The 72,089-nt window shown below is 39.5% G+C and overlaps 1 protein-coding gene across 1 annotated transcript; it reads right to left on the bottom strand.

Moving 5' to 3' along the window:
* Nucleotides 1–23,820: 23,820 nt before the first annotated feature.
* Nucleotides 23,821–37,648, bottom strand: gpr37b (G protein-coupled receptor 37b). The gene is made up of 2 exons (XM_060890053.1): nucleotides 36,185–37,648; nucleotides 23,821–25,125 (listed from the first exon to the last, which is right to left on the bottom strand). Exons 1-2 carry the CDS (start codon nucleotides 37,067–37,069, stop codon nucleotides 24,325–24,327), a joined length of 1,686 nt encoding a protein of 561 aa, XP_060746036.1. The 5' UTR covers nucleotides 37,070–37,648; the 3' UTR covers nucleotides 23,821–24,324.
* Nucleotides 37,649–72,089: the final 34,441 nt, after the last annotated feature.

The following is a 72,089-nucleotide window of genomic DNA, read 5'->3' as shown; positions in this document are numbered from 1 at the left end:
CTAATTTTAATATCTGCCCTATTCAGATATTTGTGGCTGAAAAGGTTTGTTTTGTAGTAAGGTTTAAGTAAACTATTCAGTGAACTGTGTTGTGTTTAAAGAGATTAACATTTTTTATGTGACCTGAAAATGTGTGTGTATCCCTTTAATTCGTAAATGGCGGCGAAAGAGTTGAGAAAAAAACCCCGTGTATGCACTAACGTTTGGTGAAGATGCACCTGGAAGACATCTAGTTTATCTTTTCTGTGATTGGATGTTTATTATTTTATACCCACCCATGCATATGAGAGTGTAATGTGATTGGTGGTTAATGAGTCAAAAAAAAAAAAGAGAGAGATTGAGACGAGGGGCGTTCGAGAGAGTTCGGAAGCAGAAACGCTCGGGCTAGAAAAAAAAGCAAAGACAAAATTTAAAATAACCGTTAAACGCGTGTTATATGGATTTGTTTCTTTGCGAAAGTGTTTGTTTATGTAGTAATGTTAACCCAGGATATGTGTTAATGGACTGTGATTTCGTCTTATCAACTGTTGGTGAGACCCCTTTTTTTTCCCCCTTGGAGAAGAAATCGCCGTTTGTGTTGATCCGGAGTGCCTATACGTAACGTTACGGGACGGATATACTACATTCGGCGTATTACCGTGGTGTTGCGCTATTTAATACTTTGAGTTTGACACTTAGAGGGATCAGTTTGAGTTCACGTTGTGATCGGGTGAATGAAAAGCATTCGGTGGCGAAAACTTGCCTTCATCAAGACTGTTCGGTTTGCCTTTGGTCACGAGAAACGTACCACTATTCGCAGAGGATTGTGAGTGATTACCAGAGCAAAGGTATCTGTTATTGGGTTTGGCTCATTTGAGTGAAGAGGCCAATTGTCCACATTTCCAAGGCCACAACGCACTCAAGCAACGACACAGGCCTGCATCGGGGGGGGGTTGGGTGAGTGAGTGTTTGCTTGTGTGAGTGGGCCCACTAACATTTTATTTTGAAATTTGCAATTTGTGTAATTTATGTGTTGGTTTAAAGTTTGCAGTTGCACCGGTACTAAAATAGTTAACAGTAAGAGTGTTTAAGTATTTTCCTTTGAGTGCATATTCCTTGCTGGGTGTTCAAGTTTATTGCAAAGGGAAGTGTTTGGACTGTTAACATTGGATTGGACACTAATTTTGTTTGTTATAATACCTATTGGTTATTGTTAGTCATTCTTATATGTTGTAACACATGTCAACTTACTTACTTAAACATATACATATACAAATTCCATAATTCACCTTGCAATATTTTATATCGGTAACAAAAATAAATACAAAACTGTTTTTTTAAGAATGTTTCTTTATTGTGTATTTCAGAGTTTAGGTATCAGAGTATAGTAATTTCTTTAGTCGAGAGACCCCAAGTTATTGAACCCGTCGCCCCACCCTAAAGAGCTTAGACTTGACACAACTAAGTAGGGCAGGGGGCGCTACATAAAGTGGTGGCCCGTACGGGGATATCTCTTCTTTCCTCTGGTACCCTAACAGAAGACATAAAACTTTAATACCCAGTTGATGTGGAAAAGGAAATTAACCCCTTCCTGCACTTATTTGTAAACTCTTGAAGCATGTCTTTCAGAACTAACCCTCTTTTTCAAACTGAACTTACCAGCTGGTGTAGTGAGGTAGGGATTGACCCCAGGCATGCGCTGCTGCTGACTGGCGTACCAGCAACTACGGAAGTGGCACAAATGGAGGAAGCGGCTCAAAGTGTAAAAGCCTTTGGAAGAGTGCGTGTTCGAGATACCCGGCATGGACCCACCCCAACTACTCTGTTAGTGTTATGTGAGTGTAGAGAAGTCATTGACGCCACACGCTGTCCTAACAAACTGATGCGTGATGATGGTGAAGGGGCCTGGGAGATCGTTGTTTCCACTGAAGGTGACTCACCACCTGCCGCCCCTGTAGAATTCACCAATAAACTGTCAAAGTTTCTCATGGATGAGGGAAAGTCTATGACTGACTTACAAGCTCTGTTTCCTTCTCTTGGCCCCAATACCAGTTCCCCTGAGTCAATAATTCGTGCTGTGGGTGAGATCCTGGAGAAAGCAGTGAAACCACAAAGTGACAGCAATGCTTACCGTCGTTTGCGTACCTTCTCGGGCACTGTTCCCACCCCCGCAGGAGAGGAAACCATGGAACATTGGATTGAGCAGGCCAGAATAATGATAACAGAATGTGACTGCTCTGAGAGAGAAAAACGTCGGAGAATTGTAGAAAGTTTAAAGGGACCAGCACTCGAAATCATAAAAGCAGTTCGTCTTTCTAGTCCTGATGCCAGTGCCCTGCAGTACCTGGAAGCCCTGGAAAGCACATTTGGATCCTCAGAGTCTGGAGAAGACTTGTATTTTGCTTTTCGACTACTACGCCAGTCTCCTGGAGAATCCTTATCTGATTTCTTGAGACGGATGGAGAAATCTCTGACCAAAGTTGTTCAAAGAGGAGGTTTGTCTTCGGCCATGGTTGACAGAGCAAGAGTAGAACAGCTGATCCGAGGAGCCGTTGAATCAGACCTGATGCTCCTGCAGTTGCGACTAAGGGAGAGAAAAGAGCGACCACCTACTTTCCTGAACCTACTGAATGAAATCCGTGAGGCTGAAGAGAGTGAAGCCACTCGGCGTAAGATCACTGCCACGGCAAAGCCCATACACCTGCAGGGAGAAGAAAAAATTAGTCCATCAATTGTACGGGAGCTCAAAGTAGAAATTCAAGAACTCAGGGCTCAGCTGAAAGGGGGACGTCCAACTGCTTTACCTGCTTCTTCCATGATGGTAGAGCCCACGACAAAGATAAGATATACAAATACCACTGACAAGCACAAGACAAAGAATGATTCAGAAGTTCAAGCTTTGAAAAAACAAGTCCAGCAGTTACAACAACAGCTAGCTGTTATGAGTGTTGGCCACAGTCATCCAATGAGTTATACCCCGTCCTTGCCACAGCCTTCCTCAGCTCCCTTTAGACAAAAACCTGTCATGAACAAGGGTGATTACTTTTGCTATAGGTGCGGAGAGGACGGACACATTGCTTCAAAATGTCAAGCTCCTGAAAATTCCACTCAAGTGATCAATAAGCTAGTCCGCTCATTAAGGAAGGCTAAAGAAATGAGAAATGATCCAAACTACAATAATTGTTCTGGAGATCGTACCTGTTTTTCAAAAAATAGCCACATACACACCTATGAGCCAAATGGTCTACCAAAGGGTTTGGTGGGACCCACTTCGATGGTTAAAGTGAAGATTTGTGGACAGTCATGTGAAGCTCTTTTGGACAGTGGTTCTCAGGTCACTCTTGTGTTTGACTCATGGTACTCTAAAAACTTACCAGATGTGCCCATTCATCCTCTTACTGGGTTGTCCATTTGGGGACTTGGCTCGTCCAGTTATCCCTATAAAGGATACATTATTGTAGATGTTTCATTTCCTGTGTCTCTCACTGGTGTAGAAGAGTCCGTATCCATCCTTGCTTTAGTCTGCCCAGACCCCAAAGGTCCTCCACAGTTTCCAGTAATAATCGGCACAAATGCCAGTTTCTTCCAGAGACTAACAGCATTTACCAAGCCCACAAGTGTGACAAATACTGCCCAAACTCTACGAATTCACACTCCTCCAGTCTGCCATGCACCCCAGATCTTTAAACACTCTGATCCTGATCAGCCAGAAGGGAAAGTGAAATGGGTGGGCCCAGGAAACTTTACTGTCCCGTCCCGGAGTGAGCTTTATGCTACGTGCAAAGTGGAGTCCAAAAAGCCACTAAAAGACGATATCTTCATACTTGAATCTCCATCAGCTGATCCACTTCCTGCTGGACTGTTAATTCCCCCGGTGATATTGCCCTCCTCTGCTGTGGATGCGAATAATTTTAGAGTCTTGGTCCAAAATGAAACCAGCAAAGATCTGTCCATTCCTGCTGGCACTATAATTGCCCATGTATTCCCTACTGACACAGTTACTGTGGCGCCTGGATTTCAAAACTCAAAGCCTATTGATCCAGAGTTGTTTAACTTTGGTGGGTCGACAATACCTGCAACATGGGAAGAGAGATTACGGTTGAAGTTGGCTGAACGAAGTAACGTGTTCTCCCTTGAAGAATGGGATGTAGGTCTAGCAAAAGATGTTAATCACCAGATCAGACTAAGTGATTCCCGACCTTTCAGAGAACGATCTCGTCGTATCGCTCCAGCCGATATTGATGATGTACGACGCCATCTTAAAGATCTCCTAGCCGCTGGCATTATCAAAGAGTCTAGAAGCCCTTATGCCTCTCCCATTGTGATAGCTCGGAAAAAGAGTGGAGCTATAAGAATGTGCATTGACTATCGAACCTTGAACAACCGCACTATCCCTGACCAATACACCACACCACGGATCGATGATGCTTTGGACTGTTTGTCTGGTAGCAAGTGGTTCTCAGTCTTGGACTTACGTAGCGGCTACTATCAGATAGCCATGTCTGAAGAAGACAAAGAAAAGACTGCCTTCATCTGCCCTCTAGGGTTCTACCAGTTTGAACGCATGCCGCAAGGTATCACGGGAGCCCCCGCCACTTTTCAGAGGCTTATGGAGAGAGTGGTTGGTGATATGCACCTCCTGCAAGTGATTGTCTACCTTGATGACCTCATTGTATTTGGCCGCACCCTCGAGGAGCATGAGGAGCGACTGATGAAAGTTCTTGACCGACTAGAGGAATTTGGTCTAAAAGTATCTATAGACAAATGCCAGTTTTGCCAACCACAGGTGAAGTATGTGGGGCACATTGTTTCAGCAGCAGGTATAGCCCCGGACCCAGAGAAAGTGGAAGTGGTAGCTCACTGGAAGACACCTACTGACTTGAAATCCTTGCGATCATTTCTGGGGTTCTGCGGGTTCTATCGTCGCTTCATTAAGGGTTACTCTGCCATTGTAAGACCATTAACTGAGCTCACGAAAGGCTATCCACCCGCAAAAGGACGAGGCAAGCGGGAAGGAAAGAAATACTACAATGAGAGAGAAGTGTTTGGTGTGCGATGGGACAAAGACTGCGCAGCTGCTTTTAAGAAAATCATACATTGTCTAACACATGCACCAGTACTTGCCTTTGCTGATCCAACCCTGCCTTATGTCCTCCATGTTGATGCTAGTCTGAGTGGTCTGGGTGCCGTCTTAAATCAAGAACATCCTGAAGGTCTTCGGCCCGTGGCTTTTGCGAGCAGAAAGCTGAGTTCCTCAGAACAGCGTTACCCGATCCACCAACTAGAGTTCCTGGCATTGAAATGGGCGGTCGTAGATAAATATCACGATTATTTGTATGGTGCCCAGTTTGTTGTGCGGACGGACAATAATCCTCTTACCTACGTGCTGTCAAGTGCAAAGCTGAATGCAACTGGTCACCGCTGGCTAGCAGCTTTAGCTACTTATAATTTCCGTCTCCAGTATAAGCCCGGTAAACATAACATTGATGCTGATGTGCTGTCCCGTTACCCTGTCAGTGATGATGCTCCTACCTTATGGACTGAGATTCCACAATCTGGTGTAAAAGCTATATGTCAGTTGGCCAGTCTTCCTTGGGACGATGAATCCACCAGGCTTGTAGACCAGCTAGGTGTTTCACCAGATAGCATCCCACTTGCATACTCCTATCCTGCTCAGCTGGAAATGGGACAGATGGAGCAGATGACAAATTCAGACCTAAAGAAAGCCCAAGAACAAGATCCTATCATAAGTGTAGTCAAACAAGACATTGAACGTGGCAGAGCACCTACCTATGTAAAAGGTTCAGACCCAAGCCTTACACTTCTACAGCGTCAGTGTCCAAAACTGGTCATTAAGAACAACCTACTGTACAGAGTCAGTAAACGCCATTGTGGGAAAGAAAAACTACAGCTTGTTCTGCCCAAAAAGTACCACCTGGTAGTCATACAGTCTTTACATGATGAATCAGGTCATCTTGGAGTGGAGCGGTCCACCGAGCTACTAAGAGATCGGTTTTATTGGCCACGCATGACCATGGACATAGAGCAATACATCAAGAACTGTGGTCGTTGCATTACTAGGAAGACCCTCCCTACAAAGTCTGCCCCTTTAAACCATATTACCAGCAATGGTCCGTTAGACCTAGTATGCATTGACTTCTTGTCCTTAGAACCTGACTCCAAGGGCATTTCCAACGTGCTCGTAATAACTGATCACTTCACCCGCTACGCTCAAGCCTTCCCAACCAAAGACCAGCGAGCAGTGACCGTGGCTAAAGTCCTTGTGGAGAAGTTCTTTGTTCACTATGGTTTACCCTCCCGTATTCACTCTGATCAGGGAAGGGACTTTGAAAGCCGACTAATACGAGAGCTACTAGGAATGTTAGGAATCCGCAAATCACGGACAACACCTTACCATCCACAAGGTGACCCACAACCCGAACGTTTTAATCGAACCCTCCTCTCCATGCTTGGAACCCTGGATCCAACCCAAAAGAGTAAGTGGAGTCAACATATAAGTTTGCTTGTACATGCTTACAACTGTACGAAGAACGAGGCAACCGGTTACTCCCCTTATTACCTGCTCTTCGGGCGAGAGGCTCGATTGCCCATCGACGTGTGTTTTGGCATACCTGCAGAAGGTGAGAGAGGCATTAAACACCAGCAATATGTTGAGAAAATTAAGTCTGAACTCCAAAAAGCCTATCAGTTAGCATCTGGAACTGCACTGAAAAGCCACCAACGAAACAAACGACTCTATGACAAAAAAGTGAAACACCAAATACTTACCGTAGGAGACAGAGTGCTCATCAAAAACCTTGCCTTCACTGGAAAGCACAAGCTCCAAAACAGATGGAATTCCTTACCCTATGTTGTCATTGAGAAGTTCAAAGACTTACCCGTATACCGATTACGGCCTGAAAGTGGAATGGGAGGTGAGAGGACTATTCACAGAGATCACCTGTTACCCATTGGAGACAATGTGAGACTGTTTAGGTCGGATGACGCAAACAAAATTATGCCACCACCGGTAACCAGAGCACAAACAGGTAAAAAACGCCAAAATAAACTGGTGAAGGAAAAGGTTTCTCTTACTGGATGTGAGAAAGTGGATACTTCAGACAGTGATGATGATGATCTCTGGTGCTACCGCCCAGATCCAGTCAGCATACTAAGTAGGCCGCCGACTTCTCAGCTTACAGTAGAGCAAGACACCGTCTGTCAGGACCATAATCAAGGCCAGGAGTGTGTAATAAGAGATTGGGTGGCAGAAGATGACCCGGAAATACTTCCTGATTATCTTATGGAAGTGGCAGAGGGTCATGAATTAGAAGGGGGAGACAGTGGTCCCGAGAATGTCTCAGAACAGGAGACAGAACCTTCAGTGTGCCGCAGATCTCGGAGGGAGGTAAAGCCTTTGATTAAACTGACCTATGATGAATTAGGCCGACCCTCTGATAAACCATTAACAGTTATTCATCAAGGGATGGTCGTACATATGGAAGATGCTGTTAAAGTAAGGAAGAAAGTCTGCAACACTGTATGGTGCCATCCCCTGGCCCAGTGTCCCCAGTGTGTCCTTGTGAACCCCTGCCCTGCTGTCAGAACAGTAGTTCAGATGTAGAATTTTTGCCTCATGAGGGCATGAGGAGTTAGAAGGGGGAGAATGTAACCCTCTTACTAGTTTCTTTTACTAAAAATAGGTGCATATAAAAGCTCCAGTCATAGTTATTTAAAAGCTAATTTTAATATCTGCCCTATTCAGATATTTGTGGCTGAAAAGGTTTGTTTTGTAGTAAGGTTTAAGTAAACTATTCAGTGAACTGTGTTGTGTTTAAAGAGATTAACATTTTTTATGTGACCTGAAAATGTGTGTGTATCCCTTTAATTCGTAAATGGCGGCGAAAGAGTTGAGAAAAAAACCCCGTGTATGCACTAACGTTTGGTGAAGATGCACCTGGAAGACATCTAGTTTATCTTTTCTGTGATTGGATGTTTATTATTTTATACCCACCCATGCATATGAGAGTGTAATGTGATTGGTGGTTAATGAGTCAAAAAAAAAAAAGAGAGAGATTGAGACGAGGGGCGTTCGAGAGAGTTCGGAAGCAGAAACGCTCGGGCTAGAAAAAAAAGCAAAGACAAAATTTAAAATAACCGTTAAACGCGTGTTATATGGATTTGTTTCTTTGCGAAAGTGTTTGTTTATGTAGTAATGTTAACCCAGGATATGTGTTAATGGACTGTGATTTCGTCTTATCAACTGTTGGTGAGACCCCTTTTTTTTTCCCCCTTGGAGAAGAAATCGCCGTTTGTGTTGATCCGGAGTGCCTATACGTAACGTTACGGGACGGATATACTACATTCGGCGTATTACCGTGGTGTTGCGCTATTTAATACTTTGAGTTTGACACTTAGAGGGATCAGTTTGAGTTCACGTTGTGATCGGGTGAATGAAAAGCATTCGGTGGCGAAAACTTGCCTTCATCAAGACTGTTCGGTTTGCCTTTGGTCACGAGAAACGTACCACTATTCGCAGAGGATTGTGAGTGATTACCAGAGCAAAGGTATCTGTTATTGGGTTTGGCTCATTTGAGTGAAGAGGCCAATTGTCCACATTTCCAAGGCCACAACGCACTCAAGCAACGACACAGGCCTGCATCGGGGGGGGTTGGGTGAGTGAGTGTTTGCTTGTGTGAGTGGGCCCACTAACATTTTATTTTGAAATTTGCAATTTGTGTAATTTATGTGTTGGTTTAAAGTTTGCAGTTGCACCGGTACTAAAATAGTTAACAGTAAGAGTGTTTAAGTATTTTCCTTTGAGTGCATATTCCTTGCTGGGTGTTCAAGTTTATTGCAAAGGGAAGTGTTTGGACTGTTAACATTGGATTGGACACTAATTTTGTTTGTTATAATACCTATTGGTTATTGTTAGTCATTCTTATATGTTGTAACACATGTCAACTTACTTACTTAAACATATACATATACAAATTCCATAATTCACCTTGCAATATTTTATATCGGTAACAAAAATAAATACAAAACTGTTTTTTTAAGAATGTTTCTTTATTGTGTATTTCAGAGTTTAGGTATCAGAGTATAGTAATTTCTTTAGTCGAGAGACCCCAAGTTATTGAACCCGTCGCCCCACCCTAAAGAGCTTAGACTTGACACAACTAAGTAGGGCAGGGGGCGCTACAATAATATTGGCTGTATGTTCGCGGTCATGGTCCTGTGCAGAATAAATTTGGGGATAATCAGATGCCTCCCAGATGGTTTCGCATGATGGATAAGTATTTGTCTGAATTTCTCAGCATTGAGGACACCATTTAACCTGACCAACTCAGCTCCAAATTTGGAATAAACCTCCACCATGCTTAACTGTTGCCTGCAGACACTCATTACTGGACGCCCTCCAACCCTTCAGCAAACCTTGACCCGTTTCTGAACCCCAGTTCCTATGTTTTTGTTATTGGTTGAGTTACTTAGACTTGTTTCCACATTAAACGTATGGCTATTGTTGGAGACCACTTCTAGACTTCTTTAGACAGAAGATGGGTGTACCTGGAGCCCACTGGTTTCTGCCAGTTCTTTGCTGATGGCACTGCTGGGCATCTTTTCCGATGTTGCATGTTGTGTCTTTCGTCTGCTGCATGAAGTTGCCTTGCCAGAGCCTTAACATTGTCCATTTCTTTATGCTTCTTCAAAATAGAAAGAGTCTGGCTGTTACCCAGGTTTAACGTCGCTTTTATCTTAAACATCCCTGCCAGTCCAGATGGTTTATAAAGTATAAACCAACAGAGTGTACACAAGCACAAGACAAATCCGAACTCTCTTGGAACACAAGACAAAACCAAAATAAACCTTTTTGGCATTAATTCAGCTTGTTGTGTTTGGAGAAAGAAGGGTTGCACATATGATTCCAAGAATATCACACCCACAGTGAAGCACGAAGATGATATAGAGCTGCTTCTCTGCAAACACTACTGGGGTGTCAAAGGAAAGGAAACATGAATAGAGCAATGTACCAGGACACATTAGATGAGAGTTTACTCTCCTCTGCCAAGAAATTGTATCTGAGGAGAAGAAGATAATGACCCCGAATATGCAGCTAAAATAACTCAAGACTGGTTTCTAAAAAAGAAGGTGCTTGTGTGGCTTTGCCAATTTCCTGACTTTTATTTATGGAGGCTTGTAAAATTGCAAGTCCTTCAGAGGGTCCATTTCTTGATGGAATTGAAGATGCTTTCACAAGTGGATTGAACTTATTGAACCACAATCCTGTAGCTTCATAACGGTGGGTATTCAATTCAGTAAAAGGCTTCATATAACCCGTTATATCCAATTTTAAAAAACATGTCTGTAATTTCATGCACATCATTTCTACTTTTCCGGTGCACTTGTGCTGTCATTTTGTCATTTTACTAGTTTATACTTTTTTACTGAAATGTATTTTCAGTTGCAGTACAGAGAAGTGCCTTATGCTTAAGTGTACAGAGAAGAGTGTTCACTTCTCCCAATAGCTAACAGCATCATTTTTAGCTCTGTGTATCAACCAGACTTCGGGTGAATGCTAACTAGTTGAGGTGATGTGGAGGAGTGATGAATGCCTGCAAACACTCTGATGAGATGTGCCTTTCTGCTGCAGGTGTAATCACATATTCCATAGTAGTATTGCCCCAAATACAGCTCAAGTTCTCAGATCAATTAAATTCCTTTCAATAAGCTTACCACGAATGACAGTTACAGCAGTCAGAATATTACTAAAGCTATCTCTCCTAACCAAATCAAAGGTTTTATTAGTGTTGACATGACTGTAGAAGCGAGGATGCGTATTAATAATAATAATAATATGTTTCATTTATATAGCGCCTTTCCCAAGCTCAAGGACGCTTTACAAGGTACAGTATTTCGAGATAGATGAAATATAGTAAATATTATGTAATATTTTTTTTACATTTAATTATGTATAGTAATATTGTGAACCAACACTACTTTACACACAGAGACGGCACATGCACCCATGGCACATTACATACCAGAACAAGATCATAGGTCATAGTCCTGGTCATGGACCCTGTTTCAATATCAGTGACCTGTTTCCTTCAAAACTATTTTATTTTAAGATAAAATCATCACATTGCATCTGGCAGAGTGGAATATATTGCCATGGCAGTGGTGTTATGAATTGGTTAATGCATATTCTCACTTATTTTGTTTGAATTATAATGAATGCAGAGTTGGATGAATGCAAACTATATTCCATATTATTGGTTCTATGTTAAAAAGACTAACAATCGTTATTATGAACATGCACACACACACGCACACACACACACACACAGGCAAGACATGAAAAGAACAAAGATACAGTACATCTTAATTAATAATGACCGTTTATGTATTCATTTTCTTTTCAGTTTCTCATCTGAACCTGATACATCAGCTGAAAAAGTGCAAATATGAGCTGTCTTTCACATGGACATCACACACTCACACATACACACAAGCACTCAGCCCCATCGTTTATGTATCATTTACTGATCCGTTTTTACATGATATTTTTGTCTATTACATGCATGTTTCCAGCTCATATAACACTTTCTCCTACTTGCTTTATCTGTCAATGTCCAATTCACAAAGCACTGCTATGACAACCACACATTTTCCTTTGTTTACCCAGCAACAGCCCATTCCCACTGGTGATCATGACTCACTACCATAGTCTATCAAGGACTAAAATGACTCCTACATTATGGAACTGGAGCCATGTTCACAGAAATGATGGTCATATATTTGTTACATGTGGGGAAAGTGAGATTAGGATACCTTGATTACTGTATCAGCAATATGAATGAACTGTTTCTTTTCAAACTCAGAAACAAACTGAGGACATTTTCAATTACAGGGATGTGCTGCAGGTTATTAGGAGTGATGTTGAATCAGATCAAGTAGTTTCCAGCCTCGATTTTAAATTGAGCAGGGCATTAGAGGCAGGGGTGGTGTTGATGATGAAGGACAAACCGTGTGACAAACCTGCTCAGCTCTTCTGCAACAGACAGTTTTCTTCAACCTCGCTTCTAATTAAGCTTTCAGTTGTCTGCGGACTGTGGACATAGAATTCCGTGATGTACAATTAGCTTGTGTGATTAATATCTTTTGAGACTCTGCTTGAAATTGATGGGATGAGAATGTCATATTTAATAATGGGCTGAATCTCTATTTAATATTTAAGCTCTGCAGCATGGGGAGCTTCAGTGTCCATTGAGCTTGTGTGACGAGTTTCTGGAGCGTTCTGTTCAGGAACCGACACGTCAGTTCCTTGTTGTGTCCTCTGGACAGGCTGGCATTGTGAATACACTGCAGATATCCTTCCCATCGGAGCTGTGTATGAGATTGTAAGGACTGATGTGCGCTAACACCTTCCACCCAGGCCACACATCACACAGCGGCTATTGTTCCTGGCCTGGCATGTGACCCTGACAGTGATGCAAATGAGACGCCTTAGTTTGACCTTTCAGAGAACTGGCTATATGATCCAATTTAAAATAAATATAGTGAAGACATTGTCCTCAGGACTTTGGAAGATTGAGGTAAACAGCTTTGATGACCTTAGGATGTTATATGATGCATCGAATGTGTTTGCTCAGAAAATCAAGAGCTTCCTTGTTATATCTATGCTACAAGATTTGTGACTGTTTGCTGAACAGAGAGCTTTTCAAAGAAAATAGAGGCGTGTGTGTGTGTGTGTGTGTGAGAGAGACAGACTGAGAGAGAGAGAGAGAGATGAGGTGAGATAAAAAGAAAGAAAGAATGAAAGAAGATGGAGAACATTTTGTCCTGTCATAAAAAAGTGGAGGATTCTGATACACAGATGGCCAGATCATTGAAAATGTGTTAAATGGACTTTCTTCTCTTTCAGCATCAATCCATCTTTTAAATGTCCTCAACATGACAGCATAGGTGACAGAAAATCAACAGTTCTATTCAATAGAAGAAATACATGTTTTAGACAAGACCTATGAAAACATTTTTGTTTTTTTGTTTTTTTGGTCTTTTGTAAAAAAAAATACAGATAACCGAATGCTTAAACAAGATATACAGTAGAAACAAAGACGATTCTGTTTGGGAAAAAAAGGTCATCATTAAGCTAGAGGAATGACAAGAGCTCATCTCTGTGTGAGAAGGATTTTGAGAATTTTGATATGACCAATCAGAAATGAAAGAAAATAAACTCCTTAATATATTTCTTTCAAAAATCGCACTAGTAAACAAAATAATAGAAACACAGTGCAACTCAAACTTAAAGGATTTGGATTTGTAGGCAGATGCAGATTGTGTTTATTTGTAGTGAGCAAACATGAAACACAAAGTCAAAAAGACAAAAAAAGAATAACGTCTTAGATCAAGAAGCAGAAACCGAGAAGCCGAGTGCTGTACAAGCTGTGACTTAAATACTAGCGCTCGTTACCATGATCGTGAATCAGGTGCAGTGATGAAGGGAGGCGTAGATTCTGGATAAACATGACAATATATTTGAAGGGGCTACAGAAACTGAGGGTGACACAATGTAAAGCTTCAGAAGCTTCCATCTAGGTGTGCACAAAGAGCAGAATAGCAGTGTTGCTGCCCCTTTAATAGAAAAAGGGTGTTTATAGAACAGTACATCTGTGACACGTTTATGTCTGCCAAATGTCGTATATATGTAAATGTTTAAAAAGTAGTGTCAAAAAGTCTCTCTAGAAAAAAATATTCTCTCTATGCAGATATATGTGAATTTTATTTATATAAAAAAAAGATAATTAAGTTATTGACAAAGTTAATAATGTAAAGTTTACAGTCTATTCTTATATTATTTTATGAAACCTCCCTCAAGGTTGTGTAAGGATGTTTTTCCTTTTGGTATCTATAGGAGAATTAGGTACTGATACCGTATCACTAGACAGCAATACAGTCCAGCAATAGATGCTTTGTTGTGCAGAGACAGTCATTGGGAGTGATACAGGATGGTGTTGCATGGTCTGCATGTTCACATGGCTTTCTGTTAGACAGGACGTGGGTGTTACTTGCAGTTCGGATATTTATGTGATGAATACATCTTCAGCTCCGGTGAACTCGACTGAGTGTGAAAGATTTGCTGTAGGAAAGTGTCAGGGAAGGAAATCTTTTTCATTTCAAGAGGATTTTCCTTTGAAGACATCAAGCATGAATTGTAGACGTGTAGATGAACAGGGCACAAAGATTCCTTCACTTGTTCTAATATTCAGATTTTCTGTAGATACTTTACTTATGCTTTGATTTCAACCGGACCTTAAGTTCATTTTTAAAGTCTTGTTACCCCTAAAAAGTTAAAAAGGAAGAAAATCACATTAAAAAATGTGAATACTGAAAGAGGCTGGAGTACTTCTTTATTCTGATGTAATGATAGAAAAACAGCAAATTAAAACTGCCCAATTCTGATTATCAGCATGATTCAGCTCAGACTCTCATCACTTGAGGTAAAAGAAATCAATCGCTGTACTTATACAGTACATGAGCTTTGAAAGCATCCGTTCTAACACTGATAGGGAACAAATTGCTGATTAATTTAGTAAATCATCTAATTTCTATCAAATTAGTGTATTTAAATTGGCGGGACAAATTGTGTAAGGGCTTTTCTCTGTTTTGATGATGACAACGTGATGGAACAGGTACTGTACATTGCAGACATTTTGACATCCAGCATCTGATTACAAATTGAAGTGACTTTTAATCAGCTTGCTGTGGTATGTAACTCATTCATTCATTCATTTTCTACCGCTTATCCGAACTACCTCGGGTCACAGGGAGCCTGTGCCTATCTCAGGCGTCATCGGGCATCAAGGCAGGATACACCCTGGACAGAGTGCCAACCCATCACAGGGCAATCAACCTACCATGCATGTCTTTGGACTGGGGGAGGAAACCGGAGTACTCAGCTAGCAAGGTTTTAGACATCTTTAGGGAGACTTTAGGGATTTGTTAAACATTCTTTTTACCCAACATCTTTGCAGGTAGATAGGCCTTATTGTTTTATGGAAATATAATATTTGTGTCTACTTACGTTAGACATGTCAGAGTGTCAGATTATTTATATTATTGGCATAATATAAAACCACAGAGTTTTATATTCGAAAAGGTACCTGGGACTCCCTCAAACATGGGCTTGTCCAGTCTGCGAGCTGGGTGGACAATTTGGTAAGTTATATTATTTGTGCTGAACCTATTTCATCAGCCACTTTAGAGAGCTCGGTGTTTATTGCTGAGGATCAATAACACAGACACTGAGCCTTGCTTTTACTCTGAGCAAAAGCTATTGAACTGCAGCCCCTCAATCTAGACCAATCAAGCAGGACTCATAAGACTCATGAGGCATGATAGGTGATGAAGCCTGAAAGAACACCTGTTTTTGTGTTGTGTTAAGGTGTTTGGAGAGGTGAGAGGTGGATGCTTGCAAACACAATGAACATTTAGGTTAGAAATTAGGGTTGGGGAGATATTGGAGACAATTAATATTAGTAATACATTAATAAACCATACACTACATTAAGGTATGGGTAATATTAATAGGGTACAGTTTAATGTGCTCTTAACGGAGAGACGTTGATTTTACATTTTATCCAGGAAAATTAAAATAGCTTAGATGGACTACTGGTTCATAATGTAAATATTTGGCCAATATTATATAAACGTCATTTTAAAGTCAGTAGTGTTTACCGACATGCAGATTTCAAGGTGATTAAAAATTCAATAGCCATTTTTTTTGCCAGCATCTGTATGGATCCACTATGTGCTATGCTCCAAGCAGAAAAATACTCCCAGTTTCAGATACCTCATGTTCACTCACTGTAAGTGAGTGCAAGAGGGTAGACAAGAAGATATCTGAGTTTAGATGAAGCTGTACAGATCAAAAATAGAAAGGGGAAAAAAATTAAGCACTGCTTTTAGATCACATCACAGAACCCATATATTACTACCGCCAAGACTAGGAGACAATGTCATTATCTACAGTTCAAAAGATCTTAAATGAAATTAAATCATGAGAGCAGGAAAGAGTGTGGATTTATATGAAGATGCTCTTTAATGAAGACTAAATTTAGAACCTTTCCCAGTACAGTGTCTCATAAGCCATGATGTCTTGATGTTCGCAACGTTGTCTTGGAAACTGCAGTTCTACAAAATGTAGCTTCCTTTTTAGAAGAAAACTTGGGTTTATTTCTATAGTTTCCATGCTCTGGGGCCCATGAACAAGTTGTCTAGCAGAAGGAAATGTCAAGCATACTCCACCCTAATCCTAAAGCCGGAGCAATTCAATGCAATGACATTTGATGGGATCTCAGACAGTCAGTGGCATTTCTGGGTAAAATAACAGGTTTAGTCACTGCCAGGAGTGTTCATTGTTGAACACAGAAAATGTTTTCATTCTCTATAAGCAAGCAACAACACATTAGAAGGTAAGATATGCATAAAAGAACAAACACATACGCTTATGTAGAGCAGTGCCTTCAGTGGGAATAGGAGTAATGAAGTAACTATGTCCTCAATAGCCAATGGATTCCAAAGCATTTCGTCAAATAGTGCTTGGCTATTATTTGAAATAAAAACTATTTTTTTTTCAATTATGCACACAATTTAGTACCCATACTTTTACCTAAATGTATGAGCTGAACATGCCATAACTAATAAACCTTTAGCCTTGTCAGAAGTGGATAGAATATGCTTGTTTTTTCTCACATAATTTTGATTCAAAATGCAGTACATTTTGTAGACAAAATAAATAAATATAGGTCTCTGTTCTTGGCTGATGAACTCAGTTAGTGCTGATATTTTGACACAAGAACAAAGTGGACATGCATTGCTGAGTCGGTCTATAGGGAGACAGCTCAAGAGTTATAAATAAACCCTCAAGTCTGAGAAACAATTTAAAAACGAAACAACATGCATCAGGATTCACCGCTGCCATGTGCCAGTGGTTCTCACAGTACCAGTGTATAGTAATCAGCACTGTGGGAAAAAAATATCCTTACACCTTTTTATTGTTGTATTTTTTCTTTTTCTTTCTCCCTCTCTGGAGAATAGGGTGATGTCACAGAAAGCAATAGTCGTTTAGCACTCTGTCCCTGTATCCATATCGTTCCCCAAGGGCATTTGCTTTTCAGCAGTAAGACCTGCATGTATTTGCTGTCATAGTGAATTCAGTAATGGTTCTACACCTGTTCTGCCAAAAGGGAATTGACACAGAGAATGAGACACTAAATTCTTAAGCGTGAGCCTTTCCCCGATATTAAATCAAATCATGTCAATGTGCCATTGTTGTGGAGAGAGTTAACATGGCAAGTGATGCATGTGAGCACTGCAGGTGAGGCTGGCTTGTACAGTGGAGGTTGTTATTGAGTGACTTGAGATCAATAAGGAGTGTGGTGCATGGACCAGCCAGCTCGCTAAACTCTGCACACAGACAATGTGTTTTTCTCAGTAATGAAAAGAAGAAGAAAGTCTGGCTGGTGCAGCTCTGGGTAGTCTGACTCTGAATAGTGCTGTGCCATTACCAAGGCAACAGTGTTTGGAGTTGTCACGGTGATGGGGGAAGGGCAAACGACACAGCTACTGATGTGTAATTACTAAGAATGACTGCTTCAGATAGCCTAATGCAATTAGATGCACTAAAGAGAATGGGAGGTGCTGTTTGAGCTGGCGGAGACGACGACTTCTTAATTGGTGCAGTTGCGTTACTCCTATGTTTTCCTCATGAATAGAATCAGAGTTCTAGACCAGAAACCACAGAAGAAAAAGGCAGCAAAAAAGGAGGACCCATAAAATACCCATAGAATATTGAAATAATTCCGTTTCCACTTTTAAGTGGAGTTCGATGTAACTGAAATGTACACCTGATAGCATGTTGCTAATCAAACAGTATAATATGTTTACTGTAAAAGGAAACAGGACGTTTAGGTGTTGCAGCATCATTTAAAATTTCTTTAACTGCAAATGCAGATAGTGCTAAAACAGCAATATATAGATTAAAAAAATAAAGAAAAAGTCAGAATTATACATTACAAATTACGTATTCCTCGTAAACCATTAGTGATTTGCCAACTATTATAATTAACTATAACTATAATATAATTAACTATATTCACCTATAATCAATTGAACGACACAATTCATAGTTATAGTTAATGCCCTGGATCATCTGCGAGACTCGAGTCTTCAGAGGAGTTTGTACTTTCTGCTTCTGTGTTTTTTGCCTCGTTAAAATCAAGAGAGAGCAAAAAAGAAGAGAAGCTTGTGAGGGAACGACTGTAAGACGAGTGATGTGATGACTGAGGAAGACAGGATGTAATTTTGTGTTAGGAAACTTACTGTAACTGTTACAAAGTGCTGACACTCCTTCAATAAATGCTAAAGAAATGTCTACCAAAAGAAAACTTCACCTCATCGGCAATCCTGCTTAAACACGTTTAAGTACATTTATTATTATTAAGTGGAGTATATGTTACACACGTTTCTGTAAATGAGCTGTTTTGGAAGACTAACATATTAGCACATTACTATAAAACGTTCATTTATGCTAAAGTCGGAAATATTTATATCTGTGCTATACCTGTAGAAAATGAATCAACATCTTTGGATTTGAGAATTCAGCTGTAAGTAGTGTAATCAACACACAATCACTGTAACTCTAGTAATGTTACCGTACATACAGTGTACGTCATGTTTGATTTATAAACCAGGCTCATGTATTTAAAAACCGCTCGCACATTAAGACCTCAGTTCGTGAACTTGTGAGCAGCAGCCAGAATAATTGGCTCCAATGCCACCCACTAGCCATAACAAATCCTGCTGCTCATTAGCCATGTTTAATTAAAGCAAGAGAGTAGCAGGTGTTTCCTCAACAGCCACTGTATATCCTTTTACTACAGCCTGCATCCATAGAGAGGATGTACAAGATAGAAGAGTGAAGTTGGCTGCATTCGAATGTGACAGATGAAAAAGATATGGTTGTATCCTTCAAAAAAGGCATGGAAACCTGGCAGATTAAACCCCTGAGCAGCTTGAAGACAGTAAAATAACGAGCATGTACTGCATGTATACATGCAATTTTATCTACAGATACAGTAGATAATGTACAGTAGTCTTCCAAAGCTATGGATTATGAGATTTAAATTTGATGACTGATTGAATCACTTTGAAGTTGTGCACCTTTGTAATAAAGACAAAATCTGCCATAAAAAAACGATTCAACATGAACAAAATAGTAAAATACTGCAGCTGTGAACACAGACAACAGTGCAAATTGTCAGATTTTTGAGCAATTTAGGTTATTTATACTGTAGGTAACCATCAGCAGGGCTGGACTGGGACAATAATTCAAGACAGAAATCTAGGTCCAAGCCACATTATATACACGGAACAGAAATATAAATGTAACACCTTTGGACTTGGTCCCATTTTGCGATTTTGTTAAAAAACCCATTTCCTGGAACGGATCACTGTGGAATTTCAGAGCACTGATTGACCAGGATGATCAGAATGATTGATGTAGAAAGGTGTTTATTATTTTTAGAAAAATAAAAGTCCGCTCTGAAAATGTGCATTATTTGTTGATTAGCACAATGCCCCAGATGCCACATAGAAATCTCACTGAATTAAATAGCCACCACAAATGTTTTGATTTTGGCAACCAACCAGCTGGAAAATTGCAGCCTAGGACTCCAATTTACCTGTAGCATCATCTCACACAGACAGCTGGTGAACCAAAATAACATTTATACAACCTTAGGAAAGGTCATTTGACATCCTTATTAGGTGCATTGATCTTAATGCAGTTTGGCATTTTAAAGGATGCGAGTTGGCAAAACATTCTCCGCAGATTTAAACCCTGATTTCTGCTATATGGAGCAGACAGCAGGCAGTTTGTTTGGGGCTATGCGGGTTTAGCGTCTTACTGATGTCATTGTTGGAAACGATGGTGGATTTTGATATGTGCAGTTAATTCCAGTGGTCGGTATACATCATCAATAATGTATACCACAATATGATCCTGACCACTTCATCTATAACCACTGCACTTTTCAGTAAAACAGTGCATGGCTACGTTATAGGGGTCTAAGCTACATACTCCCTTTCTTTTATAGCCTACAACCAGCAGCTTTGCTCTGCTTTGGCTTGTACAACAGTGTGTTTAACTCCCACTATGAATGAATGAATGAATAATATTTCACAGGCTACTATCAGGATCTTGGTTAACTTAATGTGAAGATGTGTTGAGCTGCTCTGGGCATTTACTGTATGTTAAAGATAGTAAAAGTCATTGTAGAAATTCTTTATCATGATCTGCCATGTTTTTGGGTACATGTGGCAAGCAAAGCCATATCTATCGTATTCGACTGCTAGAATGCTCAAACAGTCACTTAAATAAAGCTTTTAAAACTTCATTTACATACACACATTCTTATGTAACCCAATTATGTGAAGAACTATCACTTTATAAATTATGATAAATTGAGAGTTCTCAGGCTAGCACATGGCTCACTTATACATTGTACCAAGAAAGTATGTGTAAACATTTTTATACAACATTTTTATATAAATGCAAAGTAATTCTGAGAATTTGGCAGGTTTGGTAAAAGGGCTGTTGTTTTCCTCTTACCACTCAACTGTTCCAGTTCTTATTCATCTCTTCCATGTGCATCCAACCGTTACTCCTGCTTTGGTAGAAAGTGTCACGGTAGAGTGACCTCATGATTAGTTGTTGAAGCAGAAATAAGGGGAAGTAGGTTGAATGGATGTGGCTGAGCTGTACTCTAGTGATGGGACTTCTCGCTCTTTTTGTGGTACTTTCAGCAAAAGACAGTAGTTTGGACTGTCAAGCATTCTTAAAGACTTGTTTTTCAGTTCCATGTAAAAAATTTTTCGATATAAAGAAGTTTGACAAAAGCCATAAATAAGAGCACAGGGTGAAACATCCTCCACACCAACTAAATTCCCCATGCCTCAAAGTAATATGGCTATTGCTGGCATTCTAGCAGCCATAAACAAGCTAATGTACAGCATTAAGTATCTAAGAACATTATATTCCCCATCAGATATTGGGGAAAAAAGGTCTTAATGTAACAGCATTACCTCTTCCAAATAAGGAAATAAACACCAACAATCTAACAACCTAAGACAGCAGCCTTATTCGCCGGAAGGCACATTACAGCTGTGTTTTTGTATACTTGAGCTTATATTATAGCCTCACCATACAGAGCAAATCTCCTAGTGGCCAGTCTCTAAGCATTATTATTATTATTATTATTATTATTATTATTATTATTATTTAGACATGATGCAAACAACAATAACCGCACCAGTTGTTTCTTTTAAGGAGAACTAAGAAGTGATGAAGAAGGTAATAACACCGCCCTGGGAAATGTTCTCCCTGCACTACAGCTAAGCATTCAAGTAAACAGTAAGTAATGCTAACTGACAGTGCTAACAAGATCAGACTGAAGAGCACTCTCCACCTTCACCCGCAAAGTGAGTCTGAAACCAATTAAGACAATCACTGGCTGTGCTCTTCATTATCAAGGGGTAAGAAGAGGAGAAAAGCTCTTGAAACAAGCTATCAAATGTGATCTATCTATCTATCTATCTATCTATCTATCTATCTATCTATCTATCTATCTATCTATCTATCTATCTGGGTTATTTTAAGGTTGTACATGTGAATTTGGTGATTTTTGTTTTTCAGTCCCTATGTCAGATGCTAAAGAACAAATAATTATTTTTTTACACTGGTAATATGCTCTACTTAGTTTAAAGACCACTGCATTCTGGAGCATCTCAAAAAGCTTGACAGTGACTTTTTTGTTGTTGTTTTTTCATCCCTCTGCTGTGGCTCCCTGTATATTTGGAAAATAAATATTTAATTTAAATTAATTTTATTTTAGGAAGTTAGTTTTTAAAAAAATGAGGACAGTTCATTCAAATGAGAATGAGGACTCAATTAGACATTTTATTTGAAAGTAACCTTCAACCCGTCTTCAACCTTCAACAGCGTCTTTTTTGTTAAGGTTTGTTCAAACTGCAGAAATAAAATTTAGTTTATTCGGTAGCAGTTCATTGATTTCATAAATGCAACACACTACAGTTTTTTTTATACTTTCCATAAAGATAAAAAACGATATATGCGGTGTTATCTTCATTTTAGATGTCAAAAGGGTTTTGTGGCTCCCTGTGGTTTTTTTTCTGTCTGAAACGGGTCCAAATGGCTCTTTGAGTGTTTAAGGTTACCGACTCCTGTCCTAGAGGAATGGGATCACAACTGGACAATTGGTATTTAAATTTATCAAAACTGTACAGTTAAATAAATAAATAAATAACCAACCAACCTGTTTTTTTTCAGTCTTTAACTGCCCAGTTTGGGTGAGTCTGTGTCTATGATGTCCTCAGATTCCTGTTCTTGGATGATGGGAGTGGAACCTGATGTCATCTTCAGCTGTTGTAGCTCATCCACGTCAGCATTTGACGTACCGTGCATCCTGAGATGCTTTTCTGCTCGGCACGGTTGCAAAGAGTTATCAGATGAACTTACTATATTCTTCCTGTCAGCTCAGCCCAGTCTTGTCGTTCTCCTCTGATTTCTGTTTCAGTTTGCATACAAGATCTTATCCTGTGCATGCAGCATGATCTTGTTTGTTTGTATGTTTGTTTGTTTGTATTCCACACTATTCTGTATAAACTCTAGAGAATGCTGTGTGTGAAATTCTTTAAGATTTCTGAAATATTCAAACTAGTGTTTATGGCACCAACAACTATGCCACAGTTAAAGTAACAGACTTTTTCTTCATTCTGATATTTGGGGTGAAAATGAACTGAAGCTGCACACATGAATGGCTGGTTAGATCCTTCACAATACTGTGTATTTGACGCTTGTGTTATTAATTGTTTTAGGAACTCACTTTAGTTAAGTTAACAGACCCATGTAGGAGACTCTGGAGACTTTATTTCAACTAATTTAGTAAATAAATTAGATTTATATAAGACGTTGTGGGTTGATGGTTGAATTGCTTGAATTTGGCATCATAATTGGATTAATGTCAAATGGAAAAGCAGAGCTGTAATCGCTAGCCAGAACCGGAACAAGCACACATCACAGCTACAATAGCCCAATTGGGGAAAAAAGGCAAATCAAATTGACAATAAAGGAGAGAGAGAGAGAGAGAGAGAGAGAGAGAGAGAGAGAGAGAGAGAGACTGATCAGGGGCATTAAAGTGACAGTCGGTGTTTTAGATTCCAATCAGGAATCCAGCAAGTACTAGTAAAGCGATCAACATTCAACAAAAACAAAGACATTTCTCACGGCCATTTTTAAGCAAAGATTATGCCATAACCGAGAGCTTCTGTCTCAAGCTTCAAAGGTCTTGTTCAGACGATGAGAAATACACTAGACGCATGGGGGAACAAAAAAGGAGCAGCTTTTCTGGGTGGATGAAGTAGGCTTCTCCATGCTCTGAAATAAAACAGATCTATTCAATCTGACAGCTAATGCGATTATACAGATAAACATACGTGCAGCAGTGACAGATCTGTAAGAGCTGTGTTTTGTAACATAAAATCAACAAAGCATTGTATAAATCTTTGTCATTTTTTTTTCTTGTCTTTCAATAGCATGTGTTTTTGGGGAGGAGGACGGGGCAGTTCAAGCAGCACTACACTAGATAGACCACTTGTAATATCTATTTTGCTGACAAGTTATGTACTGAATATAAAATGGGGCTGTATTTGCATTTTAATAAACCATTTTCCTGCAAAGAATTGCGGACGACAAACCACTTCCCAGCAAACACTTGAGTTTATTAAAGAGAATTTTCGGTTATATAAAAATGGACTTAGAAACCATTAAGCACACCGAGCATAGTGTTGATATCTACTTTTCTTTTCTGCTATCACACATACACACAGGGATTTTCTTCAGGTGTTCGAATGTACTGCTTTACGCGATTCAAGACAGAGTTACACAATCACCTTCATTAAAAGAAAGGTCAAGGCATGGAACATGATGCCGTATACAGATATCATAAGAATTTTACTAGCAGTAAGATGCAGAGACATATAAAGAAAGCTAAAGCGGTTGGCAGTGCAAAAAATACGCAAAAAGTCGCTAGTTTTTAAAAACGTAGTCTAATACAAATAATAATAATAAAAAAAAAGTAATTACGTTTTGTACATTACTTCATAAGACAGTAGTCAGAGTATTTACAGAAGTGAGAAAGTATGTGCTTGCACTCTACATTTTATAGTATTGTTGGCACTGACACATACATTGGCACCGGTGGTTCAGGAGTGAGACCCTGTCGCAGTGTAGTTGGACATCTCCCTTCGGATGGTGCTAAACGGAGACAGCTCCAACTCGGTGGTACATTCGTGCTCGTTATCGTCACTGCCCACCGCTGAGGAGGCCGCCGCACCACACATATTTGTGCAACAGCAACAGCACTCTAGGAAAGCATGACCAAACGGTGGGCACAGGCAAAGCAGCAGGACAGGTGTTATCGCAGTGCGCAGGAAAAGTAAGAGCTGACCAAGTGTGCGCAGTACACCCACGATATCCAGGTGTTCTATGTAGGCCGCAACCATGTTTGCGACGTTGTCGGGCACCGCGCAGGCAGCATACAGCACAGCAAGTGCCACAACAACACAGTTCATGCGGCTCTCTAGGCGCATCTGCTTCTTGTTGGCTCGTGGGCATCCGCGCTCGGCCTGGCGCATGCGACGTGCTGTGGCTAACGAGCTGCCGATGGTAAACAGAGCAGGCAGGCAGAAATAGCACCCAAAGCACCACCAGAGCCTAGCACTCTCATACGCCAGGCCCAGTGTATAAAGAGTCTCAGGCAATGAGGTGGAGATGCGTTCCAGGCACCGCTCTGCTTTCTCTGTGTCGGATTCCTTCACCAGCTGCCGGATCAGGAGTTCGGGGAGTGCCAAGAGCAATGCGCCAACCCAGATCACAGCTAGCTTAGCAGCAGCAGATGCACAGGTCTCAATTGTTTCATAGTACATCTGAACATTGGTGGCGGCACGGAATCGATCGATGCACAGGGCACAAATGGTGAAGGTGGTCACACCCAGTGAGGCAATCTGAAAAACACAAACAAACACACCGAGTCTTAAAGACATTACCAATTAACTGATCAAGTCTATATTTATTTGTAACATAAGTATATGCATGATGTAACATCCTGTAACAGTCTGGGCATGATATGTACCTGACTCATGTTCAAATGTATTTAACATAAAACTGTCATCAATAAATTGGTCTTGATTTACTCAAAAAAATTAATAAATCAGCTGTTTCCAGCTGCTAAAGTCATTAATTGCAGAAGAGCTTAAGAATAAGAGCTTTAGAAGAATTAATCAAGTACAAACCAAGTACAGTAACTCGATCAGCAGACATGTAGAAAAGAATTTCTAAAAAATTTAACAACATGGAATAAAATGCCCCTATACACAAAGCTCCATAAAGACATGGTGTGTTAATGTTGGACTGGAAGAACTCGAGTGTCCTGCACTGAGCCCAGATTCTGACTCAACCCCACTGAACACCTTTGGGATGAAATGGAACACCGACTGAACTCCAGACCTAATAACACTTATCAGATATCAGTGTCTGATCTCACTAACACACCAAAATATAGGGAAAAGCCTTCCCAGAAGAGTGGAGGTTAACATCAGCTAGCTCACATGAGCGTTATAGTCACATGCTTTTCGGCTATATAGCGCACGACACATTAAGAAGGAAAAAAGAAAAGATGTGTGACGTTATTTTGGTTTTTGTTATATTTGTTTTTTAAACAGGGGCATGTAGAATTATTATATCCTCTGTATATGTGCAATATGGCCAGTGTCTTTTTATTTGTCGTATACAGTCGATAAACGTTTTGTTACAACATGGCACTTATATTGGACCTCGTTGTTTTCATTTGCCTTGAAATTCCTGTGTGCGACTGATGGAACAAAGTTTCTAAATGTTCTGATTTTAGTCATAGTCACATAAGAAACAGGGTGAAATGCCACTCAACAGCAAAGGCCAGGATTGAGCATTTACATTAAAGCATGCTGGCATTTTCAAAACCTGTTCTCTGCTGAGGCACCAGAATTGTCTTCAGGCTTAATCATGTTTGACAGAGGTGAAGAAAGCCTTGCTACATACTACCCTAGCTGGTATATAATAAAATAAAATAAAATACAGGATAAACAGGTGCATTAACATTCAACAACAGTCGGAAAACTTTTGGAAAATCTGCATATTGCTTTTTGTCTTAAAAGTCCATGCCAAACTGGAAGCATCACGGCTTCACCTTCATCCTGACCAAAATCACAAAACGTCCACAAGCCATTAATCATAATAACATCCATTACCATCCAGCAATGGCAGGCTATTAATTAATTTGTTTAGACTGCTGCTCCATTAGCACTCACTCTACCTGTTGTTTTCTGTAAGGCAATATTCAATGAGTGCAATGTTTATCACTTAAAAGAGGACAGCTGAGTTTTGACAACATTACAATATTAAGTATTTACACATGGTGGTCTATAAACTGAATAAATCACCAACTTCAGTCCCTAGGCTCCAATTTTCTGTCGTTTGATGTGGTTCATTTAACTTTAGGAAAGCATGCTCTGCATGTTTTGTATATGGGACCTGTTTAAAGATGCCCTGCAACACGTATTTCATTACTTTTGTGGTAATGTCTGAAGTTTACCATGGACTCTGTAACATTTTTGTGTGGAAAAAATACCTTGGTTAACTTGTTTCAAGCCATTCTAGTATGGTATAGAAAGCCTGCAGGAAGACTCAGCTCGATTTGCGGCAGTTCTCATGAATATTCAAATGAGCTATGCTGCTTGGCTCCGATTGGCTAACCGCTAGGATATGAGAGCATGACTATTCATTCACCCAGCACAATAAGTAACCTAGGCTAGAGGAAATTTGTTTACAATCACCTTGAATTGCGGCAGAATGCCCGTTGACGTTCACAAGCCCGTTGACGTTCAGCCATCCTTGCTGTATAGGAAACTCACTGAGCTACACGAATTCTGGGGGCGCGGTCTCAAGTGGGAGAGCTCATGAATAGTAATGAGCTCAATCACTCTGACGTCAGACTGACCAGTCTTTTTCCAACTGACCTGATTTCTCCCCTTATTTCTTTTTAAGTGGCTAGAACTGACCGGGGAGGTAGCAGTTCGTTTTCACATTCACGACACAAACACATATGGACCTAACACATATCAAAAAATACAAGTAAAAACGGTTTTGTGTGGAAGGGCACCTTTAAAACTGACCTGTGAGTGTATTCTCTGTGACCCTGTTCATACCTGGTATTAACACCTGTCTCAAACAATCCAATCACAAGAAGACAGCTGGAACACAAAGGCCTAGGTGTTTACACTTGGCATTTTGAATGCATGTATAATGACCACTTGTGAGTGGATCTTATACATTTGCGCTGCAAGAAGGGTGTCACACGTGTTTACTGGCAACCTTCAGTTGCATTTGATTCTCAGAAGTAATGTACCACAAATCATGTAACTATAAGTTCTGTATCGAACGTTTCAATCACGTGTCTGCTAATGAATGGTAAAAATGAAGAGGACATGAGACAAAATCAGAAACTACAAAAACTTTAGTCTCTGCCCTCACGGCATCAGTATTATTAATTATCCAAGCGGTGGAGAACTCTAGTGGTTAAAATGATTTCCAACACACTGGACCCCTATTCATTTACACCCTCACTTATGATCAATTCACCAGAACAAAGTAATACTGGGATGAGTTTTGTGATTTCTATGTGCATTTGGTTTGTTTACAATTTCCTGTTCTATTTCTGACACATCCCTTAGTATGAAACCAAACTGAATCAATTAATATGCAAACCAAAACTATCAATCACTTGTACAGACACGAGCTGAATCCTTTCCAAAGCAACCTTAGTCTGCTCTTTCTGAGTCTCAATCAATGGCTCAGTGCCAACAGTGCATGGTACACTGGGCCATTCACGTTTCCCAGCAGCAGATGATATACCACCGTGTGCTACTGGCTTCCATTATGGTCCATTAAACTCCTGATTAAGGGCTTTTAGTTCAATGACAGCAGCAGTTATTAATCTGCCTTTAGTGGCTTTCATACAGGGTTCTTGGGGGAATGGAGGGGCAGTTTGGTGTAGGTGTGTGTGGTAATAACTCTTTCCTCTGCTGATGAATAGGATTACATTGAGGGAGTGCAGGACAGCATGGGGAGTGGGCTATAGACAAAAGCCATAATGGGTACGGTGTTTTATGTGAAACAGTCCAACACATAAATTCTCCTGAAGTATGGGCTCCAATTTGGAAGCCAACACTGAGTATGATGTATAGACCAATGGGAATAAATCTTTAGCTTGAAACATTCTGAGTCAAGACAGCAAAAAAGTGACAAAGTGCCATCATTCGCTACCACTCTGAACATGATGACATTTATATACAGTCAACTGAGCGATTAAACTCTAATGTTAAACAAAGGAGCATAGAATTATGATGGCCAAATGGATAAATAATGGAAAAATCTATGGATAAAATTATGGAAAGATTGAATATGTGACGGGGACAAAATGGATATTTCTACCTGTTCACCAATTCAAGTATAGATGTTTAACTTCTAAAACTACATAGAAAAAAAACTTATTTCCCAATTATTGTTATTAAAACAATCAGGTTATGAGCACTCCTTTGTCTGTTGAGTTCAATTCCATTGCTGTTTTTTCCATAAAAAGTGTGTGTGTGTGTGTGTGTGTGTGTGTGTGTGTTAGGTCTATACATTTCATCATAAAAACACCAGGATTATGTGAAATCACCATATCTATACCAATTGAATCTAGCAAGTACAGATAAAAAAGCAGTTTGGTCAGCTACTAGACGTGAAGTGAACATTCGTACTTCGAATGTGGAATGTTTACATGCCTGGGCTTGATCTGTAAAACTGTCAAACTGACATTGTGCCTGGCTCACATCAGCGTTTCTGTCAGCTCCTGCAGGGGCAATAACCTAAAGCTCATTTTTAATCATATTATAAATTTACTCTATTTATAAGCACTAATAACTATTCAATTGTATACACTATAAGGGGATATCATTTTGTTGTGAGTGGCGGTGAGGTGGGGTGGGGGGTGGGGGTGGCATCCATAAATCTGTACATTTGTAGAGAATAAGAGTAACACTTGGACTAAACATACTGGATTATGTTGAACGTATAGCATTTTGTGAGATATGTGTGACAAACTATGCAAAAAATTGTGTAGATCATTAAATACCGTGTCATTCAACGTACCCTCATGTATCAGCATTAAAAAGAAATAACTTACGAAGGAGAACTCGCGTGGGTAAATCTCTGTGGGAGATGTCTCGCATATTCTCTGTTTTTGTGTGAAATCAACTGTGTTAACAACAGATTTGTTGGTCTCTACACTGGGCGATACATTTCAAGATTCGGAATCACTTACAAAATGACACTAAAGACCAAATCTCCGGCAGATACCTGAATCCTGAGTCTGACTTGCATCGTGTTTAACAGTGTTTTAGCACTGTGACACGTCTGCATGTGTACAGTAGCACATACAACATGAATACTACATACAGTCAGGCTCATTATTATATTAACAATGTATAAGTTAAGAGAAAGCCTCAACAGAATAAATGCAGAGGGTTTACTGTATGATGTAAATCAGTGATAAGCCTCAAAACAGAAGGACCAGACTGGAGTTTACCAACAACATATAACAAAGCATGCACAGTTCTGGACTAGCATCCTATGGACAGATGACACAAAGAACAACTTGTAGCAGAACGGTGGGAAGAGAAGAGAATAGAGAAGTGACAGAACTGCTCACACCGACACACTACCTCATCTTACAGCATGGCTCCCTTGCATTTATTAATAATGTGACTGCAGACAAAAAAAGAGTGTATACAGCTACATTATCTGCTCACTTTCAGCCAAATGCATTAAAACCTATTAGATGGTGCTTTGTAAATTGGACAATGACATTTGGAAATGGATGGCAACCCTCTGAAAGCAACCCAAGACTTTTTTTTTAGCCAAAGAAGCAGAATGATCTCAGGGTTGCCATCACTTATCAGGGAAAAACTAACTAGATGATGTCTTTTCCATATTAAATGACATGAATCAGAATAAAAAAAATATATATATAGTGTAATTATTATTAAAAGTATAATTTATTCTTAAAACTCCTTCAAGTGGCACCACAAACTAAACTTTTGCACAATTACAAAATACTATATTTTCTATCTAAAGAAAAAAACATAAATAATTAAATAATGCAGACAAAGTGGTCATGAGGGACACTGTTACTCAGATATATTGGTGAGAAACAGTGTTGATCGTTGATTGGTCATTTGAAACAGTCGTGATCAGTGAATTTTGGGAAACAGTTATTGTTTTGTTAATTAGTTTACTGGTTGATGTGAAACAGTGGTGATTAGTGAGAGGTTTTGGGGGAAAAGTGATGATAACTGATTGGCTGTTGAAAGCAAAGTTAAACGCTAATGTGATGATTAACGTCTGCTCAAAATTTGTCACTAGGCTATTTTTTTTTTTAATTAAAGCCACTAAAGTCTATACGTTGGCAACATAATTCTAGAGGCCAAGTCAATCACCTGTACAGATGGATGTAGTTATAACCTTGCAAAGCATCACTGAAGAAAAAGAAGCCCAGTCTGGTGATGGGGATGTAGTAGCCTAGTGGTTAAGGTGTTGGGCTACCAATCGGAAGGTTGTGAGTTTGATTCCTACGTGCACCAAGCTGCTACTGCTGGGCCCCTGAGCAAGGCCCCTTAACCCTCAATTACTCAGTTGTATAAAAATGAGATAAAATGTAAGTCGCTCTGGATAAAGGCATCTGCTAAATGCTGTAAATGTGATGACTATATGCTCCACACATTATGCAGCATTTACTTGGGTATATCCTGGATATAAATACTTTAAAGAAAAGCTGAAACTAATATTCAATAGTTAAATTTAACTTATGCTGTGGTAGACAGCTAAAATACGTTCAAATATTTCAGGATATTTAAATACCATTAGCTGTTTCAGCATTTTTTTTTGCAAGCTTTCACTGGCTGAATTAAACAAGGCACTGGGATGTTCCACACGTACGTGGAAGCTGACAAATACAGTAGGCAGTGTTTACTGACGAAGCACCTAAACTTATACGCCTTAGTGGGAAATAATGAATTCTTATGCACATAGTTCTTGTAACATTCGCAGTTTAAACAAACTCAATTTTCACTGGCATGAAATGTATTTGTGCAAGATAAAAATGGCTTACTACAGCTTTAGCCGTCTTCGTGAGGAATTGTTTATTGTGCTGACGTGAGCGTAGAGTTGGGAAATATGATGATATACTGATAGCACGATCAATTACACCACAGCACATTTTTATGCTTTTTACGTTTTTTACGTAATTTTACGTTATTAACAGCGGAAGTAGCTGTTTTTTGTTAATAGTTAGTACTTAAACATTTACACTGTACAATTTTAAAATTGTGTTCACACACAAAGCCTCGGGATATATAAACTCCCCATTAACATTTCTTGTTTTGTTCTACCGCAACAAATATAGTAGAAGAACAGGGTTTTATGTTCTGGATTTGAATAAAGTATTGGATGTCCCCTGAATGATTTGAAATATATATCTAAAAAAAATCTGCTTAAGTATTCACCATCTTAGTGGGATTTGTCCTTTTGCAGCAATTAAAGATTTATGTTATCTTGAATATGTCTCTAAGATCTTTGCACATTATGATTTTGCCATTTTCTTCCATTCTGCAATGTAGATTTCTCTCAACTCACCCAAATAAGATTTGACAATGTACTGTAGGTAGAAAGCAATTTTCTGGTCATGCCACATATTTTCTATTGGATTTAAGCCTGGGTTTAGATTTGCCCATTTTTGGTTAGCCCAAGTCATTCATTTGTAGATTTTGCCTTGTTCTTAGGCTCATTGTTCCGTTGGTATATGTTTTTCACCCTAAATGCAGATAACACTCAGCTTGGACTGAGTTCTCCTTAACAAAATTTGCTTAAATCTGGCTTCATCGATGTCGACTGGAATGGCAAGCAGTTTTCCAGCATCTCCTGCTGAAAGCAACACGTGTGCTGGACCACAGGAGCGGTGTTACATGGATGTTAGGCCGTATTCAGGTTGCACCAAACATAATACTTTGGCTTTAGATCAAATGGCTCAGTGTTAGTCTGATTACACTATAAGATATTTTTCAAATGGTTTTCTCTGAAGTGGTTTGCTCCTGGACTCTCCCCTATAGAGGCCAGATCTGTGAAGAGCTGATGATATTATTGAAGTCTGCTCAGCTTCTCCTATTTCAGCTCTGTAACTACTTTATTGTTGTATCTGGCTGCCTGAACACTTCTCCTGACAATTGCCCTTCCTGCCCGAGCATTCGTTCTGACCTGATCTTCGTAGGTCCTGGGCTGCACCATATATTTTTGTCACCACTTTCTTTTTTTTCCTCATAAATTCATTTCAAAGCTGCACGGGTCAGTTTCTTACACTTCATGACAGCAGGATCTGCCATTTTAGAAGACCCAAAAGTCAGAGATATTTACTGTGCATGCAGATAACTGGACCACAGGTGGACGCTGTACCTTTTGAAAATGTAAATACCAGTTCTAGTTTGAAGTGCAAAATAATATATATTTTTATACATTTCTAATGACTTCTAAATAATTTATTTAATATTGATTTATTACTTCAAATGGGCTTTTTACACCTGGTCACTTCATGTGTTTTCTGTGATCCGATAGCTATCCGATGGTAAAAAGACCAGGTCTAAATGCCCTCTGAAACGTTTTCAAGACGGATATAAATCCGATGGTTCGAACCACTTCAGGAGGTAGTCTGGGACGCATTTCAGATGGAACTGGACAGGTGTAAATGAATGTGTTTGTTCAAGCCACATACGTCAGCGATATACTCCTCCCAAACGGAAGTACGTCACTCACAAGTGATCTTTCACCCAGGTGTCTCGTCGGGTCTTAAAATGCGCTGCTGCTGCCAGCAAAAATGCAGCAAACAGTAAATGCTGTTTTTTGTAGCATAACCGTCGTAACGAGTTTTTTCGTCTTCTTTTTGATTGCATTCTGAAAACCGCATACACCAAAGCGTGTTCCATTTCAGTTACCCCAGAAATGAGGTAAAATATATTAGCATTTTGGGCGGGAGTAGAAAGATGGGATCGATATCCGATTCGCCGAGACGCATTTATGTGGCCTAATGTAAATGGAACAGTTTTAACAAATCAGATAGCTATCGGATCAGAGAAAACACATGAAGTGACCAGGTGTAAAAAGGCCCAAAATGTCCAGAAAAGCATCTTATTCTGATAATACATCATTTTGAGATTGCACATAGATGTATATAGGTGTGTACATGAACACATATTGCCAGTGCTTGTTTTTGTAGGTACTGTATTAAAAATTTTCTACAGATTATTAAATGCAACATTACTTGCTGCCAGATAGTTTTGCCAGCAGTCTATCTAGATATACAGTACATTGTGAGATGTCTTCTAATATGATCACACAGGATATTTATCACCTTTCCCTTTGTGTATTTCTTCCTTTAGTGCTTAGTCCAACATTCAGGCTACAGAGAGGTCAGCTCTCTAAACACACCTTTCTGCTCTCAGATAAATGACCATGTGCTGTTTCTCACTATATATCTGTAGATGGCATTAAGTTAGTTGTCCCCTGAAAGAATGTAATAACTCTTTTTAACATGAGCGTTTTCACAAACTTAAAGCTGAAGGCAAACATATAAACGTGTACAAACGTATGTCATTTTCGGCATTATAAAACTAAGTAATGTAAACCTCAGTTGACTAGTTTCAAATCATAAATTTTATACAGACTATGCTGGTGATTTTAAATTTCTTATTTATATCAAATACACACAAACATATTTAATCAATGTTTTGTGAAACCCAGTCAAATCAAATTAATTAATATGTTAAAAAAATGTTAAATATGTAAAAAAAAAAGAATGTCACTGTATAAAAGGAGAACGCACCTAAAATTTTCCACTAAATCTTCCTGAACTTTTTATTTGAGCCATTACTAAGTGACATATAAGTACCTTATCTAGACGCATAGACATTTGGGCGAGCCTATTTTGTAGTTTTGGAGTTTATTGGCTATCAATAGCATAAAATCTTTTTTTTTTTGGCATAAAATCGAGATCACTTGTCATGAATTTACATAAAATTCTGCATTGTACTTTAGCGGTGGGGGAAGGAATCAATTTGAAAATGACAAATAAATAATTATGTTCATTATAAAGCTCTATGCTGTTACCTCTTCTCACCCAGAGAAGACCATCCGCAGCCTGAAGCATGGTGGTGGTAGCACGGTAAACAGAGGGTCATATAATAACAGTAAAAAATAAGGGCAAGATGGAAGAAGCAAAATGTAGAACAAATTCCAGAAGAAAACCTGTTCCAGTCTACAAGAGGCTTGAAACTGAGGCAGATTTTTACCTTCAAACAGCACAATGGCCACCAATATGCTATTAGACTTTACAATCAGAGCTGCTCCCAGTGAATCAGTCACCATAACACACACTGTTATTACTGTTTAACTGTAATAATAAACAATAACAAAGTATTTTAAACAACACATACAATAACAGAAATTTTGAAAAACGTGCAATATGTCTGTTAGCGTAACAACTACTCGTGGTCTCTTTTTTTCTTCTCTATATTTATACATTTTGTTGTGTATATACTCTATATTATATTATGTCTCTATTCTTTTATATATTTGAATGTCTTTGTCTTGCCTTGATTCCCAATGACGCCTGAGATTGGCACAGGCTCCCCGTGACCCGAGGTAGTTCGGATAAGCGGTAGAAGATGAATGAATGAATGAATGAATGAATGTCTTTGCTGTTGTAACAGAAGAATTTCCCCATTGTGGGACGAATACAGGTTTATCTTATTTTATCTCATCTTATCTTAATATAATGAGGAAAAGCTAATTAGGGGATACTAACCCTCTGCTAAAACTAGACTTTACTGGTTGTATGCCAAAATCCTAACAGATTCATGCAACTCAAATTTTGTAGAGTCTGGGTATATGTCTGCATGAGAACATGTGCAGATTCTAGACACAGATGCTTGTTTTCCTGTGAATCATTCTGCAATTGTAGTGCTTTAATTGATCGAGTATCTGATAAACACATTTATTTTAATCATCAGGACTCCACTGCCCACTCTGCAGACCATTTACCATCGTAGAGTCCATAGTAGAGCTGCATCCATCCTTAAAGACCCCACCCACCCCCAACATGGACTGTTCACACTCCTACCCTCAGGACGGAGGTACAGTAGTATAAAGTGCAGGACAACCAGACTAAAGAACTCCTTCTTCCCCTCAGCTATAAACAGCCACCCACCTCAGTCAACAGTCAGTCCAACTGTTCACCTCATTTGAACACTGTAATTCATATTGCTGTTATTACCACCACCATTATATACCGCTAATATTATTCATGTAGCCCCATCTTAATTTTGCACATTATTGTCATTGCTGCTTTTGTTATACTATTTGCACTTTCTTGAAATATATAATGTACAGTGGGTAGGTACAGTCATGGCATTCTTGTGGAGGGCAAAGTAAGAATTTCATTGCACAGGGAAATCTGCTTTCCTCACTGGGTATATGACAATAAACGCCTTGAATCTTGAATCTTTGAATCTTTATGCTTAGAAAATCCAATAATGGTAAAAGAGAATAAAATTACACAGTAAATAAAGGGTTGACAAATTATTATATATATATATATATATATATATATATATATATATATATATATATATATATATATATATATATATATATATATATATATAAATATAATGAGCCTTTAGTGTTTTCCCAGCTCAGTCCTGGGTGTTCTCATTTTGCACTGCACATTTAAGTGATTTTCCTGTTCTTGTGTATGCATTTTAAAATGACGAGGGTTATTAACAAACCAATAAGTATCAGGATCAGCAGAAAACATGTAACTCGGCAACATAGACATACATATAAAAGATAATAGTACTATAGTTTTACCAGATCAATTACCTCAATGTAGGGGATAACCTTACAGGTGAAGTGGCCCAGTAGATAGGTTTTAGTCAGCTCATGGAACACCACAAGCGGCATGCAGAGCAACAACACTGCCAGATCCCACACAGCCAGGTTGGCTAAAAGGGCGTTGGAGATGCTCCTCATGTAATAGTTATGGCACACAATGCACATCACTGCAACATTTCCAATGATCCCTATCACAAAAATGAGTGCAGAGAAACATGTGATGGCATAGGCTGTGTATGTTTCGCTCGTGACCGGATAGAATGGGTTGGGGAAATACTCATTTTCCTCGTCTTCAGGGTATGGCGGGGTCATGGGTGTTGCATCCCATGGGTTATCTGGGGCCATGCGCCGGGTGTAAAACTCCACATGTTTGGTTATATCAAAAGGGAAGTCTGTGGAGGCGAGGGCCAAAGGCTTGGGCATCGGTTCCCACCAGGTTAAAGGTGAAGTGAGAGCATTTTCAGACTTCTTAGTACCTCCATTTGCCCTCTTTACTTCCCATGACAGTTTCTTAAGGCGGTCCTTTGCACCTCTTCTGTGCCTGTGGTTTCTCTCATTTTCGCTAAACTTTCTCCATATCTTGTACTGATTGTAGACCACCTTTTCAGCATGGGTGCTCCTGTCCATCTTGTGTGACAGAAAGTAACATCCAGACTTTATATTTTTGCATCTTCGCCCGAAACGTGTAGCATTACCACTCTTCGGTATCAACTGCATCCTGACATCCTGCGAGGACGTCCGGTGAGGTGGACCTGTGGCTTGTCTCCTCACATACCTCATGGCACCGGATGCCTTGTTGTGTACATCGTCCCCGTCTGCCAGAGCCACAAGGGTTACAAGCAAAAATATAGTTTTTATAAAACAAACCTGCATCGTCAGTGTCACTTTCAGGTGCTGATGATTTCTAAATCAACACGTTACATTGTGCAACTGAACTGGAAACCATCTTCAGTCCACTCAACATTTTTTTTTTTTTAAATAAGCTGATTTTATGGACCACCAACAAACAACCTGTCAAAATTTCCACGCACGAGCTTCTCCTTCATATAAACAGATGCATTATGCATCATGGACCATTAAACAGATCAATCCATGCACCTGAGCACCTTGTTGAGCATTAAATTCCTTCTCCAGACACATTGTTGCCGTCACACAATGAGCGTCCACAGCAGAGGAGAGCGACATGTAGTGTATCAGTGCATCCTGCTGGTCTCGGGCGCGCCCACCTGGATCCTGTAGACTGGGGAAAAACAGGCAGTTCACAGCCACTGCGTTGCCTTCAGCGCGAAAAAACACACAAAATGGACACTTGCAAAGCTTTAAAGGGTGCAGTGCTTGCAGAGCAATCCGACTGCATGTACAGAAAGGTGAAACCCGCCGATAAAATCTAAGCTCCACACTTCCGCGGTTAACTAACCCCGAACCGCCATATAGCACAGCCACCAAGCCCAGACCACGCCCCCGCGTCACCACCGCGCGCAGACAGCCACGCCTACTCCATGTATAACTATAAATGACTCGATGTACTATACACTCCTTTAATACTGTCTCTGGACTTGAATATATACAATTAAAGTTTAAAATTAATTTAAAAAAGATTAAAGACCATCACACACATGCGCTTGTTGAACATACATCAAATCAAATTTATTTATTTTTTTATTTTTATTTTTTTTGTCACATACACATACATACAGACATGCAGTGAAATGCTTTTTGCATCTCTCCGGTATTCAAACATAAGGAATGCAATTAGGGATAAAAAATGTAACCAAAATTCCAGATATAAATCACATTTGCACTTATAATAATCTAAATAATAATTTTTTAACCAGCCTTTGTGAAGGCCATTAGAGTTCTTCTACTAAAACCTGGTAAACTTTATATTTGTGAAGCTTGCTTTGAGTACATAGGCACTGTTAACGGTTTAACAAGCTAATTCTACACATAGCAGGTGGAAGCTAAGAGATTCAGAATTATGGTATAATAAAAAGTACATTTTTCTAACAACTATATTAGATTTGTCACATATTTTAGTTAGTATGGTTGCAAAGGCAACTATTTAATCCTGTACTACAATTACACAGCACATATTCTGAGGTTTCTGGGTCTGTGTGCATCCAGATTTCAACATAACCAGCAGTGTCTGTATTCTCTTTAACTAATGTTAAAGTGTGTACAATCTTAAATCTGCAAAATTCTAAAGTACAATAAAAATAAATAAATAAATAACAGCAACCAATTAAATTCATATGAGCAGTTAAATAAGTTAATAAACAGTGTGATTTTTCTCTGAATATACTTAAACGGTTATAAATGAGGTATTTCTAGCAGTACTGTAAGCCTACTAATGTTGTGCTGACACGTTGATTCACTAATCAAATTACGCATAGTGTTTAGTTCTATTGTATCGTATATGACAGTGTCTTTCACAACAAATAATATACACACCCAAGTTCATCTGTTGTCCATTTTGAAATTGGGACAGATTGCTACAAGACCTGTTATCCACCACCACCACCTGGCTGTTAAGAATGGGGTCACAGCATTAGATCTGCTTTCGATTGCAAAACGGTGTGGGGAGACTAACAGAGCAAAAGGTGCTTATAATTACAACACAAATAAATACTCTGGTATAGAGAATGGTATAGGCCAACATTGACATGTGTAGTACACACTCACTGTCCACTTTATTAGAAATACATATACAATCATGCAGTTATCTGATCAGCCAATCATGTATATCATGAATAATCGGTATATTTGGTCAATTATTTAGTTGATCTGGGTTTTTGACATTCTGGCAGGTTGCTATGTGTGAAAATCCCAACAGATCAGCAATTTCTGGAATACTTGAGCCAACATATCTGGCCCTATACAGCATGGCATGGATTTTTTATGGGATTAAGGTCCGGGAAATCAGAGGTTGATAAACACTCAGTGTACAAATGTGTGCCATCTGATTCACTGTGTACAGGGAACACACACATATCACACACTGGAGTCTGTTTAATGTGTTATATCTAAATGAGTGATGTCTTAATGAATTTATTCTCTATTTCTCACCATTGAAATGCAGGGACACCAGAGTCTTGATCACTAATACAGCAATGTTCTTTTCACACTGAATATAAAAAAAAAAAAAACCTTGTACAACCCTCTCTATTTATCCGGGCTTTGGACCGGCCCAGAAGTCATTGGCTTGCAACCTCTGTGGCTAGATTTTTATATAACAATATTAATTTATATTATTGCAGGATCAAAGTATGAAGTAAAAACTGAAGCATAGTGAACAACAAACACTATCATAAATAAAGCTAAGATAATATTGTCAAGTATAAAACATTTATATTGAGGAAAAGTAAATTCATGTCCTCTCTAAACCAGATTGCCTTTGTTGTGCTGATAATTTACTGTTGAATAATATATTTCTGAATATATAAATGATGGAGTGTAAATATATCTACAAATTGGGTTCATCAGGCTCTACAGCTTTAGGATGTGAAATGTACAGTAAATAAATCTTCTGCAGAATAATGACATGAAAATAGAGGGTTAGATGTGCTGAGATTTATATATTAATGAAAATGATGAATGATAATGCTTTTTCTAAATTATATTAAGTTTAAAAATAATTTGACTATTTAACTAATCAAGTCTAACATCCTTGAAGTCTAAATTTTATCTGTAATATTATATATTTTTATTTAATATTATTGTATTTATTATTTCATACCCATTGTAATGACCTGATACCTTCTTTGGAGTGCATGAATTCTTGCGAAGGCCTTTCAACAGTCATTCAACAATATTAGCAATTAACACGACTATAAAACCCATCAACCTCCCCCTAAAGTTTTAATGTCTTTTATCTGTCTCCAAACCCAGAGATTGTCTCCTCACATTCTCTCTTCTTCCTCAGTTATTTGCCTTGCACTGTGTATGTTTTAAAACCGTGGTTAAAGATTAGGTGTTTATTCTTGTACTATGCTCTGTTCACTACTGAATCTAACAAATTAGCTGGATTTCCCACATTTGGTGTTTTTTTTCATTGCACAGAAGTAACAAGCTTAAAGAAGCGTTGACTCCAAAGAATCGAGAGTTGACTCCAAAGCATAAACTCTCCCCAAAAACCCCAAATGCTTTCTATGATTTTACTTCGATCAGCTGTAAATGCCCTTCATAACTGCCGCTAACCCTAGTATATAGACTTCATGACTGACTTTTAACTGGAGATTATGTTTTCTTATTTTTTAGAATGCATTTCAGATTTACTTATGGATCACAGCTCCATGGTTCAGTCCAGTGGCCAAGTTTGATTCTAAAGCTTTGCATTCAGCGCTAAATATTTTTCTGCTTCAACTTCTGTCATCATCCAGCACCAGAGTAATCTTGAGTCTCACCCACACTTGGAGTTGCTGAAGGAGGAGCAGGAGTGCCTGCTTAATTAGACTCATATAGACTATAAGAAGAAGCTTGACAAAGTAAGGAAGGATTTTCTCAAGATGATACAGACTCTGGAAGACATAACTGAAGATAAGAACTTTTTTCTTAAATCAATTTGTCTAAGATTTTCTCTCCATTTTCAGTGTACAGAATGGCTTCTTTATATTTAACATGATGTTCGGATTTTAAGGTTCAGTATATAAGTGGTTTTAGACTCTACTGAAATGTTTTGCTCTTTTTCTCTACTGAACTGCACTTGAAAGATCAGCTGCAAAAGAACAATTTATTTAATTAAATATAACCATTTATTTTTCTCAACTTAAAACGTTATGTGATTTCAAATGTTTGGTTAAATGTGTTTCCAGAAAATAAGCATGTACGCGCGAAGAAGAGGACAACAGTTTCCTTATCATGGACATGAAGCAGGCCTACGAGCAGAGGTTTCAGGCGGTAAGGAAGACATACTGCTGTTCTGCTGGGATCCTGTATCTGTAATAATCTGTAATCTGTTTCTAGGTAGATCAAAGTGTGTCTTGTTTTGTTATTCTTCTAGTTTTTGTGCTCCAGTTCCCCTAATTACATCTGTAAAATAAAGGTTTAATTCACTCTCACTCACTCACTCATTTTCTACCGCTTATCCGAACTACCTCGGGTCACGGGGAGCCTGTGCCTATCTCAGGCGTCATCGGGCATCAAGGCAGGATACACCCTGGGCAGAGTGCCAACCCATCGCAGGGCACACACCCACTCTCATTCACTCACGCAATCACACACTATGGACAATTTTCCAGAGATGCCAATCAACCTACCATGCATGTCTTTGGACCGGGGGCGGAAACCGGAGTACCTGGAGGAAACCCCCGAGGCACGGGGAGAACATGCAAACTCCACACACACAAGGCGGAGGCGGGAATCGACCCCCCAACCCTGGAGGTGTGAGGTGAACGTGCTAACCACTAAGCCACCGTGCCCAGGTTTAATTCAATTCAATTTAATTTAAATGTATTTGTGTAGCGCTTTTTACAATTGACATTGTCTCAAAGCAACTTTACAGAACATAAACATAGAACAAAATGTTACTATAAAGAATAATATAAAGATTAATATAATACAAAAAAAGTGACATCAAATGTATGCTATTTGAAAAAAACTTGCATATTTTGCAGTATTTTCAGTGCATTACTTTAAATGTGTTCATGAAGAGTAGAAAAATAATTCACAATGTTTTTAATAGGATTAGCAAAGAGCATGATCACAAAAGTGCTGTTTGACATTTCTCTCCTTTTCCATGTTCACTTTACAGCAATAGTCCAAGGTGCTGCAAGATGTGAAGAAGAACCATGAGACTGAAATCTGCCTCAAATACAATAAGGAGCTTCAGGCAGAGAAGAAAACCTGCAGCAATCTGAAAAATAAAATGAAGATCATGAAGAAGCAGGTATGTGATGAAATGCTTGTAATGAAAGAAAAAACAGTATAGTAATTATAAAATATTACTTTAATAAGTAGTATGTATGTTTAAATTCAAGAAGTGATGCAGGTCCAGAGCAGTGAGATCAGCGTGTTAAAGGAGGATGTGTACAGCCTGAATGACCAACAAAAATACGGGAAGAAACTGAAAAGCCAGAAGAAGGAGAAGATGCAAATCAACACAGGCCTGGACCAGGTGAGGCTCATGGTGGCATTACAGCAGACACTCTTATCCAGAGTGACTTACAATTTTGTTTTATTTCAATTTATAATACTGATCAATTGACGGTTAAGGGCCTTGCTCAAGACCTTGGATTCAGACCTATGCCCTTTTGATCAGAAGCCCAACACCTCAACCACTGAGCTACCACATCCCACTTGTATGCTGTGTGGTGTAATACTCTGTTTACATTTCACTACTATATGCTTTGTTATTTTTACATAAAAGGCAATAATGTTTTACAAAGCTCATGTGGCATATTTTAAGGAATGAACCTGACAATTATTAGACAGATATTATTGTCTATCCTGGTATTAAAAAACGTTATCCAGCAATTTGATCACAACCCTAGTGGTCAGTAAACTGTACCTGTAGGAAATTCACCTCCAAGGCAAAGTTGAAGTCCATTGTACCAAACACAATAGTGAACAAAGCAGCTTTGATAAGCATCAAGAATTTGGAAACGAAACAATTACATTCCAGTCATTTAGCGCTCACCTTTATCCAGAGTGACTTACAATTTAGGGTTAAGGGCCTCGCACAAGGGCCCAACAATGGCAGCTTGGTGGACCTGGGATTCGAACCTATGCCCTTTTGATCAGTCGTCCAACACCTTATCCACTGAGCTACCACATCCCACACTAAGGCCTAATAAGTGAAAATTAAATGGAAGGGTTCATTTTTATTTTACTTTGAGACTGAGGTGAAGGAGATCAGCAAAAACCAGGCAGGGCCAGAACACACAGAATGGGGACATTTTATTTTCATAGGAAGGCACACTTTTTTTTTTTAATGAAAAACAGACATTCTGTCTGAGAAACAGACATTCACTCATAATTATTATAATTAAAATAGACCACTTTCAATATTAAAACAAAACGCCAAAAAACAAGACAATCATGTTTTATTCAATGATTCAAATACTTTTAGATATGATCAATTTCTCTGTTTATTTTCTCTTAACATTTGTATTGTATATTATTTATTACTCATTGCATAGTATTCATCCAATAACAGTGAACACAGTGCCATCTAGTGGCTTTCTTGAGTAATAGTATATCAATAGTATATAAGGCACAAAAGCTCCTCCACACTTCTTTTTAATGGGATGTTTTTTTAGTCATTTAAATATAATAATGTTTAGTTGAATTATGTTTTGTGTAATAATTGAATAAGAATTTTCTGATTTATATTTCTGAAGATAATGTTTTATGTATTTCTGGATAGGTGTTACTATTGTAAAGATAACTGTTCCTGTGTGCTAACTACTGCTGCTGAAAGGTCAAGGATGCACTTTGAATTTCACGGATGCACTTTGAATTGACTTATATTCAATCTCTCAGAATAGTAGATAAAAGTGAAATGTGTTCAGGGGCATATGATGAGTCAATTGGGGGGCACTGCCACCTAATGCGCCCTTTGGCAACGGTCCTGGAACCAGGAGGCTATGCATGAACTGAAGCAGAAGCTGAAACTAAAGGAAATTGATGAATAATAATTATTTAGACACACAGAGCAAAATGTTTCTTAATTCTAAATGATCTGAAAAATAGTTCCTAATTAACTGTTTCGATTTCATTTAAATTGATTGACTCACTATTCCAGTGCCAAGAATCAGCACATATTATTATTACTCATATCATTGGTGAATTTATACATTGTTGCCATCGTTCCTCAGGTCAGGAACAACGATTCTGGTACAGCATCCAAAGCTGCTGGGACTTTTTCCAACAGCCAAAGATGCTGAAGAAGAAATGCTACTGCAAGGAAGCAGATGTGAGATTAATACACATATAAACATATATACATACCATGACACAAACACATACAGTCCAGTATACTTATACCTGACTGAGTGTGATGACTGCAGCAGGTGAGAGCAGAGCGCCATGCAGAGGGAGCAGATACAGAGGTCTAAGGTCCCTCGGATGAAAAGCCGGACTTGTGAGCCCAAACGCCCACAAACAGCTCACCTCAGAATCCTCAGTGGTGTGTTTACTTCACTAGCTTCTGTGTTCTTAATTGCTCAAAAGCAGGAAATGCATGCATGTTTGCATGCATGTTTGTTATAAATTCATGCATGTTTGCATGCATGTTTGTTATAAATGCATGCATGTTTGCTTTTAAATATTAGTTGTGTAATAACTTGAGATGATTCAAGCTGAGTAATGAATAATTCTAGATGAAAGTTTCTGCTTGCTGTTGAATGTGAAACCTTAATGCTGACTCATGAAAAGAATGGGCTACTGAATTCTTGTGAATACACGTTGGAGTCACATGTGTGTGTAGAGGAGTGCCATTCCAGCAGAAGACCTCAGTGAGGAGATGGACAAGAACCACCAAGACATGACAGGAAAGCCAGACCATGCAGATCACAGCAGAACTCTGGGGAATGCCCCATAATCTTGCCTTATAAGCTGTGCACAAGAAGCCAGACGCTGAAGCTGGCAATCAAAATTATGACTCAAAACTTCCAAACTAAACAACAGAGTTTCTCAGGAAGTGTAACACTTTCACCTATAAAAACTAAGAACACCAGATAATTGCCAGGGAGGTATGAAGCCATCATGAAAGAGTTTGTGATGTTGTTGGAGGTCTCAGCATTAAAGCATATTCATGTGATACACCTCATATTATATAATAAAACATGTGATTTTAAATTATAAATGGTCTTACTGCTAAGACTACAGAATTATCTAAGACTACAAATTATTAAAGTATCCATTAACATACTAGGACTGCACAACCAATGTTCAATATTATTGCACCTTACTTGCACACTCTGTATATTTTACACACTTTTCATGTACAATGACCATCTGCATCTAACTATACTTATTACTGTTCTTAATTATTTTTCTTTTACTTTAGCTATTTTTTGTTGTTTAAATTATAATGCTGTAGTTTGCCTGAGCCTCACCTAAGCATTTCATTGTGCAAATAAACGCCTCCAAATAGGTTTTCTAAGAATAGTTGCAGATAAATATTGAATTTGAGTGAGTTTGAGAGGAGATGAGACTGTACAGAGTTAGTGTTGGAGGATGACGTCGGTCAAGAAGTGTTTGCAGCCATGATGTGCAATGATTGTAATCAAATCCTCTAAAGTTGGGTCTTGACTCCAGACAGAATGTGTCTACTATTTTTAACAGCATCTATTTTATGAAAAGTGCACCATTTAATAAATAAAAAAACACAAAAACTGGTACAGTTTTAGTCTTTAGGTTTATCACAAACTCAAAAAAGAAAATAAAGTTAAAAAACCTAACTAGCTTTTATTTCTTATTCTTTCCATGAATAAGAATTAACCAGGATCAGAATTTTTGTGAAACTGACTTAATAAAGTAATAAAGTAATAAACTTAATAAAGTAATAAAGTTCTTAATACTGATTGTGTTGTTTTCTATTCTTTATAAACTGCTCTGATTCTAGTTAGACTGGATAGTTACTGTGGGAAAATAATTTTAAGTCATTGTTTTATTTCCGTTTAGTTCTAGCATATTTTTGTGGATCATGTAGAAGCCAAATCAAGTTACAATGCTAGTTAAATTCAAACTTTACATTAGACTTGTGGGTCCTGTATCTCATTAATATGAAAGGAAAGGGGCAAGTTAACTCAGGGTATCATCTGTCTCTTTGTGCCATTTGATTCAAAGTGTGAGAAAGAGTGTTATGTTAATGGAATTACGGGTGAAATTCCAGGATCTGGCATGGGGGCTGTTGCATACTTTCATGCTTTGATTGTCACCTGAGTGTTTTGTCTCAAACAAACTTGACTTGATGACTGCACTGGTCTTCTCTGGAAAAAGTTTACAACATTACACTGAATATTTGTGTTTTACAAAACAATACAAACTTTTTATTTCAGCCTTCAATAACAGAACATATCATGGTAGAGATTTTCTGTTTTTTAAAAATGAAAAGCAAAATGATTTTGGATGGAAAAAGTACATAATAATATAAGACAATTTGTAAGAATGTAGCATTTATTTTGTGTACCTATTAAAATGACCCCATTCCAGTAAGAACTTAGCAAAAAAGGGCACTGTAAACCGATTTCACTTATAAAAATAAAAAGAATCATGTTTGTCTACTTATTGTAAATTATAGAAAAGAAATATTTTGTACAACATTTTTGTATATTATAGCATATTATTTATTTATTTTTTTCAGAAAACTTTATATTAATCTGCAGTCACCCTGCTAAAAGACAAGAATAAAGGGATCTGCTCTTAGAATTACACAAAGGGAAACAGAACTGTGGCAGATTATGCGTTAGAGTTAACTTTTCTGTATAGAAATCTCATCAGGTCAGCAGTTTCATAAGTACCCACCTGCCACAGTTAAAGGCATAGAGATCACACTTTTTCTTCATTCTGATGTGAACAATAACTGAAGCTCTTGAAATCTACATAATTATATGCATTAAGCTGCTGCCACATGATTATCTGATCAGATAACTGCATGGAAGTGCAGGTATACAGGTGTTTTTAATAAAGTGGATGGTGAATATTACAATACTAAATATGTACTAAAACACAACAAAAAGTCACATAAACCATCAAAACTATACGTAGGTAAATAGGGTCCAGTAATTTGACTATATATGTAGTGTTCCAAGTAGGGTTGCAAAGGGGCAGAAAGTGTTGTGAAAAATCCTTGAACCTTAAGAGAATACATTATACTATTATTATTATTATATTATATTATTATTATATTATATATTATTAACCAGAAGTCAGAGGGTGAATAAAAGAGGGACTCTTTATTATAGTAACTCAGCAGACAGGAGAAGAAAGAGTGTAAATAGGGGACTCAGGGCCATAGAATAGAACTGTTCCAGACACGTAATGGGCTCATGGGTGATATGAAGTAGCTGGAAGCGGCGATAGCTCTCCATGACATCAGCGGGCACTGGCCTTGGGTAGGGAGAAGGACGAGGATGGTGAGGCGAGGACCTGATGGGGCGACTAGGATGAGCTGACTGACCTGGAGGCGAAGGGTCTGAGGAGAGATAAGGGGAGTTAGAGGAGATAAAGGAACGGGAACTTCAGATAAGGGTAAACAATTCCAGCCTGAGCAAGGACAGGCTGAGATCATAACATGAAACATGCGATCAAAACAAAGTTGAAGCTTTTAGCAGTTTAGAGGAGTCATCAAAGAACTCCATTTTTTACTTTTATGTATACAAGCAACATTATAGTAGCAATAGCTTAACAATAGGGACAACAGTATAGCAACAATAGTTTAGCAATAGTGGCAATATACTGTAAGATGACAAATAGATAAGAGCTTTCTTTTAACATAATAACTTTTGACATAAAATCAGACTCATAGAGTGACTTATAATTATTAAAAATCATGTATAGAATAGCAAAGGAGAAACTTACCCATTGTAGTTGAATAAAGGATTAATCTTCAGGACGTCTGGCATGGAAAAACTTAGAGGCAAATGTAACTTCGACCAGGGAGTGAGGCTCTTTTTTGAGCACACTTTTAATAACAAAATTGTTGTTTAGATATAATTGTTATGTCGAACGAAGAAGACCCAGGGTCACAGGCCTGGGCTTCCGGACCTGGGCCCCCGGGAATTAAGGGGAGGAAAATCCATAAATGGGCATATGGGCAAAAGGTGAAGGAAAAACAAGGGGATTGTGAGGAACAGGACGTTACAAAAACATATGAGACATAAGGATAAGGTGATATGAAAATGGGCCTGTGAGGAGGGGAACTGATAAGGAGGCGCTTGGAAGCGTATATATAGAGGAGAATTTTTGGGGCCAAGGGTATGCGTAAAAAATCCCGTTACTCTGCAGGACCGTCCTGAGGGTTTTTGTTTTTGCATGCCGATGCTCTTCATGAAGATGCTTTTTCTTTTCTTGGGTTTTTGGGATTTCTTTTGTTACTTTCAAATTGGCAATTTCTCTTAGAGAATTGTTGGCTGATTGACCACAATAAAGAAGTTTGCTTATTCTCATCCAGGTCTGAAGAGCTTTCCCATTGTTTTAATTCGTATTAATGTTAGTGCTATCAGTAAATTAAGTTTAAGTAACAATTATATAGTATAAAAGTATTATAAAGTATATCAGTATAATTCACCCTGATATGTGCCGACTTGGAGACGGGCTCTAAGTTCCGACATATTTAATGGCGACCACGAAGCGACCTCTGCAGGGACGGTGTGAACTGCCTCCAGAACCGGGACCGCTCTCTCTGACAGGCTACAGAGGCCGGCCATAAATAACAAGGTGAGCAGACGCCTGTTAAACTCAAATGTCTGTGTATAGTGAATCTGTGGCCTGAGCGGGGGGATTGGCCCCGGGAAAGAGAGCGGACAGACACCCTCGAGATAAGAACCCCTAAGGGTGAGATAAAGAGCTGGATGAGAAATAACGAAGGGAAAGCCCCATAACTAGATAAGGTTTTGATGTGTAAGGTTTTGATGTGTGACTGTGTGTGTGTGTGTGGAAAAAATCTCATGAGTGTACTATGTAGTGGTTAGGCCTGGAGCGTATCCTCCGGTGTGAGTGCTATTAAACTCACGGACCGGGGCAGGACGGCAGGCGGTAAAGCGCATGATAAAATTCCTGGAGCGTATCCTCCGGTGTGAGTGCTATTAAACTCACGGACCGGGGCAGGACGGCAGGTGGTAAAGTGCACGATAAAATTCCTGGAGCGTATCCTCCGGTGTGAGTGCTATTAAACTCACGGACCGGGGCAGGACGGCAGGTGGTAAAAACGCGTTAGTTCCTAGATACCGCTGTTGGTTGAGACAGGTCTGCTTGGTAGGAACGGTGAAAAAGGGGGGCCCCCGGTATTATGTGTATGATAATCTGTATATGATAATCTGTATATGATAATCTGTGTATAATAATCTGAGAATGATAATAAGTGTATGATAATAAGTGGATAATAAGTGTACGTGTGTACATAGATAAGTACACAATATAAGTACACAATATAAGTACACAATATAAGTACACGGTGATAAGTGTACGTGTGTACATAGATAAGTACACAACACAAGCACACACGTGATAAGTGCACGGTAATGTGCAAACTGTGTATGGATCAGTCATGGACATTGCTGAACCGAATGATGATTCAGATTGCTGTTTGATGTAGTAAAAGTGTGGTGTGTGGGTAAGTAAAGAACAGAGGTAAGTAAGCATGACACCAGTATTGTATAAAGTAGTAGAAAACAATACTTGAATAAAAGTGCAAGTATCATACTAGAAAAAGATTTTGGTAGAATATTTTACCATATATTATAACACCTTTTATAATGATAATTAAGCAAAACGTCTCAAAGTATCTGATATATACTGTACTTAAAAAGCTGAAGTAGAAATAAGAAGTAAAATTCAGTGATTGTGAATTTGATTGTGATTGAGAGTGATTTTAGGCAAGCTAGGAGCAGAGTTTAGGCCTCAGTGTGAAATTAAAGCAAGAGGTTTATATTATATGACTACATAGTCAGAAAAATTATGGTATTATGTAAAAGGGCAGAATAGACAAATTTGAATAGATCAGTTCATGTATGTGTGCAGTCTCCACAGTGTGTCCAGTATGTAGTCATCAAATAAATAAATAAATAAATAAATAAATAAATAAATAAATAAATGAATGAATAAATAAATAAAATGAACAAATAATAATATCGACAAGACAAAGACCAGAGTAATGATTATTATGTTTATGAAGTATTGCATGGAGTGTTTTCATTAATGTTTTGTTTGTGCTGTAACTGTAGGAACAAGAATTGTGACATTTCACCGCGGTTGGGTGTTTTTGCGCTCTTTCCAGCTTTGACAGCGCGTGCACGCTGCGTGCGCTTGTGCTTTTCCATGCAGCGTGCGGACGTGCGTAACGCAATCCAGTCTAGGAGCAGTGTAATCTCCCTTATGGCATTTGTCTGGTTTTAGTCTGTAGTAACAAGTAACGAAGATGCTTAGTGGAAATATAACGGAATAAAAGTGGAAAGGGTAAGTTCAAAAATTCGGACGTATGTAAAGAAGTTCTTGTACTCTGTTACAGTAGAACACGGCACGATACGCACAATTCAGCGCATCCGGCTACACACACAAAGGATTGCATGAAGAGAAGTTAATATCCTGAGTAAAACGAGAAAAGAGAATTATTTTGTTGCATTTTATATTCAAGAACAGTCATCATCATCCTGCGTTTGAGTTATAATTCCTCTTAGTAACAACGTCACGGACACGCACAGCTTCGCCCAGTATTACGAGCACCGCTAGGGGATGAGGCTGCATTAACTTCATTGTAACTTTTGTGCATTAGATCCTCTAAATACACGGTCATGTTTTATTTATTAAGCCCACACACAAAGCATAATATGATTTATAGTGGTCGTACAAGTGTGATGAAGTTGATAGTTACCTGAACTAGGCGGCGCTAGTTCAGTTGGTTTACTTGCCTTTAAGCTCTTCCTTTTTTTCCTCACTGGAGTGATTTCTTTCATAACAAATATTATAGATTTTCATATTCTTAGATTCCCAAGAATCCATGGGAGTTGGAATATCTCCACCGTATTATCCACATCACTTTGCTCGCCTCACAATCATCACGGTTCTGACCGAAAACCGTAAGTAGAAGTTCATCTCTCACTTCTCATTGGAGGATCAGCAAACTACAATTCGGTGTTAGATTTGTAGTCCAGACTCCTAGGAATCAAACAAGGCCCCACATGAGCCAATAGGTGACCGTAGAGTAGAGATAGACAGCTTAAAGGCCAATGACGGTTCTCCATTGTATTCAGAACACCTTCTGTTTGTTTGGCACTTGTGTGTGTGGCAGTTGAGGTGCGATAAGGGCCATCTGGCAGGGGGGGCTGCCAGTGATAACAATTCTTAAGGTGGATTGCGCAATCCTAGAACACACACACAGAATAGCTTTCCCGTGTTTTTCTTGAGCAAATACTACTGCTTAGTGTAAAATATTCATATAAAATCCACTCTTGGGTCTCTTTGACTTTAGGAAAAATGTTTTTTGAAAGCTAAGACCTGTGGCTATGATCTTGAGTTCTTCATTAGCTCATGGCTTGTGTTTACTGTAGTGTTTTATTACAGCAAAATTATTTTGGTGGAAATGAAACCTCCATTCTAGCCTCTGTAACTCTGTGCCAGTAAGGCCTTGAATCGCCATGATACGTGTAACCAAAACAAGAGATTGTTTTCTTTCAGATCTGGGGCATTCTCTAAACGACTAGAGGACACACTATTACATGATGTTATAAATGAGGCGTTAGATGAGGAATAATAAACCAGTTGGGAGAAATTACCGAGTGACTGAAACAATTTAATTTTAATCTGGATTGGATTAATTAATTAATTGAATAACTGGTATTTATCAGATTGATTAGTGAATTAAATTATGGGATGGGTCAATACTTGGTTGATTATGTAGTTGATTGATTTTAATCCATTTTTAAGTATAACTATTGAATTAAAAGTTGTATTTTTTTTTGTACTTATACTTTGAGATCCTAATATCTGCCTTGTTTCTCTTGAGAGCCATACTAGAAGGACTCCTGCACAACCACGTTTACCAGAAAAAGAGTAAACGTTCAGCTGAAGTAGTCAATAGTACACAGAAATCCAGTACCACGTGACAGTGCCACAAGGGCGAGATAGGGGTGCATGATGGAGAAGGGAAAGAGTCTGATTACTCCAGCTACAATTATAATAATGAGGCACAAGGATGCTGAAAAAGAAATTAGAAAATACATGAAAAAGTGGCAAGACCGGACAAGGGGAGAATTGCAGTGGCCTGAAAGTGGGACATTTGATGAAGGGAAATGAAAAAAAGATGAAGGAAAGAATAGAATGCTGGGGGGAAGCGAAAAAAGAGAGTATAGATAAAATTATGAAGAAATGGGAGATAGTGGAGTGGTTTGAACAGGAAGGAAAGAGAAGAAGGGAAGAGAAGCTAAAAAAACCACAGAGTAAAGAACAGGAGAAAGAGAAGGCTACAGCCCCACCATCAGGTGAATGGGTGGAGCAGCTCAAACCCCCGCCGTACAACGAACAAAAGAAGCCCGATTATCATGGAATATACCCCGTAATAAATACGGGACAAGAAGGTGAAGCACAAGAAATAGAACTGGAAATCACGGGTGGACAAGTCAAAGGAGTAATCCGACAAATGTCAGCAGAAAAAGGAGATATTAAGAACAAGTATGAAGGGTCCTATCGTCCTTCCTCAGAAGAAGGTAGCCAGAGGGAGGAGAATGAGATTCTAAGACACAAAGATGAGCAAAAGGGGGGCTCAGAACACCCAAGAGGGACTACAAAATAAGAAGGAAAAGAAAATCAACAGCAAATGGACAAAGGCGGTGGATACCAGTTGCTGGATAAGCTGGAAATTCACGCCAAAAGGGTCCTCATAGCGGGAGGACAAGGAGAGCACCACCGAGGGAAGGAAGAAAAAGGAGGAGCGGAAACGGTGGACGAAAGGGTGAAGAGATCTGCTGAACAGCAGTCACAGACCTCCCTGGCTACAGAAAATGAGGAGGAAGTATCCCAAGGGATGGGCCCAGAAGACGAGAAATCTCAGCCTGACAACAGAAGCATGAAAGTGAGGATAGATGGAGAAGTGCAATTAACCTCGCTAGAGCAGGTAAACCTATGGCCAGGCAAAGAACAAGATGAAGCAATTAAAATAGTTCTGAAACAAAGTTGTATGGCAGATGAGACAATGCAGGAACTAAAAGAACACACATCTCACCTGGAAATGCGGGTGGAGGAGTTGAGAGGAGACCTAAAGGAAGAACAAAAGCGTGCCGAGCAAAGGATAAGAGGCCTACAATATGAAAAAGAAGAAACCACAGCAGCAATATGCAAAGGCTTGGAGAAAAGGTTGCAAGAACAAGAAGAAAAGATAGCAAAAGCAACCGAAAGAGTAAAACAAGGAAGGAGGGCCAAGCCCACCATGAGAGACAAAAGAGATAAAGCGAAGTGGAAACTACTACAGAACCGAAGACGTGTGATCACACAGTCACAGGCTCAAAGCCAACAAAGGGAGGTGGACAAAGAAGAAACTGAAACCTCCAGCGACGAAGAGGGGGAGATAGATGAGCCTGAGTCGCGTAGAGCAGCAGCAACCGAGCCGGACGAATATACAATGCCAAAGATGGCAGCACAGTATCCTCTAATAGTCAAAGGACAGCAAATATATTATGTGCCATGGACCTTCATGGATGTGACTGGACTAGTAAAAAGACTGCCAAGTGTGTGTGAAGGGGCACAGAAATGGATCACAAAGTTTGAGGAACAGACAATGGGACAGAGTCTGGCCTTGGGTGACCTGAAGGTAATCCTATGCCAGACAGTTGGGAAGGCAAAAATGATAGAAATGTTCGGCCTCGCTGGACTAGGAAAAGAAGCGAACGACTCAAGAGCAGATGGAATAACCTTTGGCCCATTCAGAAACCGTCTGTGGGACCAGCTAAGGGAAGCATACCCAACTAAAGCCGATCCGGGCAAAGTGGAGAAACTAAAGCTGGATGAGGAAGAGGGAGTTGCCCAGTTTATATTGAAACTCCAGGAGTCTTGGAGGGAGGAAATGGGAGCCTCGTGGGATGAAACGCCCGCAAGTATGACTCTGTTCAAGCTCATGTTGAAAAGGGCTCTTCCAGCAGAAGTTCAAGACCAGCTGGAGACAGTAGTGGGTTTGAACACTTTGCCATGGGCCACCTTCGAGGCAAATGTGATACACCATACAGAACTTCACAGGAAAAGGAAAAGGGAGGCAAAGAAGGCTGAAGAGAACTTGTTGGTGCAACTGCACAAGGCACAACTGGGGGAACTGACAAGAAACAAACAAGAAAGCCACGATAAGAATAAGAAGGAGGATAAAGAATACACCAAACAGGCGGCAGTAATGGTCGCCCCAGCTGCAGTTCAGGTAGTTCCACCCCAAGATGGAGGAGCGCCACAGGTGGTGACACAGACACAGCCATTGCCCCCAACTATGATACAGTATCCCATGGGATACCCAACAAGTTATCCTGTGAATCCTCAGTATGCACCTCTACAACGTGGATGGGGACCAACCAGAGGAGGACAAGGAAGACAGCCTCCACAGAGACCGGCCTGGGGAGCAGTAGGACAGGGAAAAACCTGCTGGAATTGCAATAACCTAGGTCACATAAGATATGATTGTCCCTACTTACAGTATGGAGCACTAGGAGGGGTCATGGGAAACCAAGGAAGACAACAGATGCCGGCACAGATGCCTGCTCCAATGTTTCAACAAGGAGCAGGGCAGTCAGGGATGCAACAAGCACCTGCAGCAACACCACAAGGAGCTGGAAATTGGGCAGGCCAATGGATGGGCCCAGGGTTTCAAGGACAAGCCCCAGTACCACCTGGAGGGAGCCCACTGGGCTCAGCTCCAGGAGGAATGTGATAAGGCCTAGAGAAGCCAGAGGGGGAGCTGGTGCAGTGTACCACCTCACTGCACACTGCACAAGAACCAACAATTATGGTGGGAAATTGGAAATGAAGTACAGGCCCCATTCCTGATTGATACAGGAGCAACATTTACAAGCATTGGAAAAGAAGGTGCAAAGCTTCCCCTCACACGTAGAGCAATAAAGACAGTGGGCTTCTCAGGAAAAACTCAGACTCTACGATTTACTGAGCCACAATGGATTACTGTAGAAGGAATAGTAGTGCAAGCACCTCTACTTTATTCCCCAGACACTCCAGCTAATCTTCTAGGAAGAGATGTGCTCAGCAAACTAGGAGCCAAAATACACTGTGGGCCAACAGGAGTGTGGATAACACTTCCAGAAATGTTAGCTCGACAATACCTAGTAGTAAGCCAAGAAGAGAAAATGACAGAACTGGACAAAGTGTATTGGATGGAAGTCAAAGACAAAAATACATCACAAATATGGAAAGAATATTCAGAATGGAAACCATGGTTAAATTACATACGCCCAGATTGCCGTGAGGCTAGAGGACCATGGCATTGTACCCTGAAATATGATGAAGGGGGAAAAAGATGAAGAATACGCATCGTTATGGGAAGAACGACTAGAAGGAAGAAAATATGTCATCAGCACGGACAGCATAATACTTGGTCGGCAAGGATTAGCTACATATGCCGTACTCCCTGAACAGATTCACGAATGGTATCAAGTTGGAGTCTCCCACATCTCCCTGATGATTGGGCAAGGTTTTGAATCAAAAGATTTTGGGCCTATGATGAGAGAAGAGGGAAGGGTAGAGAAATAGAACACGACAAGAAATTCTAGGGTATATATGTCAGAAGACAAAACATTTCTAAAGATAGATTATAAAGGGACAGAGCAGGTAGTAGCTACCACTATGTTAGTAAGTCAGCAAACAAAGATACAAGTAAGAGCAGGAGTAGAGGTACAGATGCCACAAATAGAAGATGAGGAAGAAGTTCCGGAACAACTATGGACTAAGCATGCAACAGATGTAGGACTAGTCAAATCAGCAGGGCTAGCAAAAAATACAAATCAGACCCAACGCTCCACTACCCTATCAAAGACAATACCAGTTATCCAAACAAGCGGAAGAGGGGATAGGGCCAACTATTACAGGGTTAGTAGAAGCAGGGGTTTTAATCCCCACTAGGAGTCAGTGCAATACTCCAATTTTTCCGGTCAGAAAGCCTAACTCAGACAAATGGAGATTGGTCCACGATTTGAGACAAGTCAATTAGATAGTGGTGGCCGAGACTCCAGTAGTCCCAGATCCACACACTTTGTTATCAAATATTCCAGTGGGAACAAAATGGTACACAGTAATTGATCTATGTTCAGCCTTTTTCAGTGTCCCATTGCACCCTGACTCTCAGCACTTGTTTGTTTGCGGTCACTTATCATGGGCAACAGTATACTTATACAAGGCTGCCCCAAGGATATTGCGAAAGTCCATCGATATTCAACCAAGTACTGACCAGAGATCTGGTGAATTTACAAATGGATAGACTCATAGTCCAGTATTTTGATGACTTACTGATCTGTAGCCAAACAAAGGAACAATGTGTACAGGATTCAATAACAGTACTGAAGGCCCTAGCAAACAATGGGCACAAGGTTAGTAAAGAGAAGCTACAATTCTGCCAGAGAAAGGTGGAATATTTAGGACGAGTTCTAGAAGGAACAACACGAAAAATATTACCGGCTCATGTACAAGCTATACGTGATGCACCATGACCTCAAACCGTGCGTATGTATATTAGTGGTCATTCACCCTGTGTGTGTGTGACATTGTGTATATTGGGGAAAGTGGACAGGTAAGTACGTCAAGTGACATACATTGTGCAACACATAGGTACGCATTCCTGTATTAGACACATTAGGTTAGGAGTGTGTGCCACCCTCTGTACGTTTTGTTTGGGGTAGGTAGTGTAGGTTAGTTAGGGCGTCGTTTGACGCTGAAGCTCTGTCTTATTACTTTTCCTTTTGTAGTTTAGGTTAGAGGGTTAATTTCAAGGTAGAGTGGTTTTGTTTTGCTTATTTCTTTGTTTTGGCACAGCTCGTGTCCCTCCCCCCTGTATTGATTGCCACATACAGTACACACCAAAGAAAATCCAACTTTATCCTTTCATGTTGTTGCGTCCAATCCATACCCCTAGATACCTTCTGGGATCGTAACACATTTGGCAGGGTTAGTAGACCATGGATATGCGATTTTGCCTTAAAAGTACAACCACTTAGAGACATAATAAAAGCTACAGATCAGGCTAAGCCCAATGCACAGCTGACATGGACACCAGAAGCACTAGCAGCATTCGAGATGTTGAAGTGCACACTAGCCTCAGCCCCAGCACTGGCTAGTCCAGATTACAGCAAACCATTTCACCTATACGTGTCAGAAAGACAAGGTTTTGTATCAGCAGTACTAATGCAGCAACAGCAAGGGGTAGGAAAGCAGCCCATTGCCTACTTCAGCACAGCGTTAGATAATGTTGAGCAGGGCATACCGCCATGTTATCGTGCTATATCAGCAGCAGCACACGAGATCAAGAGTATGCCCCTTAGTATGAGTGAGGATGTCAGGGATGCACAAAACACTGCCAATCCGGAAGAAGTAGAACAGTGGAAAAAGCGAGGTGCATTTCAGGACAAGGTGTCAGGAGTATGGAGAGGGGGAGAGGGGTTGTGGGTAGCACCCACAGCCCTATTACCAATGTTGATAAAGGAAGCCCACGGGATAGACCACTGTAGCAAAAGGGTGATAGTAGACACTATCAGGAAAAATTGGTGGTCTCCGTATCTAGCCAGCTTCGTAGAAAAAATACTGAGAACATGTGAGCTATGTGCTAAAAGAAATGTCAGGAAGCATTTCACAGCCCCAATAGGACACATTCCAGAACCCCGAGGGCCGTTTCGACACTTAATGATGGATTTTGTGGATATGGCAGAAAAAGCAGAAGGGAAGCGATATATTTTGGTAGCGATTGACATGTTCAGTAGATGGGTTGAAGCAGTTGCCAGTGCCAAGAATGATGCTAAAACAGTGGCAAAATTCTTGTGTAGGGAAGTAATCCCGAGGTTTGGTATTCCAGATCAGTTGAGTTCAGATAATGGATCCCATTTTGTAAATAAAGTAATTGAGTCCCTTGCGCAAGCATTGTGCATTAACCATAAGATGGGATGTGTCTATCACCCAAGTTCACAAGGAAGAGTAGAAAAAGCCAACGGCGTGTTGAAGGAGAAAATTGCAAAAATATGCGCTAGCACCAGTCTGAAGTCTGAAGCACCAGGCAGGCCAATGCCCATGGCTTTCACACGAGGACCCTATAAGGGCCCATCGCTTGAACAGATGGAAGGCAAAATGTCAAGCTATGTGAAGCATTTAACCCATATCTACAGACTCTTGTGTTCTCAGGTTAGCTACCCCCACTGCAGTCAAGGTCGCAGAGCTTTGTGTGCAGGCCATGTCGCGCCCACGGAGAGGCCGGCGACGAGTCCAGCGACCCCTCACCTGTGCACGGATGGAGGCAAGCCCACGGGGTGTCGCTTGTCGCCTCGATGACGCTCCTGGTTACTGCTACATATGCATCCAACTAGACATCGAGGTGGACCAGTCTGACTTCATCTGGAGGGACTTCGACCTGGGTGCCGCGCCGCATCGCACCTGGCTGACATACCCCTCCCCGCCGACGGCTGACACCTGGTTCACGTTGCTGAAGGACACTGATCCTTGCAAACGCAGATCTAGTCCTCCCTGATGGACTGTGGGTTCATTCGTGCCACCAGAATGATTATATTCTTGACAAAGGACTGCTTTTGCAGGTGCACACATATGAGACACGTCGTTCCCTTTGTGTGGCCTCAACGTATGGACGTAGACATAAACATGCGTATATTATTTCCCCATATACGGCAGGCCGCCATACGACAGTACTGTACTCTATTCTTTTGTTTATATAAACTCTTGACATCTCACACCAAAGATGTGCAACAAGGACTACAGGATATGCAAGAACCACCCACGTTCATATACTCATGGACAGGAGGTGATTCAGATGCGGTTGTTCCTGTAACTCGAGACTTTCATGCTTATCGCAACAGAAACATTTGGGGTTCCCTACGCGCAGGCCGACACATTTGGGCCCCCTTGCCACGGTGGATTCAAACCATGCATCGTAATCATTATTGGTGGTGGTCATAAGGACGATTCCCATGCCATGCGAGAACTGTTTGATTTTCATGTGTTTATGCTGTATGTTTCGGTGACCCTGGTGACACTGATTTCACTGTCGCGCTATATTTGCGGGCAGAGTGAGAATTTTCCCTCAATTTGGCATCCAGAGGGTTTTTCGCTCACTCCTGGCTCACCTTTTTGAGAAGGGGCACGTGTGTGTTGTGGTCTGCTGTGCTCATTGTTGTTGTTGGGGGGAGAGATGTTGTGTGTTTTTATGTTCTGAGTATGTTTTTGGTGCGTTTTTGGATTTGTGTTTTTGTTTTATGTTCTATGTGTTTTATGTCTGTTTTAGTTTTAGTTTCTGTTTCTCGTTTGTGTTAGGGTGGTCGTCCTGGTTAGGTACTTGGGTTTTGTTGAGACTTTGCAGTCTCAGAGGGGGAGAGATGTTGTGAAAAATCCTTGAACCTTAAGAGAATACATTATACTATTATTATTATTATATTATATTATTATTATTTTATATATTATTAACCAGAAGTCAGAGGGTGAATAAAAGAGGGACTCTTTATTATAGTAACTCAGCAGACAGGAGAAGAAAGAGTGTAAACAGGGGACTCAGGGCCATAGAATAGAACTGTTCCAGACACGTAATGGGCTCATGGGTGATATGAAGTAGCTGGAAGCGGCGATAGCTCTCCATGACATTAGCGGGCACTGGCCTTGGGTAGGGAGAAGGACGAGGATGGTGAGGCGAGGACCTGATGGGGCGACTAGGATGAGCTGACTGACCTGGAGGCGAAGGGTCTGAGGAGAGATAAGGGGAGTTAGAGGAGATAAAGGAACGGGAACTTCAGATAAGGGTAAACAATTCCAGCCTGAGCAAGGACAGGCTGAGATCATAATATGAAACATGCGATCAAAACAAAGTTGAAGCTTTTAGCAGTTTAGAGGTCATCAAAGAACTCCATTTTTTACTTTTATGTATACAAGCAACATTATAGTAGCAATAGCTTAACAATAGGGACAACAGTATAGCAACAATAGTTTAGCAATAGTGGCAATATACTGTAAGATGACAAATAGATAAGAGCTTTCTTTTAACATAATAACTTTTGACATAAAATGAGACTCATAGAGTGACTTATAATTATTAAAAATCATGTATAGAATAGCAAAGGAGAAACTTACCCATTGTAGTTGAATAAAGGATTAATCTTCAGGACGTCTGGCATGGAAAAACTTAGAGGCAAATGTAACTTCGACCAGGGAGTGAGGCTCTTTTTTGAGCACACTTTTAATAACAAAATTGTTGTTTAGATATAATTGTTATGTCGAACGAAGAAGACCCAGGGTCACAGGCCTGGGCTTCCGGACCTGGGCCCCCGGGAATTAAGGGGAGGAAAATCCATAAATGGGCATATGGGCAAAAGGTGAAGGAAAAACAAGGGGATTGTGAGGAACAGGACGTTACAAAAACATATGAGACATAAGGATAAGGTGATATGAAAATGGGCCTGTGAGGAGGGGAACTGATAAGGAGGCGCTTGGAAGCGTATATATAGAGGAGAATTTTTGGGGCCAAGGGTATGCGTAAAAAATCCCGTTACTCTGCAGGACCGTCCTGAGGGTTTTTGTTTTTGCATGCCGATGCTCTTCATGAAGATGCTTTTTCTTTTCTTGGGTTTTTGGGATTTCTTTTGTTACTTTCAAATTGGCAATTTCTCTTAGAGAATTGTTGGCTGATTGACCACAATAAAGAAGTTTGCTTATTCTCATCCAGGTCTGAAGAGCTTTCCCATTGTTTTAATTCGTATTAATGTTAGTGCTATCAGTAAATTAAGTTTAAGTAACAATTATATAGTATAAAAGTATTATAAAGTATATCAGTATAATTCACCCTGATATGTGCCGACTTGGAGACGGGCTCTAAGTTCCGACAAAAGTTTCCGGGAAACTTTCCACGGGAACTTAATCTGGGGAATTTTGGAAATATTCCAAATTGGAAATTTACGGGAATTTATGGGAATTTACAGGAATTTGTGGGAATTACTTAGAAATATAGGGAAATTTATATAAACTATATCGCATACAAACATAAATAAACATTTTGTTTGTCATTAGCAGACATGCATGCAAGGTAATACAAATTTTAAAAATGATGTCTTGATTTAATTGTAAGTAGAAATTTAATTGTGTCAGGCCCCCGGATCCGGTGGAAAGGAGACAGACCCTTCGGCAGGATAGCTTCAAATGATAGGGGTTTAATACACAAGGGAAACAAACAGACATCCACACGACACGGGGAACTAACGTAACTTAATCTAACTTAAATACACTAATGAATCCGCCCTGCCATCGGCAACGCGGCTCACATAAATACACACACACAGTCAATCACAGGATGGGAAACAGGTGAGGAGACAGGGAGGAGCGGACGAAGGCGTGGCAGACACGTGACAATAATAAAAACATTCGCACGTGTCCAAAGGTCCGCGCTGATCCCTGACAAATTGATTCTTTCATTGATTAACACAAAAGCATAATAAACATTATTATGCTTGTAATAAACATAATAAACTTAATAATTGTAATAAACATTATTTTACAGGGGATTTTTTTTATTTCAGGGGGAGTGAGTGTGTGGGGGAGGGTCATCAAATTAAATATTCTAAATAAACTACAAACAAAAATTATACACAATTATTTTGTCCTCACATTCTTTCTTGTAACTCCTCTCAGTCACACACTTACCTGAGGCCTTTGTCTTCTCAGGTGTGAATAACACTAATATTTATGATAGTTGACGCCTACTCGCATATGTCCTTTACAAACAAAAAGTGTCTTAGAAAATTTAAATCAATATATTGTTTTCTGTGAGCGAGTAAACAAGATGATTTTCACATAATTTTGAAGCAAAAACTCTAGGCTACAAGATCCAGTTCTCAAAAGTCCTGTGAACCAATGTTCTGTATGTGTTTTATGGCCTTATTCAAGTGATTTCAAATCTTTCATTTTTCACTAACCGTGCATAAACATTGATTTCTCAAAAACACAATCATGTACATACATACTGCTCACATATTATTGTAGTCCAGTTTGTGCTGATTACAGTGATATTAGACTTTAGCCATTTATATCTTAATAAGCAAATGAAAAAAATCACAAATGTCAGGGTATGACAAAACTTCTCCAGGCCCTAAAAATACCCTCAGACCTCAGAGGGTTATATTTACAGCAATAAATGGAAAGTTTTACGTAATCAACAAATGGTTAATACAAAGCACAAGCTTTTTCCTGGCATGTAATCTAATCTAATAGGCTACCAAAATACAACAAAAATTGGCCCATTAACAACTCATCAAGCTTAATTGTAGTATAGAATTCAGGTCATAACCAATTTATGGTCTCTTTAATGTTATGTTTCCTAAATGAAGTACATTCACACTATTTTGTTGGAGGAGTGGTCCTAAACTATAAAATAAGTGAAACCACTCACTGTAGTTATTCGCCGTTGTTTCAACGAACATGGAGGCAAAGACACTTTATCCCAAGGCTGCTGCAAAGAAAGCTACCAATAAACGAAAGGTAAGAAGTCCGTTTTTGTATTTGTCTGTCTTTTAATATTAACCAATTTGGACTTGCTGTATTGTACTTTCGGTTTGTGTTGTACTTGTGTTTTAACCATACCGTACATTTCTCTACAGAATTCTGGAAAGGAGAACGAACCTTGCCAATCCTCAACAAAAAAAACTCCACTTGTAAAAAAAGAAATCGGTATGCATTTTTTTTATTGTTACTGTAACGAGTAATGGTATAGCCCACAACTCCATTCGATTAAGTTATTAATTTTTTGCTTGTTTACAGGCTGTACTGATCCACCGCCGAAGCCCTGCTGTCAGCACTGCAGAACAACAGCTTTCAGCCTTGACACGAATGCTTGTGTATTTGGAGGAAAAAGTTGGTTTGTTGGAGGCACGTTTGAATGAGAGGTCTCATCCGCCGACAGCTGTTAAATCTACGGCTACAGACAATTCTGTTTGACGGTCTCTCATGGGAGTAATTCCACAAGATGTGACTTTAAATTACGTGTCCATGGAGGTCGAGGAACAACTTTATGTGGATTCAGCAGGATCAGACGATACACCTAGAGCAGATCGTTTTGCTGCTGGTTTGTTTAAAAGGTTAATTCCCCTTACCGTTTATCATGACTGGGTAGGATCTGTGAACTATGATGGTTCAAAGGGAAAAAACGCTCTGCCATCGAATCTACGTCAAGCCATTTCCGATGCTGTTGCTAGGAAATTCCACCCCTCCTTGCTTGACTGGAAGCTTGTAAGAGACAGAATTAACGAGCTTCTCAGAAAGAAGCAATTAAGTTTTTCTCTTTTATAAAATGCTGTAAATATCCTTTTTAACTTGTATGATACAACGTTGAAGCAAATGGTGAATGGTAAACAGTTGGAAAGGGTCAATAAAAGAAATGTTTTATTTTTATGTTTGTAATTCGTGAATCATTCAGAAAAAAAATGTAAAAACTAATTTTATGAAAATACTTATATTTAAAAATGTAAAAAATTTAATTGATAGAGTTAAATAGACACATGCAAATAAATCATCTTTGTACCTTTTTCCCTTTTTCAAAACAAATGCCCTTTTGGTAAATATTGTAAACAGTCATTGATATAATCAGAACAGAGAAACAAAAATGAAAATATGACAACTTCATACAACAGATACAGATATACTGTTTGTTTTTTGATGATCATAAACAGCTGTCATACAGTGGTTTTAAAATTTGGGTGTAAAATGAACACAAACTGTAAAAATGGTATAAAATAAATATCTCTAAAATAAATGATTTTAGAGATATTTCTATAAAAATATCTAAAATGAATGATTAAAGTAACAATAAAATCTCTTAATGTCACTTATGTAATGTTATGCCTAACTTGAACTGTGATTTCATTTATATTTTACAATGCTATTATTTGAGTAAATGTGGGCAACATATAATAATAATAATAATAATAATAAGAAGAAGAAGAAGAAGAAGAAGAAGAAGAAGAACAAATGTTAATTTAAAAAATCCGTATGAAAATCTAAAGAATTTTATATATATATATTTTTTTAAGATTTAATTTTATAATAGGACAAAACCTCAAGAAAACCCTTAATGCCTTCTGATGTAAACATCTGTCTCTGAACTGGAAAGATTCTGCAAGCAAAGGTGGCCTAAAAGAAGACTAGATAGACTCTTGGCTGGCTAAAAAGGCATTTACACTTTGCTTACATCTGGGCTATCCCACTGGGTCTGTGAAGAACAGTCCGTCATATATCTACATTTACAGACACCCTTATTCAGAATTACATTTTTATCTTATTTTATACAACTGAGAAATTGAGGGTTAAGGGCCTTGCTCAAGGGCCCAACAGTGACAGCCTGGTGGACATGGGAATCAAACTCACAACCTTCTGATTGGTAGTCCAGCACATTAACCACTAGGTTACCACATCCCCAGTCATTCTGTAACGTCTGCAGATGATCACCACTGTTGCTGGGATCAACCCAAATCTGCGCAGCTGGGTCGATCTCCCGCATTTAACAAGTCAGACCCACTTGCAGGATTTGATGCATGCACTTTTTTTATTTAACAAACAAAACTACACAACTTACATGTAACATAACGAAAGCAAATCATAACTGACATGGAAACAGAACCTGGTTAGCACATCATCTGGCCTTACAGCTTACATGCAACATTACATCAAATATTGACTGACAATTATTATGAAAACAAGACAGGTATACATATAAAGCAGCACATTAAGGGAAACAAGCAACAGGTGAGAACACATTAGGAAAGAAATGGCGTGGCACCGCCCACCTAATAGTCTAGCAAGGAACTACATTGGCAATGTGAAGCACTGCAGAAAGTTTTATCTATGCCAGCTATTTACCTGGGTGACAAGTAGGTCTACTGCAAGTGGCATGTGTTCAGTTTGGGCCTTTTTACACCTGGTCACTTCATGCATTTTCTCTGATCAGATAGCTATCTGATTTGTTAAAACCATTTACATTAGGCCACATAAATGTGTCTTGGCGAATCGGATATCAGTTGGATCTTTCTACTCCCGCCCAAAATGCAAATATATTTTACCTCATTTCCGGGGTAATTGAAATGGAACACGCTTTGGTGTATGCAGTTGCTACAAAAAACAGCATTTACTGTTTGCTGCATTTTTGCTGGCGGCAGCAGTGCATTTTAAGACCCAACGAGACACCTGGGTGAAAGATCGGCGCCAGCACTGGTGGGAAAACATATTTGTTTCTGGCGCGATGCACGACTCGCGAGTCACCTGCGAGTGACGTACTTTTCCGCTTGGGAGGAGTATAGCGCTGACGTATGTGGCTTGAACAACCACATTCATTTACACCTGTCCAGTTTCTCTGAAATGCATCCCAGACCACCTCCTGAAGTGGTTTGAGCGATCGGATTTATATCCATCTCAAAACCATCCAATCACAGAAAACTCATCAAGTGACCAGGTGTAAAAACCCCCTTTGATAGCTTCGGAACAAAATTCATTCTCCTCAGTGCTTCCTGCTTTAAAGATGCTACTGGTATTTCAAATCAGTTCTGTTTTTAAAGCACATTTAATGACACCATAAATATTTCAATATTATATCTTAATCAAACAACTGGAAAAAAACAGTTGCATAGCAATCTATTCTTACATTATTCACAAAAGGGCATTTATGTAGAGGGAAGTTTTAAGGTAAAAAAAAAAATCTATGTCAAGATTGTATTCTAGTAGCTTTTTTTGCTACATTTTTTGCTAATACTCTTTGTATCAGTGTTCAGAACAAAAAACAGCAATAAGGGATAATTACTGCGACTGCAATAAGGGAGGTTCGGCGAATCACTGCTTCTAGATTGCATTACGCACGTGTGCACGCTCTACGGAGAAGCACAGGCACGCGCAGCGTGCACGCGCAGTCAGAGCTGGAGGCATTACATTTTAAGTACCGTATAGTACTTTGTCACATTTCAGTGTTTTTATTTTTTTAATCAGTAGCTATAAAATACAACAGGGTGGGTGGTGGCTTGGATCAAGTCACCTTACCCTCAGGTAGATTTGTAGTTTCAATTCACTATTAGGCTTAGATATGATAGGTGCCATTTCTTGGCTTCAAAAGCTTGGTCTGTGATGAGATACTGTAGAATTCTAGCTCCCGTTTAAATAATGCCTTGTGCAGCATCATTGTTATTGTTTACTGTCAGGTTGTTTAGCTTGAATTAGTGTTTTTTATCACTAAGAAGTATTTAGTTTAGCATTTAGACAAGCAATTTAGCTTAGCATTTAGCTAAAACTAAAATGCCCCCTTGTTTTTCACTAAGCACAGCACACAATTTGACAGTTTTCGTCTCTTCCACTCTTCCACTTAGTATGCCATAGTTTTCAATGAATTTTTTCTTTTTCATACTCCAGTGTTTTTATTTTTTTCACCGGGTATTCACGTGACGTCACGTGTAGCCCCGCCCCCAAAATACTGTTATATGCAGTATAATAAGTAGAATTCCATAATTACTGCAGTTTTGACATGAAATGTCAAAACACTTAGTAGTCACTTTTGTCCAAAAGTATTGGCACCCCACCGGGTATTCACGTGACGTCACGGGTAGCCCCGCCCCCAAAATAAGCAAAATCATAAATTTTGCACAACATGGGTGTGTCATATATCAAAACACTCAGCCCAATGAGGGGAATTGCCTCACGTGTGTTTTGGTGACGTTACGTGACGTCACGTGTAGCCCCGCCCCCAAAATAAGCAAAATCATAAATTTTGCACAACATGGGTGTGTCATATATCAAAACACTTGGCAAGTTGGCACGTGGCAAGTTCCCTTCATCGTGCTGAGTGTTTTGATATATGACACCCCCAAAATAAGCAAAATCATAAATTTTGCACAACATGGGTGTGTCATATATCAAAACACTCAGCCCAATGAGGGGAATTGCCTCACGCGTGTTTTGGTCACGTCACGTGACGTCACGTGTAGCCCCGCCCCCAAAGTAAGCAAAATCAAAAGGTTAGCACAACATAGACATGTCATATATCAAAACACTCAGCACGATGAAGGGAACTTGCCACGTGCAAGCACCATTCACATTTTCTTCAGGAAATGTACCGTTCTAGTTATTATTCTTCTTCTTCCGGACACTTTTTCGGCACGTAACTTGTCCCGCAGCTTTTGTCGTATGTAGTGTTGTACTACCCCTTTAAGGAATAACATTCCCGGCATTGATTGCTGTTGTGTTTTATGAACGGAGAGCATGTAGTGTTGCTGAAAAAAGTATGCAGTAAACCTCTTTGTAAAGTACACGTCTCAGGTGTTGTCTCGGTCATTACAATGGCGACGAGTGAATAAAAGGCAAAATAACGCGAAAAAACAACAGAAACCACAAAGAGAGGACAAACTAAAAAAAAAAAAAAAAAAGATGCAGAAAAGTATAAAGTGGATTTCACACACACGTGTGTAAATTTCACACGTGTGTAAGCTTCACACGCTTTGCCAACGCCTGAATAAAAAAGCTAAAGCTAAAAACGTGCTCAACAACAAAGCTACCATTATCCGATAAAACATGGATGCTACTGCTGTATTGCCACATTTTCCAAGATTTGACATTGACTCAGATCAAGGCTCACTTGCAGTGAAATGGAAGAAATGGTTATCGAGATTTGGAACATTTCTAACAGCTGCTGGTGTAACGAACAAGACCAGGCAAAGAGCGATGTTACTGCACTATGCAGGAGAAGAAGTACAGGACATTTTCGACACAATTCCAGAAAATGGCGACAGTGATGATTATGATAAAGCAGCACAAGTTCTGACTGAATATTTCAGCCCAAGCCGTAATACGGAGTATGAAGTGTATGTGTTCAGGCAGGCTCAACAAAAAGCAGGAGAGACAATCGATGCGTTTCACACAAGATTAAGACAGCTTGCAACGACTTGTGAATTTACAAATACAGTCAGAGAAATAAAATCTCAGATCATACTCACATGCACATCATCTTGATTGCGAAGAAGAGCATTGAGGGATAGTAATCTCACATTAAAACAATTGCTAGACTTTGCCAGAGCATTTGAAACTTCAGAGCAGCAGGCGGCTGGAATTGAAAATGACACACAGGCTAATACCTTCGAAAGTGTTGCAGCAGTACCAAAAACAAACCTCAATAAGAGAGCATTTACAAACCACCAACAGAAAATAACACAGAGAATACCACATATGACATTCAGGAACTGTGGAGGCCCTTTCCCACATCCTGGAGGACAGTTAACATGCCCAGCTAAAGGAGCATCATGCAAATTATGTGGTAAACCAAATCACTTTGCTCGTTGTTGTCTCAGCAGACCACGGATGGAGCGGGACAACAAAAGATACACAAAGCCACGACAAAGACAAGACATCTCGCAAAAGGTGAGAGCAGTAAAGCTAAGTGAAAACAGCCCACCAACAAAAACACTGGAGCCGGATACAACTTCAAGCACAGATGATGAATATGTCTATGTCACACAAGAACCTGCAAATGTCAAACAACCAATGACAAAAGTCTGCATAGCCCAACAACCTCTAGATATATTAATAGACACAGGTGCTACAGTCAACCTGCTAGACAAAAACGCACATGACCAAATCAAAATGTCAACAAAACTACAACCAACCAACAAGAAAATACTGCCATATGGTAAACAACAACCACTTCCATTACTAGGAAAGCTAACTACAAACATCTCAGCACATGGAAAAACCACTGAGGCAACATTCTATGTAGTTGAAGGAGATCATGGATCTCTGCTCAGTCACAAAACGGCTACTGAACGTGGACTCATTCACATTGTCCTTTCCACAGACATAATTCAACCTACACCTTCTGTCGCTGACCAGCTCTTGTCAAAGTACCCAAACATCACAAATGGCATAGGAAAGCTGAAAAATGTTCAAGTTAAGCTACACATTGACGAGACAGTCAAACCTGTTGCTCAACCACATCGTAGAATTCCTTTCCATGTTCGTAAGAAAGTCGAGAATGAATTACAACTTCTGGAAGATGAAGGAATCATAGAAAAGGTAGAGGGTCCAACACCTTGGGTTTCACCTATTGTTGCGATGCCAAAGCCAAAAAACCCTGAGAAAATACGAATTTGTGTTGACATGAGATTACCAAATCAAGCTGTATTGAGAGAGAGACACATTTCACCAACCGTTGATGGCATTATTCATGACCTAAATGATGTGGTAATGTTCTCCAAACTGGATCTCAATTCAGGATATCACCAACTCGAATTAGCACCTGAATCCAGATACATCACAACATTTTCCTCACATGTTGGATTACGAAGATACACAAGACTCATTTTTGGTATCTCATCAGCTGCTGAAGTCTTCCAAAACACCATCCAACAGGTCCTACAAGGCATCCCTGGAGTTTGAAATTTCAGTGACGACATTCTGGTATATGGTACCACAGCTGACGCACACAACAGATCCCTCGAACCAGTCTTCCAACGGATACATGAAAACAATCTGACAATCAACAAAGGCAAATGTGACTTTCACTCCCTTGAGTTTCTCGGATACCTCTTTTCCAACAAAGGTATCGCACCTGACCCCAAAAAAATTGAGGCGATCACAGACATGCCACCCCCACAAAGCCAAAGTGAGATGAGAAGTTTACTAGTTATGGCCAACTACAGTGCGAGATTCATTCCTAACTATTCATCAATTACTCAAACTCTGAGAGAGCTCACAAAGAAAGACTCAAAGTGGATATTGGGGAAAGAACAAAGAGATGCACTGAAAACACTCAAACACAACCTGGTGAATGCTCCTGTAATGAGTTACTTCCATCCTGACAGAGAAACCAACGTCATTGTCTATGCTAGTCCCGTTGGTCTAGGAGGCATACTAGCTCAGAGAGATAGAACCACAGATCACACCTACATTGTCGCTTATGCTAGTAGAGCATTAACCCCAGTTGAACAAAGATACTCACAGACAGAGAGAGAGAAGCCCTTGCCATCGTCTGGAACTGTGAACACTTCCATCTATATCTCTATGGTGCGGAATTCAACATGATCACAGATCACAAACCTCTTGAGTTGATCTTCAACAACCCTAAGTCAAAACCCCCAGCAAGAATTGAGAGATGGGCACTAAGATTACAACCCTACAAATACAAGGTTGTTTACAAAGCAGGAAACTGTATGTCCCGCCATCCACAAAAACTTCACAAATCTACAATCACCGATGACGTTGACACTGAGATACATATCAAATTCATTGCTGACAATGCAGTCCCAAAAGCCATGACATTAGAAGAAGTGAAAGCCGAAACAGCCAAAGACAACCTTCTTCAATGTGTTATCAGCACTATGCACAACGGCCAATGGCACACACTGGATGATAATTTCACTTCAGAACGTGATCAGGCAGATCTGAGATCATTTCACAATGTAAAAGAGGAACTTACTGTTCTAGATGACAGAAGCATTCTTCTAAGAGGAAATCGTATTGTAATGCCAAAAACCTTACAGCAAAGAGCACTTGAACTTGCCCACGAAGGTCATCAAGGCCTAGTGAAAACTAAGCAACTACTCAGGGAAAAAGTTTGGTTTCCGGGAATCGACAAACAGGCAGAACATTTACTTTCGAACTGTATACCATGCCAAGCATCCTCAACGCAGATCAAACACTCACCACTTCAGATGTCTGAACTACCTGAAGGTCCATGGCAAAATGTTCCTGTGGATTTTTGCGGTCCATTCCCATCTTTTAGTTATCTTGGATGAATACTCCAGATTTCCTTTTGTAGAGATAACACCATCAACATCAGCAAACAAAGTCATTCCGTTGCTAGACAAAGTCTTCTCCATCGCAGGAATCCCTAACGTAATGAAATCTGATAATGTCCCTCCTTTCTTCAGCCAAGAACTGGCTAACTTCACTACACACCTAGGTATACACCATCGCAAGATCACTCCGTACTGGCCTCAAGCCAATGGTGAAGTTGAGAGATTCATGAGAACGGTAAAAAAAATGCCACGTCGACAGCTTTTGCTGAAGGAAAACCTTGAAAACAAGAATTGTACAAGTTTCTGAGGAACTACAGAGCAACCCCCCATCAGACCACTGGAATATCCCCGGCCGAATTGTTGTTCGGAAGACCTATGCACATCAAATTATGCACATCAGTGCACAGCCCAGTACACGACGATGCACTTAGGCAAGCTGATTTCCACAAAAAGGAGAAGATGACGCAATACTTGGACAAGAGAAAAAGAGTTTCAACATCTGAACTCACAACAGGAGATTCTGTACTCATTCATGAAAAGGCAAAAGGAAAACTTAAAACACCATATAATCCAAAACCATACAAGGTGATAAAAACAAAAGGCACAATGATAACAGCACAAAGAGGACAACACATCATTACAAGAAACACCTCACACTTTAAACCCCTGAAACAAAGACTACATGTACCACTCTGTGATCTCTCTGATGATGAAATGGATGAATTTGATTATGGAGACAGTCCTCAAGAACAAAGAAGACCTCCAAATGTTCCTGAAAATGCTGAGCAACAAGAAAGACGCTATCCTAGAAGAGAATAGGAAAAGACCTTGAAAGCTAATGGATTACACTTGATGAACTAAGATTAAAGCACTATGAGGAACAGTTATAGCATTAAAAAGAAAGTTAATATGTTCTGAGTTTTCTAGTCACAATGCTGAATGTACTATAATTCTATTGAGGATTTAAGCTAACATAATTTCGAGAAAATGCATTCCCAGTTCTCTCAAGTCTTATCAATGATGAACATGTCTAGGATAATGTGTTATTGTTGTCATGTTTAGACATTTTTCTTCTAAGACAAAGGAAGGGATGTAGTGTTGTACTGCCCCTTTAAGAATTAACGTTCCCGTCATTGATTGCTGTTGTGTTTTATGAACGGAGAGCATGTAGTGTTGCTTAAAAAAAGTATGCAGTAAACTTCTTTGTAAAGTTCACGTCTCAGGTGTTGTCTCGGTCATTACAG

Source organism: Tachysurus vachellii, chromosome 16, assembly GCF_030014155.1.
Source record: "Tachysurus vachellii isolate PV-2020 chromosome 16, HZAU_Pvac_v1, whole genome shotgun sequence".
Taxonomy (NCBI): Eukaryota; Metazoa; Chordata; class Actinopteri; order Siluriformes; family Bagridae; genus Tachysurus; species Tachysurus vachellii.
Note: the sequence above shows the minus strand (reverse complement) of the source record. Positions and strands in the feature narration are given on the sequence as shown.

Bases quoted from the DNA above. Each gene is read 5' to 3' on its own strand.
- gpr37b (XM_060890053.1), bottom strand. From the start codon at position 37,069: ATGCAGGTTTGTTTTATAAAAACTATATTTTTGCTTGTAACCCTTGTG. The intron at 25,126-36,184 runs GTAATTGATCTG...TGTGTTTTTCAG, and splicing joins AGGTTATCCCCTACATTGAG to ATTGCCTCACTGGGTGTGAC.